We start from the raw sequence: 72,089 nt of genomic DNA, 5'->3' as shown, positions 1-72,089 counted from the left end.
CCGGCAGTACTCGATTTTTTTTCCCTGTGTGATAAAGTGAACTGGAAAAAATGCCCCACGCCGAATGGACCAAATGGACAGCTGTCCACAGAGTAAGTGATTATTTTAAACATGACACATGTAAGTTATAGTAAACTGCTTGTAGCCTTCTCTTCATATAGTTATACTAAAACTCTTGAGTCAAAAGAACCAGGCTAACTCGATGAGAGAAATATAGCTAACTTAGCCCTCAGTCATTTCATTTCACAGGTAACGATAACAGCGATTTTTATTTTAGTTTGGTTGTTCATGCTAAACAGGTTGACTTCAACATGAGGTTATACTAGAGGAGGCTAACGTTATTTGAACCGTAGTATATACAGCTTCTCAGCATCTATCTTACAACCGAATAAAGACACAGATTAACATAAGGAAGAGTAATAAAAGACAACTTACATGTGCACTTTGTTCTGCCTGTGCTTTGAAAATAGATGGGATGGGGACAGCCGTATGTTTCAGACGTAGTACCGTCTTTCTGGGCCCATATTCCATTTTTTCAAAGTAACTTAGTCCTCCGGTTCAAAATGCTCTTCGCAAACACGATACTGTTTGATTTTGTAGAGAGGCGTTGAAGTACAGATCTCCAGAGCAGCTAGCCATTTATTTCTCAGTTCCACATTCGATGGAATTCTGTGAAACATTACATTCGTGTATGTCCTTGTTCTCACAACCTTTTGCTACGCAGGTAATTACCATGTTTGCTGTAACTGTAGCTGTAACTTCTCAAAAAAAAAAAAACAATCCAAAAGCAAAGACACTCGGTGCAGGTCACGCGTGTTGTTCTTCTTCTTCTGTGTTTTGACTCGTTGCAATGCACACTGGTATGTTGACGGAAGTCGTGGGATTTCATGTGTTGCATGATATCTCTGCGCCCAAGTAGCAGTGCTTTGCCTAAGTAGCTGTGCTTTGCCTGTGCTTCCCCCTAATATAGTCCCAAGTCAATATCTGCCTAGGAAATCGCCTAGTGTTAATCTGCATTGCTATTTATACTCGTTGTGAATACACAGGCCACAAGAAGTAATTACGTGGGTTTTTTTTTCCTTTTAAATCACTTTTACTCAGGACATGCTAGCTGGCAACAAAGGATTCCATTCATTGTGCTAAGCTAAGCTAGCGCCGACACTGTCAAACTAAAACAATGCATGCACTGAGACAAAAAATGCATTTACCCACCTATCTAAATGTGGAATAAGGTGAATAAGCCCTATTTCAAAAAACGGTGGAGTGTTCCTTTAAATTGAAGTCGATGGCTGGTCGTTCTTTCTCTGTTACAGCTCCACGGTTGTGGAATAAACTTCCTCTGGTGATTAAAAATTCCCCAACACTGGACTATTTTAAGTAGACCTGTCTTTTAAAAATGCTTATTGTATCTGAAATGTACTATCATTAAATTCTGTACGGTTTAATTTTTTTTCTTTTTTTAATATTGGTATTGTATATTGTTCTTGTAGCGCTTTGCTTTGGGTTATAAAATGTATCATCATCATCATCATCATCATCATCATCATCATTCACAAATCCTCTCCCATGGCCTCATGGGATAGTAAAGTGCCTATCATATGCACACTTCAGAATCTCGCAGGAAGTAGTTGGCTATCCAGGTTTTTTTTTTACACATACTCTTTTGTGAGTACTGTGAATTCAGACATACTTATTTTGTCGATCTTTAGGTTCTGAGCAGAGTGCAGAGATACTCACAGAGAATTTTATTAAGGTATCTATATTGTTTCAGTAATTAGTTTTAAGCTTTGCCTTGGCAAAGACAATAGTTTAGATTGTTTCATGTGCATCTCCAATTCATTTCAGGGGGATCCAGAGAAACATCAGTGTGAGACGAGTAAAACTGGAAAGATCTGCCTCCACACTGAAGTCTCTTATAGACTGCTGACATCTTCATATCCCTATGCCAAGATGTGATTCTATTTGCTCAGTTTAAACAACTTACTGAAATCTTGCTGCTTTCTATTGCTCACTCTTTTTGTACTCCGAAGCGTCAGCTATGATTTCTGAACTTGCTTTTTCTCAAGCATGCTTTTACCACATTTAGTACACATGCACATACATACAACAGACTTGTAGTCATTTATATATATATATATATATATATATATATATATATATAAAATTCTTCTCATTGAAACACTCTCAGCTGTTGCTATAGGGCCTGTAGCTGCTTATGGCATTCTTTTTTTTGTACATTCTTTTTGTAATTACATATTTTTTGCATTAATCACAATTAAGTTGTCACAATATCACCCTGTTTGGACTCAGTTGCACCTTTTCCCGCCACTAGTTTGTCATGATAGTTTCTAATTTGTCATCAATGTCAGCTGTGTCATTGTTAATCACCTCATTTGTCTGTGCGTTTAGTCCTGTGTTTTCAGTTCATCCTTGTCTAGTCTCGTTTACGTATGGTTGTTGTTCTTCGAGTGGAAATTACCCTGTGGATATTATTAAATTCAGTTTGAACCTTTATCTTCATGCCTTTATATGCAGCAACTGTTACAAAAGTATAGTTCAAGCATGCCTTCAATAAGAACATGGCACATTTTTTTGCAACCTGTGTTATGATTTACACTATCTAGCCTATTAATATCAAAGTTTTTAAAAAAAGAAAATGCTTCTAAACCCCTATTTGATCCAATGCTACTTTAACGGGTTTATATTTTATTTTCTTGATAATATTAACAATTATGAATTATTTTCCATCTGTGTTAAGATTATACAGAACATGTAACAAAAAAATAAAAAAATAAAGAAAAGAAAAGCTTTATTATTTAGATGTTTCAAGCAGTTAGTCTAAAATTAAACACATACAGTTTTGTGTAGTTTTTATCAGTAGACCATATGTATATCATATAAAATTTATCTCAAAATACATTTCAGGGGTAAATTGTAAAATAAAGTTCAGTCAGTATAAAAAGCACAAGTTTGTCAAATGTTTAGACAGAATTGTCTAATATGCTTATGTTATGAGAGTGTCTGTGAATATGAATAAACCTTTAAAAAAAAGAAGATAGGAAATGATGAACACTCAATGGCTCCATCTAGTGGCTAATAGCTCAAACTGGTCTTGTCTTCCTTATAATAGCAGAGAATGATGTCAAAAACACTTACCCACAAACCATTTGATCAGGACCAAATCTTGATAAGGACACAGAAGTCAGGAAATGCTTTTATGAGAGATAGACTGTAATAAAATGAATCACATGTGTGCTCAAATTAGTTTTTCCCCTCATAATTGAATGTAACTATTCATGTTACGCAATGCTCAAGATTCATGATGAGACAACACTCAATATTATTTAAGATAAAACAATACTGAATGAATATGTTTATACTTGAATAGTGTTGAATAGTCATTGGTCTTCAGTGGCAGGGCAGAGAGATAATTTGCTTGAGCAGATTGATACAGGAATATACTTGTTGCATTCAAGTCTTATAGGCCTTTTACAAAATGGCGTTTTGATGCCACATGATGTAAGAAGTGGTTTTCATGTGTGAATTCAGTGCTATTTAAGTTGTTGTGGAGAGTCAAAAGAAAAAGAGAGTTTGTTTTTCTGAGGTAAAAGTTAAAACCACAAATGTTTCCAGTGGTCTTTGTGACGGTCTTCTCTTTTTGTGAATACTTCCTTTTTAACCTGTTATTTAAAAAAAAAAAAAAAAGGATTTCAAGTTAAAGTTGATATTTTTATCAAGTTAAAAAAATATTTGTTTTCAATTTAATTCATTTTCAAATGATCTATTTCCAATGTGTGTCCACCTAAATTCCCTGTATCACCATATTATTATTCTCAAATATGGTAAACAAAGTATTAGTAGTATGTTTAGATGTGGTTATTACTGAGCTGTTCACTGTATGTGGTGCTGAAACTCTTTTGCTCTGTTTTAATATTCACTTCAATTCATGAGTAATTCAGTCCAGTCTGGCAAAGACTTAAGGGCTGCATTTCAAAGAAGTAAAGTAAGTTCTCCTCCCAATTTAGACATGCTAGAACAGGAAACCACAAGCTTGTAAGTGCACTAGTAAGTGTTGGAGCTAGTGCTTGCATAGAGTGCACAAATGTAATGAACGATTTGTGGTTACAGCCAGAAACAAAAAATAGTTTTCTAACAACATTTTAGGACCCAGGCCAGTAAACACCTCAAGTAAATGCATTCTTACAAAAATATAAGTTCTGGTGTGTCTGGTGGCCAATACAAACAAAAGCCATGTATTTGAAAGATGCAAAACAGGAAACTCATAATGATACTCAGCACTTAGCACTCTGGTCATATCCATTGTCATGATGTTAAACACATTGTATAAAATAATAATAATAATAATTATAATAATACCAATATTATTGTGATAACATATTTTAATTTATGGCCTCTGAGCCTCTTTTAGGGTCTTACACATTTACAGTTGTAAAGAGGATCAATTTACAATTTCAATTTCATATTGAAAAGTTTACAAACTGTTAATGATTCAGACAAAACATGTGTATTAATTCAAGAAATGAGTGGGGCAGGACAAGAATAATATAACCCTAAAAAAACAAAAAAACAAAAAACAACCTATTGCGATTTAAAGTGCTTTAGCAGAAATACCTGCCATGAACCAGGCCATTCTCACTGAAGACCCTCAAACCTATCAGTCACTAAGATGGAGCGAGCAAGAGTTACAGTCGTCATATTTGTGTGTAAGTCCATTTGTGTGTTTTTGAAATGTTATGTTGCACTCTTTACAACATAGTATTGATTTGATCGATAATCTTTTATTCGTATATTTGCTTTTGCAGGTGTTTTGTTGTGTGAACACCAGAGAGTGTTTGGGACAGAAGTGGACATGAGAGTTAAAGCAGGAGACAGCATCACTCTCTACTGTGACTGTGTCATTTCTCTTGGATCTCATTATTTGGTTGAGAAACTGCTCACATGAGCATCAGCCATCTCTGATAATAGAGACTGAAAACCGGTTCGAGGGGACGTTTCCACATTTCAGTTTTGTGCAAAACAGCTCCAGTAACTCCTTTGATCTACATATAGAGAATGTCAGTGTCTCTGATGAGGGAATGTATTACTGTGTGAAAAGAAAAACAGAAATAAGTAAAAATGTACATGGAATCACGGCAAAATTAGAGTTTGAGTATGGAAACAAGACAACACGTTTATCTGTATTTGGTAAGAAAACATTTCTACTATTGTACGTGTTGCTTTTATGTTGAAAATTCCTTTAATTTTTCTCCATATTTTACTTTTAATATAGTTAATGTCAAACTTACAAGTAAAAATCTATATATCTATATTTTTATAATCTTATATTGAATTTAAGCATAAATGGTTTAATTAATATTATAACATATTTTATTGTGTTTTATAGTAAAACTGCTTTATAGGATTTTTTAAAGATAATTTTTTTTTTTTTAATAAAACGTCAATTCACAATATATTTTCATATATATTTTTATGTGAACTACTAATTTGCTAAATCCTATGCTTAGTAAAACACATGCAATATTAAACCTATTTTAAATTGTGTAATTAGTATGTTAAAACTATATGAATTGAATATTAACCAAAAAGTGTGAGGCAGATTAAAAATGGTTTATGTTTCATTTAGAGTCAGTGTCTCCTCATGCTGAGCAGTTCAACATCACCTCCACACCTCCTGTGTTAGACTATGCTCTGCTTCAAGCTGCTGTTAGTGTGTGTCCTGCATGTGTTCTCCTCTTCTCTCTCCTCTCTTCCGTCAGTGTGCACTGCCTCTGTTGGAGGAAAACTACAGGTAATCATTCGCTCCTGAACTCAGTAATTTCATCTGCCACAGTTATGAGGTGCTTTGGATAGTCTGATGTTATTATCGTTCCAGATTTGTTTTCAGATTATTGTCAGTCACCATATCACATAATAAAACATAATTTAAAATGTCACAATCAGAGTTATTTAAATGCTATAAAATGTCAGCTGAGCTTTCTGATTTTTTTTTTTTTTTTTCTATTTTAAATCTCACTTCATTTGTTGTAGTACGGAGCCCCTGAAGCGACATGGAGATGGAAAAATGTGAGATAGGAGAAAAAAAAAGAAAAAAACCCCCCACACGGTTTAAACCAAGTTTAAATGATTCTTATGTTATTTTAATATCCTGTAGGTTCTAGTGCTGAATCACAGACTGAGAACATACATGATGAGGTATTGTATTATATGTGCACATCACTATAAAGATTTCAATAAAATGTATTTACATTTGTTTGACAGTATAAGCTACATAAATTACATCAATATAACATTTTTACATATGATGTAATATAAGAGTTTTTCATATGCAATGAAGTAAATTTATATTAAAAAATATTAATGTAATAAAATATATATATTTTCCAGGGTGGTGATGAAGTGTGTTATGCTTCATTGGATATGTAAAAAAAATGACATATTTAAAAAATGAGGAAAAAATGAGTTCAGACTTCAGAGCTTATTCTGAGGTCAGAACCAAAACACGAAGTACAGTTTTAAAAAATAAATGTTCTTCAGTAGTAATTGCAACAGGTGGTTTTCAAAAGAATTAGAAAATAAAAGTGGGTGAGTAGAATATCCAGACGATACAGACTTGAATGACTCAGTTCGTTTTCTTGTAGATGGAGATCGGATGGAGACACACATGAACGAAGCAGACTCGGGGGAACACACTGGAGAAGAGGAACAACGATGAAGACTTGGAGAGACAACAAGGAGACAGGTAAACAGCATTAGAGTCCTAGAGGTAAGCACAGAGTTAGCGTCTTGATGCAAACGATACCGGACAATGACTGAGAGTGAGAGTGGGGCTTAAGTGCTGGAGGTAATTGCTGAACTGATGACGTGCAGGTGTGTGATCAGTACTCAGGAGAGGGAGTGCGCTGCGATTGAGTGAGGGTGGAGTCTAGCCCCCCCCTTACCTTTAATGTTAGTAAAACATTTTTTTTCTTCACATTCATGTTAGTTCACAGTGCATTAACACATAGCCTAATGTTAACAGATTTAACTTCTGACCATGAAAATGTTTAAGTAAATGTTGAGATAAACATTAAAGATTTGTAAATGCTCTTCAAGGCTGTTGATCTGCTGAATTTCAAACAATGCTATAACCTCTTACTTTCCTGTATTCTGCTTCAGCTCTCTTTCCCTTGGTAAACTGTATGCATGTATGTGTGTGTATGTCAGAGTAGTTTAAGTGTTTAGACTAGTTAATAAAATCTTGTTCATGTCACACGTAAAGTTGTCCGTGTCTCAAGCTCATAACTGGAGTCACTAATCATATAGATTTTGGCTACTGCTCTTAGTAGTACTGTAAATTAAGAAAGACATTTCCCATGCCCCGGAAATGTACATTTCTTCGAGTTAATAAACAATTAATCCTGAGAGTTCACGGGACAAACAGGTTAATTGATTGTAATATTAATTTACGACATTAAGTTAATTATATTAACTGATCCAAATATTCATAATCAATTATAACCAGTTATTATTGATTATTAATATTTCATACAGCTAATTTGCTACAGTCAGTAGGAAATATCAGTTTACATTTCCAAACATTCTTTTTGCCATTAATTGTAATAATCCAGTGAGATTCTGTATGCACAAGGAATCTGACAACAGCCGGTATCTGATCTCACCATCATCGTGTCCGTCTGTGATTACATGAAACAGAAACAGAAAAAAACTGAGACAGACTAAATCCAGAAGAACTGCGGGAACGTCTCCAAGATGCTTGAAGAAACCTCCATATATATATATATATATATATATATATATATATATATATATATATATATATATATATATATATATATATACTGTATATATATATATATATTTTGTTTTTTTAGTTTTTTTTTGTTTTTTTGCTTAATGTAATGAATGTAATGTAATTGCCATGTTCATGCATTTTTCTATATGCATCTCCAATGGTAAGGGCATCTAATAGCTTTTCACATTAAAGAGTTACTGGTTTAAGACCGATAAGGACATGTATATCTGACATTGTTCAGTTAATGAGAAATGTACATTATCTTGAAATATCACACACTGACCTTACAGTTATGTAAAATAGTGAATGTAATTAGAAAAGATTTGTTTGTGGAGGACCAGAAGTAATTCAGCACATTGGACAGCTCCCAGTGCTGAACCAACTGAATCACTTCTGCAGAAGAATTTCTGAATGATGCATAAATATTTTTGTCCTTCCTGAATATTAAGGAAGTATTAAGAAAAGGCACATCTGCATTAGCATCTTGCAGACATAATTAAAAATATAAACCACATTAAATAAAAAGAAGTCCAGCTTGCATTTAGCAACTGTGTCTGACAATATAAATCACACACTGTCATCAATGGCTGTCATAGAGCATCACACACTTCGTCTGACTCAATAAAAGTTGATTACATGTATATGAGACAGAGAGTTAAACAGAGAGAGTAACTTGGTAGACAGACTGTAGACCTTTGAGGTGAGATATCATCCAGATAATACATTTTACACTGAGCTTGTTTTGGTATTGTTGGATATTATTGAATAATCACTGAAAAAAGAATAGCTGATAACTGTAACTGACACAGTTGTGCTTAAATGATATATTCCAATTGTTGTAATATTTTGTCAGTTTTGGGCGAAATATAACACTGAGTTTATATGATAATTTTCAGTTTAATACACACTTTATTAGAAGGCTATTAAGATTAAGATGCATGTTAGTGCAAATTTGTGCAAGATGGCCTCAGGAAAACACATGCACTTTAACCAACACAACAAAACCTAACAAAGGCAAATTGAAACATTTGTGTTTTGTGACCAGTGATCTACTGAGAGATTAGATCTGAGAGTTTGATGACATGTAAAAGCAACAAATGTGAGGAGGCTGTAAGTGGTCTAAATGAAGCTTGTGGGTCTCGTAGCTTTTTATTTTTACCCACTTCAATAAAACAATAAACCACATTAAATGTAACATTAGTTTTCCAGTTCATAGGACTTTTATCACAATCATGAATTTACTGACTGCATGTGAACTCTTGTGTTTAATACATTTCTGATGCTAATCGTATCTTAGTTACATTTTATCACTAAATACTGAAGCCTCTCTGCATATCTGTTCGATGATAAAAAGGTTTAAGATTGCCTGATCGCAAAGCCAAATCAGAGCAAAAAAAGGTCGTAACGTAATCAATGGTTGGTTAAAATTGCTTTTACTCTTTGTACGTTCACACAATAACCCAATTTGATGCCAACCCCTCATGACGTAAGGCTTTTAAAAAAGCTAAAACTTTCCATTGACGTGAACGAGTTAGATGAGAGCTGACGTCTGTAAGACCCTCACCAGAGTCAGTTATTCATAGACACTCACTGAGATGGAGAGGTCAAACCTCATCACGCTCATGTGTAAGAAATATTATACTAACTTCTTAAGATGTTTTTGAGAGTTTTTAAATGAAAATGTCAATATTACTGTGAACATGTTTGTATGATAGTATAATTTGAAGTGCTTTATATAGTTATTTTGTGCTTTTACAGATGTTTTACTTATCAGTCAGAACAGAATCTATGGAGCAGAAGAGGAGATGAAAGTCAGACCAGGAGACAACATCACTCTCTACTGTGATCGCTCTGTAACTCATGGTTTCCGCTTTGTATGGATAAGAAACTGCTCTCATGAAGATCAACCCTCTCTCATAATAGATTTACAGAAATGGGATCTAGAGACATTTCAGTGTTTCAACTTTGTCCACAAACGCTCCAGTAATTCTCATGATCTACATATTACTAACATCAGTGCCTCTGATCTGGGACTGTATTACTGTGCAGAAGTAGAGATTAAGGTAAAGAAAGATGAAAAAGGCATCATCTCCTCATCTGAAGTGAACTATTATGGAAACCGAACAACTCGTCTCTCTTTTGCAGGTAAGAAAACATTTCTGGTAGTTCTTATTATATCATTGCTTGATTAATTCTGGAGAACTTTACCTTTCTCTTTGAAGAAGCAAGTTTAACAGATCAGAAATATTTTTAGCAGCATTATTAATGTGTTTATGTTTATTTTACATAGAACAAAGTGACTTCCTGTTCTGGACTCTCGAACATCACCTCCACTCTTCCTCTATCAGACTGTGTTCTCTGCTGGACGCTGCTGTTCAGTGTGTGTCCGGTGTGTGTTCTCCTCTCCTCACTCCTGTCCTCCATCTGTGTGTACTGCCACTGTCAGAGGAAAACTACAGGTAATTGTTCTCATATTAATACTCTTCTTTTGCACTATACCACAGTTTTACTTTAATGTACAGACAAACAACTTTTGTCAATGACCAGAAACTTTGGATCAAAACTGTATCAATTGAAGTGCAGCATATATGTGCACACACTATTTAAGTATATATATATATATATTATTATTATTATTATTATTATTATTATTTTATATATCATTTTTTATTTATTTTGTTCTTATATTTTAACAATCCATTTTAGATTCTGCAACTGATCAAAATGACAAGCTAAAAAGTAGAAATGTTGAGGTAAGATAAAGGTACGGTAAGGTACACAAACATACACACAGTCACCATGAAATCAAAATGGACAATTCTTATTTTTTATGATAATTTTTTTTTATCCTTGTACATCATTTTTTTTTAAAATTCATGTCCCCTTGTGATCTTTAATCAAAATATCTTCCTTTCCCTGTTGCAAAGACATCTCATCTCATCTCTTCTTTGATCATTACTAGTGGATTACCATGATTTTCATTTTAGAATTACTTATACATTATGCATTATTAACATTAATTATGAACCTGTATACAGTAGTTTTGTATGTATTTTATTTTATTTATTTATTTTTATTCCAGGAGAATGATGATGAAGAGGTGTGTTATGCATCTTTAGACGTGATAACCAGGAGACAAAACCGGACCAAGAAAACAAGAGTGCCGAGTTCTGACTTCAGTACATATGCTCAGGTCAGAGAAGGAATAGATTAGAAAGTTGCAGGTGCCATGATCAGTGAAACTGATGTACTAATGTTTATCGTTAATCGTAGATAAAATATTTAGCAAAAATTAAAATGCTTCTGTATTTGAAGTAAAGAATTATCCAGTAAAAAAACGTTTCCTTTAGTAAAAGTATGTTTCTATACAGTATTTGTGGACACACAGTAATGACCTGCATAACAGGATGTAGAAGTGGGTTTCCTGTATGAAGTGATGTTTAGTTTAAGGTGTGTATATTTCTCTTAAATTGGATGACCACAATATTTATCTGACTAATTTTTACAATAAGCATCATCAAATTTCCCTGAAACACACTCCATGCTGAGTGAGATATCAGCATTCTGGGCCTGCTGAACAGGATAGTGTGTTTGGATAACAGCTGGTGACAAGCAAACAGGCGACATGTGAAGTGGGTTGTAAAACATAATTCAGGTGTTAATCTAAAACTTTTAGTGTGTCTTACAATTGCAAAGTAAAATAGAATCCCTACATCCATGCCCACTTTAGTTGCTCCTCTGTAGAAAGAGACATTTCTTGTTTATCTTTTTTGTTTTCCTTCAGACTGGTGCATGAACCTGTTCTGCCTTTTACTAATTGTACATTTAATTCTTTAGTACATTTAAAATGAAATTGAAAGAAGTTATTTGAAGTGTTTCTTTTGAACCGCCTGAGTTGTTCTTCAAAGGAGCTTTGATGCCCTGTTCTTTTTTTCTCAAGGAAGGGTCTTGCCTTACTCTCAGTTAAAAAGATCATCTTAACCACAAATGTTTCCATTCAGTTTAGTGCTTGTGTGCATATGAGACAGAAGTATGAAGACAGAGGATGGTTTGTGAGTGTAAATGTTCATGTGGTGAGTTTGTGGTGAAATTGGTTTGTTTGCATGCAATGTCTGCAAAAGCTTGATTGACAGCAGCAGTCTTTCTTTAGACTCTCTGATGGATGAGGAAGTTTTACATTTACTGCATCTCTCAGAATGAAGCACAGACTGCAGTTTTAGCCTAGAGGTTAAGGAGATGGACTTTCCAATCCCAAGATGAGAGAAAAACATTAACACTTTTATACCCACATTTTAAGTCACTGAACTCCAGTGGACTATATTACACAATTAATGGATTAAATGCACTTGCTGAAGTAAAAAAGAACCAAATTTGAGGTTAACTAACACTGGGTATATAATCTGTTGATGAACCCAAAGGACAGCTCTTCGTACATTTACGTTTACATTACATACTGTACATTTTTGTTACTGTATATTATGGATATGATTTAAAGTATGTGGCTGCTTCATAAACATGATCTGTTTATGTCTGAAAGAGACTCAGTTTAGTGGTTAGAGCAGTCAGTGTGAGAGTTTTACAAGTGGCCTGAGGGGGCAGTGTGCATTTGTAAAATCAGGAACACTTTGGGCCTTATCATACACCCGGCGTGATGCATGTGTTTTTTGCTAGTTTCAGCCCGACACAGTTATCATTTTCACATCCTGCTGTTGTTTAAATAGCAAATGCATCTGCACCCATTTGTGCACCCATAGGCGTGCTGATCTGAAAACGAGGTGTGTTCAGGCGCATTGTTGGCGCGTTGCTATTTTGAGGCAACTGAAATAGACTGCAGTCAATGGCGCAGTATTTTTTTGTTATTTAAAGATTGCGTTAGTAATGTGTGCCTATAGGCAGGTCCAAAATGCACGTACACTTTGTCCCATAGGTGGTCTGCGCTTTAACCTCGTGCACGAGCAGATCCGTTTTCTCGCTAGAGAAGCGTTCAGTTTTTCACTTGCAAATTCCGCCATGTAAATTGCAATCCGCCATGGCGCGAGCACAACTGGCTTTTAAAGGGAAAGGGAAATGAGACTCTGATTGTTTTTTTGCAAATTATGCCCAAAACACACCCATTACTCATTAAGAGAATCAATTAAGAGAACCACCACACATCCCGCCGCTAAACTAGCAAAAATGGATTCGGACACGCCCTAAGTGCACTTGCGCCGTGCGCTTTAGACCATGCGCTTAGATCGTTAAAATAGGGCCCTTTATTTGATGGTCCCTTTTGAACATTCTGTTGACTTTAACTTTGCAACTACATGTCAACTAACTCTCATTAGAATATTACAGACTGTCTGCTTAATATCTGCTAACACTTTATTGTGATGCTCCCCAACAGACATTTTACGTCGAAATACGGACCATCAAAATAAAGTGAAACTGTAAAATCTTTTGAAATGTCCAAAATATTCTTATTGTTCTTCTTGTTATAAACTGTCTAATGTTTATACTGTCTTGTTTTCTCATATTTATTGGCTTAATTTTTGTGCAGCACTTTTGAACTGCACATCTTTATGTGAAGGTATGTGAAGCCAAATACATTATAATAAAATGAGCCATGTCAGTCCATCTGGTGATTTAATTAATTCAGTGTCTTTAGTTGTGTTGTAAGTGACCTTGGCTTCGCTGTTTAAAGGTACACTATTTACCTTAGCAGTTAAAAAATAAACTGCATGCATCTTGCAGAAGAATATTGTTTTGGTTGTGCTTCGGCTTTGTGTCCCTGAATCCATTTACATTACACATTTTAGGTTATAATATCTGACTACGTTTAGATAACTTTTGACCTAACTTGTTTATCACAATAATTTGAATAGGATAATCTTGTTCAATATTGATATAAAAATACAATGAGAAAGAAACCCACTAATCATACAAACTAATGTTCAACTAGTTTTCGAGTAGACAGGATTCTATCCTAATCATATTTCTCTGGCACACTTTTTATTTATTCATTAATTTATTTATAAACATTAGAATAGTCATTTTTTTGTAAATAAATTTGTGTACAATTAAAATGTTTTGTTATGGCATCACCAAAAGAATATATATATATATATATATATATATATATATATATATATATATATATATATATATATAAATAGAGAACCACTTCTTAAAGACTTATAGGGAAATAGTATTTACAGATAAACAATAAGAAATATATATTGCCTTGTCATATGTAATCAGATTGATTTTGGAGGACCAGTATAAATTCAGCACATTGGACAGCTCCCACTGCTGAACGTACTGAACAACAGACATGTTAATTCTGAAAGACAAAGTATATGTGGTTGTACTTTCTGTCTGAGTAAGTATTAGGAGAAGCCAAATGTGCCAAATATGCCAATATTCTTAAATGCCAATATAAGAAGCCATAATATGGCGTTTATTTAGTCTCAAAACTCGCGCACATAAAATCTATGCGCGTGCACAGGATACGAGGGCAAACGCGCCGGCGCGTTTCTGCACCGCGAGCGCACTAAACCAAGCTTCAGAAAGTATCCGGCGAGCACGGGGCTGTGACGCATTCTCGCTCGACCCTCTCTACACGCTCGCTTATCAAGATGACTTTTGAGACTTTGGAGGCGGGGACAGTGGCTGATGTCTCCGCTCATTTGATTGGTCACTTTCAACATACAGTCACCTTCAGTCTCCCGCCTCTCTCTTTTACCCACCGTTTTTGAGGGGAAGGAATCAGCCAAGATGTCTGAGAGAATAAGAGGTAAAATGAGGAATAATCTGTATAGTTTAAAAATCTATATAAAAATATAGACCCAATGCATACCCAGATAGCAAAATGACGTAAAATCAACATAGAAACGATGTTGAACCAGCATACAAATTTGCGCATCTAAGTAACTGTTGAGCCGAAGTCAGGCGCACCATTGAAGACTAACGGAAAATCGACACAATTAACTTAGTTTGTTTACCTTAAAGGCTGCAATACACTACATGATTTTTGCTCAGATTTTGTATAGATCACACATCTACGAATAATCTTGGTCAAGCGCCTCGCGTTGTGTTTGCACTAGGTAGAGCGAATGTGTATGTGTGCGATCTCACATATTGTTGTGTCATATGTGATATCTGACATATCAGTAAACCATCTGCCTATTAATGCTTTTTCTTAGTTTAACAACTAAAATTATACACAGTTTTTTTAAGAATAAGAATTTTAAGAATTTTTAAGAATAATTAAGATAAATGTGTGGATGTACAGCTTAGGTATTAGATAGAAAACATAATTTTTGTTTTTAGGTTTACCTGTTCCACAAAATGATCAGCTTATGTTAGGTTAATTTATAAAATAATGTTATGTGTATATGAAGAGTTGCAGGACGCTGTACGGCGGGTGGTGTCCCTGCTGCAGAATGCCCTGTCTCAGTCAGCACCTAAAGAAAGTGAGGATTGTTGTTATTGTCACCTTAATATTGTTTACAAGCAATTATTTTTAATATTCTTATGATGGGCAATATTTTATATACTTTGTCATTCAAATAGTAGTCTTTTGTTTGAATGGCAAATTTGTGGTTTTGCTGGTTTCTCATAAGGAGTTTCTGCAGATTCTGCAAACTAGAGGCATACTGGTAATGACACTGAGCAGAACATGACAAGGTTTGTCATATTCAGGCAATAGAGCTGGACAGTGCTGTTTATTTATTTATTTATTTATTTTTAATTAATTTTCCATCATTACAAAATAATTTTTTTTTATGTTTGTGCGCATAACATTGTTTGTCTCTTAATGCATCTTACCCTGTCTCATCTCGTATTTTACTCTTCTATAGATCCTTCCCAGGACTGTTTGGGAAGACTTTTACCAAAAGAAAATCGGCAGGGAAAAAGGGAACAAATTCTGCTCTTAACATAAAAAGCCTCAGCCTGACATTTTGCTTTGAGGAAACTAAGCTCAAGTAAAGTGTCAGATTAATCTAAATTTTTCCATGTAAGATGAAGCTCATATTGAACAATTTGAATTTTCCCAGCCTATTTACCTACATAGATAACACTGTAGCTTTTTAACTTTCTAAAGTACACTACCTTGAAGGTAAACCATGCAGGTGAGTTGCCTCAAGGAAGAAGTGAAATGCCGTTGATGCACAGTTATTTGTGGCTGCATTCAAGTACATTATCTACAAAAGAAACATTTAAAACAATTAAAAGGCATCAAAGTTAAAACTGATAGGGTTCCTTCTCAGGAAGCACGAGTATGCTCAGCAAGCATAGCACACTGACCAAGTTCTGTTATGAAATTTGTTTGTCGTGTGCCTTTTACTTAAAGGTAAATTATTTAAACATTGGCACTCAAGCGGTTAATAAACCAAACCGCATACAATGCATCTTGCGGAAGAAGATTGTAGCCGGAGCTACTTCTCTCTGTTTATGTCTATAGACTTTCAATGATTTTAAGGTCTGGGCATTACATGCGTGTTATTTAAAAAGTTATGTAAAAATCTTCATTCTTAAGAATGTTTACCAAAGGCACAAGGTCTATGCTGGTATAGTCCGTGTTCAACATGTGGAATTAAATGTTAAAAATCAGCAGCAGCAAGTTACCCTTCTGGAGAAACCATCCTCTCCTCCAATTATCACAATGATGGGTTGCAATGTTGTATCTAGAAAGCAATTGGGCATAAAATATCATAAAATTAAAACAAAGTCAATGTGTATTATGAAAATTACCCAATCCAAAATGAAGTAGCCATACAGTACTTTAGATGAATTAACTTCAAATAAAATTGACTTTAATACAAACCTTAACTTAGAGACAAGAGTCTTGGTAAAGAGTAAACTCTGCGTACAACACAGCCAAGACTTGACAGCCTTGAGATGATGCCCATAGAATCAACCTTATGCATGGAGGCTGCAATTCTTCTCCACTGAAACCTATGGCCTATTGACTCCAGTCTCCCTCTGACCATCCTGTAGCCAGCGTTTGGTAAAGGATTCTTGATTAAAGCAACCAGACTGTCAAGTTCATCATCACTGATGGAACTATATTATGTTCCTGACAGAGAGCATGTACTCTTCCATTCGTCTGAAGACTGTGCTTCTTGAAACACCCATCAGTTTAGCTATGCAAGACACAGGAAGTCGAGTATGGAGCATTTCTTTCAAGCGTTGCTCTCCAATCAAAATTTTGGGTTGCCCTGTGGTACCAGCAGCAACTTCCACCGTGAAACATGAGGCTGGACGTTCCAGTTGTGCCTTCACAAGGTCAAACTCTGTTTCTTCCATTTTATTTTATTTTATTTTAATTTTTTTTAAAAAGGCAAAATGTTTATTGTAAGTTTTAAGCAAATAATAATAATAATAATAATAATGCAGTTTCAAATTTGAAAAACAAACTCTTTAATTTGAATGTGGAGACCTCAATGTGTTTCTTGGGGTTGGATGGTGAGTTTTTTTTTAACATAAGAAAGCATTTCTTGCAAATATGGCCGCAGGTGTTTATCTTCGTCACAAACTTTGTTTTTCACCGGAGTAGCAGGTGCTGCCGCTAGAGGTCGACAGGTAGTGGATTTTACCGATAACAATAACTAGTTTGGACCACACTGGCCGATAACCGATTAATCAACCAATAGTTTGTAAAATGGATACTGATTGAAAACAAACATAACACATAAAAAAAGTGCTGAACTTTATTTGCTTCTATTTTAGAACACTTGATGATTATCCAATAAAAACATGTTACAGTGATGATAAAAAGGAGAACTGAAATCGAATGCATTTTTGATTTATGTTTCTCTCGGGTGCATGAAGATACAGTTCGTTTTCTCATGTCACTAGCTTTAAATATGTGCCACTTCGCTGGATAACGAATGCATAAAAGTGAACAAATGGATGTAAACTAATGCAAATAGATGGTTATAAATGTGACATTAAACACTTAAGTGTGTTTTTGTCGCATTGTTTTAAACACTTGAGGTAGGCTACTAATGTTTGCATCCACTCAGCCTCGACGGCAAACATACTGCTGTTCTCCACTAATGCAGCATCTAGTAAGCAAATGAATTACTTTATATTGATATGAAAACATGTACTGTAGTGTACTGTATAATACCGTTTTGTTGTCTATGTTTTAAATCCGTTTTTAAAGTGTCCTGCTCTGTGCAGCGTGCAGCCTCGAGGCCAATCTCGTACTGTATAATGACAGCAGACCCTTCTCAGCCAAATCTGAAATCAACTCTGAAATGAATCAACTGCGGTTGTGCGAGCAATTGTTTGCACATGACTGCTTGTTCTTCCGACTTTATTTTGTAGTAAGTAACGAACATTCTTCGGGGAAATGTATCCGAGTAAAAGTATACATTTTATTTAGGAAATGTAGTGGAGTAATAGTGAAAGTTGACAGAAATATTTTTTGGGAGAATCTGTATTTTAATTGAGGACTGTAGAGAAGTATTATTAGTTTGGTACATTACACCACTGTTTATACTGTACAAACTGTATTTTCTGTCCCCATAGGCCTACACTAACCCTAACCCTACCCATCACAGAAAGCTGAATTACATTTACATTACATTACATAACATTTCCTATATACTTGTTCGAGAAGATATCTCACTTGGAAATTTATGACAATAGGTAAGATGATCGCAAGTTCTGTTTCATGACAACTTTAATGGTTTTTATAAAAAGCATCACACACTTTTGTGTATTGTATAGTTGATTTATCATATGATGCATTGATCTTCACGTGTTACTGTTTCTGTTTTAGAATATAATGCAGCTGAGTTCAGCTCAATGGACAGCTGTTAGTGTCAGTATAACCACAGTATAGACAAGCTGAGCAAACTTCCTTCATGCAAATATGTGCACTCTAACAAACACACAAAACCACAGAAAGGCTAATGGAAACATTTGTGCTTTGTGACCAGTGATCAAGTAAGATGTGTGAAGTTTGAGTTTGACGACACAGCAGCAAATGTGAAGGCGAATGCTGTAAGTGTTCTGAATATAAGAGCTGTGGTTTCCTGTTTTGACATGTTTACACGTTGCTGGCTTGAACCCATTACAATACGACAAAGAACATCACTTCGATTAAAAAAAAACTTGACCAATTGAAAGCACAACATTTCTCAAGTGAAGATGATTACCTGCATGTCTGAATCAAAATTATTTGATGCTAAACACATCTATCATATCTATCAGACAAACAAAAGTTTTACTCTCTCTTCATATCTGTTTGATGATTATTTCCATTTTTGTGAACCAATCAGAGCAAAAAAAAAAACAACTCTATGGGGTAATCAATGATTGGTTAATACCGCTCTTACTCTTTGTACGTACACATGATAACCTAATTTAATGACAACCCCCTGTGACGTGAGACATTTTAGAAAAGATTTTCCATTGACGTGAACCAATCAGATGAGAGCTGCCGTCTGTAAGACCCTCATAGTGTCAGTTATTCACAGTCACTCACAGAGATGGAGAGGCCAAGAAATGCTTTCATCGTGTTTATGTGTAAGAAAAAAAATGTTTTTGAGAAAGTATTCAGCTGTTTGTAGAGTTTTTCGAATGTAAATATTACTGTGAATATTTTTGTATGGTAGTACACTTCAAATGTAAGTGCTTTATTAAGTTATTTTGCACTTTTACAGGTGTTTTGTTGTTCAGTCAGAACAGAATCTATGGAGCAGAAGTGGAGATGAAAGTCAGACCAGGAGACAACATCACTCTCTACTGTGATCGCTCTGTAACTATTGGTTTCCGCTTTGTATGGATAAGAAACTGCTCTCATGAAAATCAACCCTCTCTCATAATATATTTACAGAAATGGGATCTTGAGAAATATCAGCGTTTCAACTTTATCTACAACCGCTCCAGTAATTCTCATGATCTACATATTACTAACATCAGTGCCTCTGATCTGGGACTGTATTACTGTGCAGAAATAGAGAAAAAGGTAAATAAAGATGAAAAAGGCATCATCTACTCATCTGAAGTGAACTATTATGGAAACCGAACAACTCGTCTTTCTTTTGCTGGTAAGAAAACATTTCTGCTAGTTTCATTGCTTGTGTGATTCTGGAGAACTTTCTCACTGAAGAAGCAAGATGAACAGGACAAAAATACATTTTTACTAACATTCATTGATACATTTGTGTTTATTTCATATTTAGCAAGTGGCTACTTGTTCTGAACCCTTTTCACCTCATGACTGTATATAAAGTCAACATTCATTGATTTATTTATGTTTATTTTATATAGAGAAATTAACTTTGTGTTCTGGACCCTCGAACATCACCTCCACACTTCCTCTATCAGACTGTGTTCTCTGCTGGACGCTGCTGTTCAGTGTGTGTCCAGTGTGTGTTCTCCTCTCCTCTATCTGTCTGTACTGCCTCTGTCAGAGGAAAACTACAGGTATCATTCACTATTTCACACTCTTCTTTGCATAACTAAACCATTATGTATGTGATGTTCTAATTTAAACAATCGACTGTAGATGCTGCGACAGATCAAAAAGACCATTTGAAAAGTGGAAATACAATTGAGGTATGAACAATGCAAACATGCACATTCATTATAGACATTTAAATATAATATATGCAAGTTTCAGAAAGCAATTTTATTTCTTTCATTCCAGGGTGAGGAGGAAGAGGTGTGTTACGCATCTTTAGACGTGATAACCAGGAGACAAAAACAACGCAAGACAAAGCGAGTACAGTGTTCTGACTTCAGTACATATGCTCAGGTCAGAACAGAAACGGAGTAGAACTAAAATAGAACTGAGGTGTTTTCTGAAACATTCCAAATATGATAAAGGTTGCAGGTTTCATTATCATTTAACATCACATGTAATGATTCAAGGTTGAGGATTTTCTACCACTACATCTGAAAGTAAAAGATATTCCATACTTGGATCCTTGGTCCCACTTTATATTAGGCCTAAGTGTCTTTAACTACTGTGTACTAACATTTAAATTAATAATCTGATACAATGGTCTTATTATTTACAGACATGTTTTAACATTATTCTTATATTTAAAAAAATAGCTGCATGCTGTAATTAATATCTATAATAACATCTATAATTACACCGTTGATCCTTCCCTGCCCCCTGAAATCTAACCATACCATGAAACCTATCCCTAAACTTACCCGAATCCCACCTCAACAGAAGCAAAAGTGTTTTTAAACATTTTACCTAACTTTTACATAATTACAAGTACATAATTAAAGACACTTAATATAAAAAGTGACTGGACACTTTAACACATTTTTCACACATTGATCATTTGTTTATAACAGTAAGCTGTTACTACTGTTGTTACTCTGGTCCTCATTGCAGTACAATGTTGTTTTCCTCTATTAACACAGTCTTTGTGGACACACACATAATGACCTAAATAACAGGATGTAGAAGTGAGTTTCCTGTATGAAGTGGTGTTTAGTTTAAGGTACTTATATTTCTCTTAAACTCAATGATTGCAGTGTTTTTCTTACTCAATTTTATAGTAAGCCTAATTAAATTTTCCCAAAACATAATCCGTGGCGGATGAAGCATTCTGTGCTTGCTGAGTAGATTAGCATGTTTGGATAACGGTTAGCAACAAGTAAACAGGCAAACTATCTATCTTATTTTAAAACTATCTTATCTTATGATTTTAAAGTTAAAAGAGAAATGCCCACTTAAGTTGCTTCTCGGTAGTAAGATATATTCTTGTTTTTCCTCTTATTTTTCTTCTAACTGGTGCATGTTAGGTCTGCTTTTCTTCTAAAGCTTGTAATTCTTTTGAACAGTTAAAATCTAATTGAAATCAAAACAAATTGAAATATTCAAAGCATCAGAGTTGCTCTTCAAAGGAGTTTTACTGAAGTGCACGGTCTGTGTCTTTTTCTGAGGAAAGGTCTAGCTTTGTTTCCAGTTAAAAAGTTAGCCATCTTAACCACAAATGTTTCCATTCAGTTTAGTGCTTGTGCATATGAGACAGAAGAAAGAGGCTGGTCCGTGTAAATGTCCATGTGGTGAGTTTGTGGTGACATTGGTTTTTGTACATGCAATGTCTGCAAAAGCTTGATTGACAGCGGCAGTCTTTCTTTAGACTCTCTGATGGATGAGTTTCACATTTACTGCATCTCTCAGAATGAAGCACAAAGAGCTGGTTTAATTTTTTGTATTTGCTTTCCTTTTTTACGCTGACAAATGCATCCCACATGACCTCTCAAATGATGTTCAAATGATGCTAAATCAGTGCTATGCCATTTAAAATAAATGTGTCAAAACGAATATGTTTCTTTTATATGTAAATTTTGTCACTGTATATAATGGATAGTTATGTTTTATAGTATGGAAATATATTTTTTACTTGTCCATGATCTGTTATTATGTCTGAAAGAGACTCATGGTGGTCGGAGCCATCAGTGAGATTAGTTTTATTAGGCCTGAGGGGGGCAGTGTGGGTTTGCTTTTTTTAAAATGTCTAAAACATTTCAAATCTGGTTATATTCCACATTTATTTAACTAATATTTTAAAGCACATTTTTATGTGAAGGTTATATAGCAAATAAATGTGTCATATCAATTAATGTTATGTGTCAATTGATTCAGTGTCCCTCATTGTGCTTGGCAAATCATTAAAAATATATTAAAGATAAGTGACAAAAGAAGATATGTGGGAGGATCATATTCATTTATTATTATTTTTGTTTATGGTGTAAGTGTTACTGTGTGTGTGTGTGTTTCTGGCCCTATAATAAGAAATGGCAAAACATCATGGCCACTCTGGCGACCAGTAGGTGGCGCTCATGGAGTTTCAACAACAGTGTTTTGCTGTTCAGTCCAAAAAAAAAAAAAAAAAAGATTCCATTCCACACTTTGCAGAAAGCAAGTCTGACAGAGAAAACTGGATTATAGAGTTATTAGAGGGCTATTGCAGTAACCCTGTTTGTAGTTGAATTAAAAGGGCAAATAAGGTGTGGGTGATAATGAGATTAATTAGACAAGTCCATTCAATCACTTATTTATTCTATAACTAAAGTGCCTCATCTTCACAAAATCTTTATTTGGAACCCAAAATCAGGGTTATTATTAACTAAATTATTATTAAACTATTATTAGTAATCAATAACTAAAACTAAAACCATAAAAACATTTCCGTTCCATGCGATGGTAGGCTACTGGACATCCGTTGGGGGACGGCTCGACGCTCCTCCGCCTCCTGGCGGACGGCGATGGCTCCTCTGGTCGAGGGCAGCCGGCAGCAAGTCTCCCGTTCCCTGCTCCGCCCCCATCATGGCCGACGGCAACAGGCTCCGGCCCACGGCGAACGGGAGCGACTCCTCCGCTCCCTCTCGGACGGCAGCCACCCCTCCTCGACCCAGGAGCACGGTAGCGAGCTCTCCGTCCCACCAGATCTTCCATCGCTCCAGCACCATCGCCTTGGGCAGCAATCGGCGGCCATCGCTCCCTCGTGCTGCCCGACCTCCTCAGCACCGCGATCCCCCTCAGCAGCGAGGGCTCTCCGACAGCGTGTCCCTCCTTCCTCCCGGGTTTCGTCACCAATGTAACGAGGTATGTTGTTATGGGAAGAAGGAGGCGGGAACCGGCGAACATTTAAAGACTTTTAATGACAAAAATAAAACAAATACAAAACGAAAGTAAAAGCCAGCAGCCCCTCACGGACGACTGCTGGCAACACAAAACATAAAATAAAACACAGGCCTGTTCCTCTCTCGCTCTTCACTGTCGTCGCTCCTCCTTTATGCTTCCGCTCCTCCGTGAGAGATGCGAGACCGGTGCGTCGCGCACGTGTCGCTCATTATCAATCACGCCACCGGCCTCGCGCCGTCCTCCCACGGCCCTCGACCTCGTCGTGCTCGCCACAATGTCATATCATCCTCCTTGACAGGTTGCGTGTTTTGTTAGGCATCTCTGGTGTTGTTTTCGAATGGTTTGAATCCTATCTAACTGATCGTTTTCAGTATATTTGTTTGGGGGTCAGTACTTGGACCTTCCTTGTTCTGCATCTATATGTTGCCGTTTGGTGACATTATTAGAAAGTACGGCTGCGGGGTTTCATTGTTATGCTGATGACACGCAGATCTATGTTAGCACACTCCCGCATCCTAATCTCGCAATTACAGCTCTTACCGCGTGTCTGGAAGAAATAAAGGTATGGATGCATGACAATCATCTTAAACTTAACGAATCAAAAACAGAACTGGTACTTGTTGGTATGCCGGCAGCTTTGCACAAACACAACTGTCTAAATCTGTTCACTGATTCTGAGTTATTGGCTCCAGCATCACAGGTGCGAAATCTAGGTGTTATCTTTGATTTGCATTTGATGCCCATATCAAAATGGTTTCAAAATGTGAATTTTTTCATCTAAAAAATATTGCCAGAATTCGACCTTCTTTGTCGCTGCTAGATGCGGAAAGGCTTATCCATGCATTTATTACGTCGAGACTAGATTATTGTAATGCACTTTACTCTGGTCTCCCAGATAAGCATATTAAGAAATTGCAGTATATTCAAAACTCGGCCGCACGTGTATTGACACATACAACTGTTCGGCAGCATATTTCCCCTGTTCTTTATGAACTTCAATGGCTTCTAGTATCAGGACGTATTGATTTTAAAATCTTGATTTTAACATATAAAGCCATTCATGGGATAGAGCCGGAATACCTCTGTAATCTAGTTGCTCCTTACATTCCAATACGTTCTCTCCGCTCTTCCGACTCTTCTACTCTTCAGTATCCCACATTTAAATTGAAGTCGATGGCTGGTCGTTCTTTCTCTGTTACAGCTCCACGGTTGTGGAATAAACTTCCTCTGGTGATTAAAAATTCCCCAACACTGGACTATTTTAAGAAGTCTCTAAAGACCTGTCTTTTTAAAAATGCTTATTGTATCTGAAATGTACTATCATTAACTTCTGTACTGTTTAATTTTTTTCCTTTTTTTCCTTTTTTATTTTTATATTGGTATTGTATACTGTATTGTTATTGTTCTTGTTTGGGTTGGAGAAAAGCGCAATATAAATAAAATGCATCATCATCATCATCATCATCATCATCATCATCATCATTCACAAATCCTCTCCCATGGCCTCATGGGATAGTAAAGTGCCTATCATATGCACACTTCAGAATCTCGCAGGAAGTAGTAGTATCCGGGTTTTTTTTTACACATACTGTTTTGTGAGTACTGTGAATTCAGACATACTTATTTTGTCGATCTTTAGGTTCTGAGCAGAGTGCAGAGATACTCACAGAGAATTTTATTAAGGTATCTATATTGTGTCAGTAATTAGTTTTAAGCTTTGCCTTGGCAAAGACAATAGTTTAGATTGTTTCATGTGCATCTCCAATTCATTTCAGGAGGATTCCAGAGAAACATCAGTGTGAGACGAGTAAAAGATCTGCCTCCACACTGAAGTCTCTTATAGATTGCTGACATCTTCATATCCCTATGCCAAGATGTGATTCTATTTGCTCAGTTTATACAACTTACTGAAATCTTGCTGCTTTCTCTTTTTGTACTCCGCAACATCAACTATGATTTCTGAACTTGCTTTTTCTCATTCTTATTCTTTTTATATATATAAAATTCTTCTCATTGAAACACTCTCAGCTGTTGCTATAGGGCCTGTAGTTGCTTATGGCATTCTTTTTTTGTACATTCTTTTTGTAATTACATATTTTTTGCATTAATCACAATATCACCCTGTTTGGACTGTTTGTCATGATGGTTTCTAATGTGATTTGTCATTACTGTCAGCTGTGTCATTGTTAATCACCTCATTTGTCTGTGTGTTTAGTCCTGTGTTTTCAGTTCATCCTTGTCTAGTCTCATTTACGTATGGTTGTTGTTCTTCGAGTGAAAATTACCCTGTGGATATTATTAAATACTGTTTGAACCTTTATCTTTGTAACAGAACAGCTGCGGTGATGAAATGCTGGCTGTATGTATACTGGCCTAATCCTCCGGTCAGAGAAGACGCAGAAACTTCTTTACTTTAGATGAATTTATTGGTCTTTTTTCAACTCTACAGGGCACTGTAATATGTGTATGTGTGGTTTGTGATGCCTGCAGAAAATAACAACAGTAAAACAATATTAATACTAATTAAAGTTCAGTGGCATCAATGGTAAATAATGATAAAATAACATGAATTACAACAGATATGAATAGCGTGTAATACTGAAAATCGCCACTAGGGGTCAGTGTAGGATCATTAAACAACACCACAGCTTCGCGCCACGGGTAGGTCACGTGACCAAGCTAAACTGAGAAAGCCCTGTCAACTACCGAACCACTGCACAGCAGACCTCCTTACAGTTCTGTCGCAGACGTGGAACAACATCATAGACAAAGGAGGTGAGGTGTATATTGTTGCACTAGACATTAAAGGAGCGTTCGACCAGGTTTGGCACAACGGCCTTCTGGATAAGCTTTCTGCTAAAGGCATAACTGGGCCATTACATTCTTGGCTACAGAGTTACCTGGAAGGAAGGTCCATCCAGGTCGTGCTCTCTGGTCAGTCCTCATCACCTCAACCAATCAATGCCTCGGTGCCCCAGGGATCCATTCTCGGCCCGCTATTATTCTCCATCTTCATAGACGATGTTGTAGAACAGTGCGATAATAGCATTTTTCTATATGCGGATGATTCCACCATTTACGCCCCAGTAACGACACTTAATGGTCCCAATGTGGCAGCATCCCTAAATAAAGACCTGGAGAATATTCGCAGGTGGGCTGATACCTGGAAGGTCACGTTCGAGCCCAGCAAATGCAAGGCTATGGTTCTGTCGAGAAAGAGGCCTCCATCCTGCCCGGACCTTCTCTTTGGGGCAACCAGAATTGACCTTTTTGAGCAGTTGAATATTCTGGGGCTATGTATCGATAAGAAGTTGCTATGGACTAATCACCTGTCAAACATCTGCAAGCATGCTGGACAGCGTCTTGGAGCTCTGCGCAGGTTGGCCAACAAGCTTGATGTCAAAGGTAGGGCCAATGTCTACAAGGCACAAGTCAGGAGTACCATGGAGTACTCATGCCTTGCCTGGATGAACGCATCACAGACCACCCTTGGGCAGCTTGACAACATCCAGAAAAAGGCACTGAAAATCATTGGGGAGGATGAGGACAACGCCCTAAGGAAATATGCAATCAGCCAGCTCAGCCATCGTAGAATTGTTGCAGCAACAACTGTGCTTTTCAAAATGCACACTGAAAACTGTCCAGAGGATCTCAAAGCTCTGCTACCCCCACCTGATCTCCATTGCCGAACCACTCGAAGAGCACGACCAAGTCATGCCCTAAAACTCCCCAAGTCCAACACCAAATGCTTGGGGAGGAGCTTTCTTCATTCGGCTGTAACAACTTGGATCTGCCTCCCCTGTACTGTAGTAGGTGAAATCACCTCAAAGAATGTTCAGGCCTTCAAGAAAAGACTAAACAAACACCTCCTTAGCAAAAAACTGTAATCTCCTGATGCTTAATGTCACTTATCCTATATATCTAGTCCTGAGTAGCTGCAGATCACGATAGGCTCTCGGAACATGAACTGTTAAAGCCTGTATCTGCTTAAGCTTGAATAAAATAAATAAATAAATAAATAAATAAAAAAAACTACCGATCTGTAATTTGACACATTAACGTCAAAATAATAACGACCTCAATAAACAAAGCTACACAGCTAAATAAACAGTAGAATAAGGAAATAAAATGTGGGGTAATTAACTACATGTCGGGCCGTCTGTTTCACGGGGCTCAGCAACACGTGCTAAATAGGAAGTCAACAAATAAACATATTACCCCGGTAATATCAACAGATCACGCCACATTCAAATATATAAACAACATCTACTCATCATGTAACTTACATCATCACCGACGCACACTGTTGTACAAAGTAATAATGAAGACCACGGACTGTCGGTGGAAGGCCAACTATTGACTACACAGGAAATTTTCCCCGAACACACTGCGCATGCGCAAACAGTCCCTCAGACTCTGTATGAAGCAGCTTGCTGTGACGTGACCTCCTCACAGCAGGGAATTCACAACAGCCGCCCCCACATTCATGTATGAATGTGTAGAAGTAGTACAAGTCCCTGCTGTTGTTAAAGGTCCCTGTTGCATACGTGGTCCTCTGGCATTTTAGGGAGAGGTACTAACTTGGTAACCGGACGAGTGTAAACTGCCCCCTTGATTTTGACATCCGCTGAACGAACTGTCCCATCTCCACTGGGATGAAGTTTAATGACCTTTCCTATGGGCCAAAGTGCCCTAGGAAGCTGGGAATCTACTACCATAACCACTTGGTCTGCAGTGAGGGCAACAGTAGGGGTCCTCCACTTATGGCGGCGCTGAAGGTCAGGAAGGTACTGGCGGGTGAATTGGCTCCAGAACCGGTCTGCCAGGATTTGGGTATGTCTCCAACGGCGGCGGCCTAGAAGATCACTGGAACCATATGCAGCCTGTGGAAGCGATGCGTCGTGCCGCCCCATCAGCAGCAAGTTAGGCGTTATAGGATCGGGGTCAGCCAGGTCGGAAGAGGAGTATCCCAAAGGCTTTGAGTTAAGTATGCCCTCTACTTCCACGAGGACAGTCGCCAACACCTCCTCTGATACAACTTGATCCCGCAACACGACTTGGAGGGAAGCTTTCACTGACCTTACTTCCCTCTCCCACGCGCCACCGAAATGGGGTGAAAGAGGAGGATTGAATTTGAATGTTATGCTTTGGTCGGCCAACTGTTGCTTCAATGTGGGATCGAGATCTTCCAGTGATTCTTTGAGCTCTCTGTCTCCCCCCCGGAAGTTGGTACCTCGGTCACATAAGATCTCGTATGGCTTGCCTCGTCTTGAGATGAATCGGCGCAAGGCCAGTAAGAACGAGTCTGCGTCCATGTGTGGCAACAGATCCAGGTGGACACATCTTGAAGTAAGACATTTAAATATAATGCCCCACCGTTTCTCGTGCCTTCTTCCGATTTTCACTGTATAAGGCCCAAAACAGTCGACTCCGGTGGACCAGAACGGGGGTTTGTTGATCCGGAGCCGCGCAGCAGGCAGATCGGCCATCATTGGTGTTACTGGGTTGCTCCGCCACAAATAGCATTCTGCACAGTGTTTCTGGTGTTTCTTAATTACCTGTCGACCATGTAAGATCCAGTCATTTCTCCGGATCTCAGCAAAAGTTCTCTCAGTACCAGCGTGGTGCAGACGGTTGTCGTAATCCTTCACCAACAGCTGTGTGATCGGATGCTCAGGGCTGATGACAACAGGGTGAAGACTGCCTTCAATCAGATTCTCTGCTTTGCGTAGTCGACCACCAACCCGAATGAGGCCTAATGCTTGGTCGTATTCAGGGCTTAGAGCACTTAAACGGCTGCCTGAATGGACTGGTTTGCCCTGTTTAAGTGCCTTTAATTCTTCCGGGAAACTATCGTATTGTATCCTTCTTAGCAGAGTAGTCTCCATCTCAATACGGTCGACGGCAGACATAGCTGGAGCAGCCGCCCCGTGAAGGAACTGATATGTAGCCTGCAGTAGTTCAGTCCATGTATCATATTTAGCAGGATCGGGCTCATCACTGCTGATAGTAGACATGTGGCCACAGAAGGTTTGAGCTCTCAACTCATCTGGTTCCTCTATGTGCACTGAGGGGTTCACTGGCCAGTGATCTGAGGACTGATACAAGAATGAAGGCCCCTGACTCCAACAGTTTGGCTGGGACAATTCAAGGAGAGTCTTCCCGCGAGTGATATCATCAGCGGGGTTCAAGTCCGTGTTAATGTATCTCCATGACCCGGGCTTGGTAAGGTCAAGAATTTCAGTTACTCTTGTACCGACGAATACTTTGTACTGGTTGGACACTGACTGTATCCAGCTCAGTACAGTTGTTGAATCTGACCACAGCACTACGGATTGGATGGACAAAGTCAGTTCGGTCTGGAGCACTTTGGCCAGCTGGGCTCCAGTGAGTGCAGCACATAATTCCAGTCACGGTATCGTCTGTTGTCGTTTGGGTGCAACCCGCGACCTGGCCATAATGAATGACACAGTGATGCGTCCCTCTGGATCCTCCACTCGCAGGTAGGCAACAGATCCGTACGCCTTCTCCGAGGCATCACAAAAAATGTGAATCTGCCTCACTGATAAATCATTGTCAGCAGCTTCTGGAACATAACAACGGGGAAGAACTATGTTCTGCAATTGAGGGAGCTCACCTTCCCAGGCCTGCCACACTGGAAGTAACTCATCTGCAATAGGCTCGTCCCACTGTCTTTCTGTAGCCCACAAAGCCTGAACCAGGACTTTAGCCCGGGTAGTGAAGGGAATTATGTATCCGAGCGGGTCGTATTGTGAGGCAAGTACCCTATATACATTTCTCATGGTGGGCTGTTTAGGCGTCACAGGCTGACATTTATAACCCAGTGTGTCTGTCATGCAATGCCAAACCAGGCCGAGAGTGGACTCCCTCGGGTCATCTCCTTCAGCGGTTAGCCAGAGCTCAGATGTTGTTGATCGTGCCTCAGTTGGGAGGTGAGAGATTACCTCTGTCCTGTTGGATGCCCACTGCCTTATTTCAAATCCACCCTTCGCTAGGAGGGCTCTCAGACGGTCGAGAAGATCCTTTGCCTGCTGTGGCGTGCGGAGCGATTTCAGGCAGTTATCCACATAGAACGAGGTAATTACCGTCTCCAGCAGGTCTTCGTTGCCGCTCTGGTGATCACGAACGTGACGCTGCACAGCGTATATGGCGCAGCACGGACTGCAAACTGTGCCAAATGGCAGTACACGCCACTCATAGATATCAGGTGACCTGTCTCTCTCCATGTCGCGCCAGAGGAAGCGGAGGAGTGGGCAGTCCTCAGGAAGGAGTCTGATCTGATGGAACATTGCCCGTATGTCTCCGCTGATAGCGACGGCATGTTCTCGAAACCTGAGCAGAACTCGTAATAGTGACGGTCCAAGGGAAGGCCCTGGTAGCAGGTCATCATTCAGAGCACTCTCCTGGTAGCGAAAGGAGCAGTTAAATACCACCCTTGCCTTTCCGTTATGATGTACTAAGTGGTGTGGAATGTACCAGGATTCGGCAGAGCAACTGGCCTCCTCACTGGTGATCCGCTCAGCATATCCCGCCTCCACTAGCTTGTGTATTTCCTGGTTGTAAACTTTAGCAAACTCAGGATTGGTAGATAGACGGCGTTCTGTAGAGCGAAGGAGGGGCATCACAGCAACAGGTGATGCGCAGGGCAGAGCTACTTTTCTCTTCCGAAGGAGGGGAGTTGCGTATCTTAAGACACCATCCACTATTACAGTGGTGCTCTTCTCATCAAGCATGGTGAGAGCTGCCTGGTCTTGCTTGGATCGCGTCACCTCCCTCTCGCTTTTATATGGCAAAATGTCAAGCTGCTACAAGTGTTGAACATCTTTGTGTAGGTTGGAGCAAGGTGTGTCAACTGACAGGTGAAGGAAGGAACTCTCACCGGGTGGATGTTGAAGAAAGTTAGTGGGTCCTTGCACTGCCCAGCCGAGTCGGGTGCAGACTGCTACTGGTGCTCCTATCGGTCCTGCACGTACTGAGTGGATCGGAGTTATTAAATGAGGGTGGTCAGATCCAATCAGTAGCATTGGCTGCACCTTAGTGAATCTGTGTAGGGGGACTCCTTTCAGGTGGTTGTATTTCCTTGCTAATTTGTCACCTGGACATGACTGCTCAGCCAGCTGGAGTTCGGTTGCAGTGAAAGCTTGATTGATGGAGTGATAAGTGCGTGGTTGTGTGTCAGCGGACACCTCAAATGACACTGCCATTCCCTGGAGCTGCAATACATCCTGTCTGATGGTCTTCAATTTGAGTGACTCCACTTCCCCGCTCAACCCAAGGTGTTTGACCGCAGCAGCCAGAATCACAGTGCGCTCAGAGCCGTCATCCAACACTGCATGTGTTTTTAGTGTTCTCTTGCCATAACGGAGCAGCACTGGTACCACTTTTAACATGACACGCCCTGAGTGGCTGGCGTGATCCAGATACACTGCATTTGTTGGGGTACTGACAGTGAGGATGTTTAGTTGCGGGTCTTGGGCCACAACTTCATGAAGTATCAGCAGGTGTTGTTTCTTGCACATTGAGCAGAGTTTCTTTAGGGTGCAGCTCTCTGGAGAGTGTCCACGCCCACATCTCCAACATTTTCCTTTGTCCTTTATCCAGGTGGCTTTCTCTTCAGTAGTAATTCTTTCGAACATCTTTTCGTTTTTGCACAGCCGTTGAGGTAATGATCCTGGGTGGTCCTACAATACGGACAATAGGGCTTAAAACGCTCCCTCCCTTTGCTTGTGGGCTGATCTTTCTTTGAACCCAACTGGAGGTTGGTCCGTTGTCGCTGTGGAGAGGTCTGCTGATGTTTGACTGTTGTAGAGTCACTGCTGAAGTAAATAGAGGCTGGTTTGACCCACTGTGATTTACTTGCTTTATTCTCTCTCTGTGTGATACGACTAGGATCAGATGTGTTGGATTCTGCTGCACGTCGAGACACCTGGAGCACCTGAACCTTCATATCCAGCCATTCAGCGAGGTCGGGTAAGGTATATGTCTGGTCGCTCCCGCTGCGGATGATGCCTCTTTTAATAGAGAATTCGGCAAAGCTATCCCTGTAGTTACCAGGCAACTTACCAAGGAGGGTGTCTACGTGGGAGCCGCACTGCAGTTCAGACTGAGCAGGACCGTCCATGCGACTTAGCATCCCCACCAGAGTGTTTACAGATGAAGAAAAATCTTCGAAAGCCTTTACGTCGCCAGGTTTCACGGGAGGAGAGCTCAATATGGTCTTTAATTCTCCCTGTACCAACTGTCTTGGCTGCCCATATCGATGCTGCAGAGCGTCCATTGCACTGGAGTATGGTGTGGGGTCATGTCTCTTTGCCATTTGGTAGGCGCTAGGCAGTTTGAGATGATCAAGTAATACTTGGTATTTATAATCTTCAGTCAAATGTCGGTGTGGACCAAGTAAACTATCCAGTCCCCTTTTCAGCATGATGAAATCACTCTCCCTTCCAGAACTGAAGAGAGGCAGTTTGGGCTTTGGAATACCATATGAGGCTGCAATAGCCATTTCTGTCATGGTGAGTGTTGCAGGATTGTTGTAGGGAGAAATGTATCCTGGTGCTGTAGGTGAGGCAGCCCTTTGAGTAAGCTGTGGGTAGTGTGCAGCTGAATGAAGTCCAGACTGGTATGGCTGTGATTGAACTTCAGGGAAATATCTGGTCTGTGGAAGTGAATAGGCTGCTCCTAGATCAGTAGGTGGCTGATAAGGAGGGATAGAACGGGATGGTGTTCTTATCTCTGGTTGTTTGAGTGAAGCAGGTTGAAATCCAAGCTGTGGTCCAGGTTGAGGAGTGATCTGATGCTGGACATATCGAGGATAAGTCTGCTGTTGTACAGTTGTGAGTAAGGGCTGAGGTATACCTTGAGACTGTGTAGGTGCATATGTCCGCAGGGCTGCATGCTGGTTTGGCAGATACACTGTTGAGGGTGTCTGTTGAGCTGGTTGGTGCCCTGACTGGATGTGCTGACCTGCATGCTGGACGGGCAGAAAAGGTGAATATGTTCGCTGGGTAAGCGGGGTGTGGTGAGCAGACTGAACTGCAGGCAGTTGTGGAAACTCTGGCACTGGTCCAGTTAGGGTAGCTGAATGGCGAGTAGACTCACTGAGGTCTAGTGGTTGTGCTGCTACCTGGACGGATGGCTGCAGAGCTCTGGTAGCCTGAGTTGTTGAGCTGAGTTCTCCCTGCTGTATGGGCTGTGCTGTAAGTGGGTAAGGTTCACTGTTGTCTAAGAGCTGACAATAACCTTCATTAGCTGATTTCCAAATCATCCGATGATCCATGAGGGGCGATACTCTGGGCCATATCTCTTCACTGTGGTGAATATGAGGAAGGCTCGAGCTCCGGAGAGGATATGATCATTTGGATGGATGCTGTTGAGGGTGAACTTTACATTTAACACTGTCCATTAGGGGTGTGACGAGACGCTTACTCCACGAGACGAGACGAGACACGAGATTGGGTTCACGAGAACGAGACAAGACGAGATTTTTACACAATTTTTAAGAAATCCTCAATGATGAAATATATGAATGGAAAATAGTCTTTTATTCAACTGAAAATCACAAAATGCAAAACAATTTATGTGCATTTTGAAATCAACTTGTAATGAATGTTATTTTACTTCTATTTTAATGAATTCTATGCAGTAAAGGACATGCAAACAATGCAAAATGTTTTGCTATAAACTCTACTTCTCCCTGTACGATTTCACATGAGAAATCTAACTCCTTTCCACAAATCGAACATAAAAAAATAAAACAGTATAAATAAAATAAATATAAATAACTGAAATAACACTTTAAGTGCAAACAGTAAGTGTGTATCCATAATCAAAGTACTGCTCTCTCAAAACTACAAGTTCAAACAGAAACAATTTTTTTCTTCAAGCATGAAAAAGAGATAAATTAACTAAGATAAGCCTAAGATATGATCATGTTCTTTTTCAAGAATATAAGCATGTCGACGATTTCTGGCAGCAGTTGAGACCTTTGGGCAGGGCTGCACGATATGAGGAAAAGCTGCGATGTGCGATAACATTGTTTAATATTGCGATGTCGATATGATTTAAGCTATACTGTTCCCATGTATTAGTGCTTTAATAGGTTCTTTGCGTGATAGGTCAAATGTTTATTACCTGCCTGGTTCAGATTACACTATTTTAGCGCGATTTTGGCACGATCCGTTTCGTGGAGACTCATAAAGGACAACGGGCGTCGGGACGCAAGATTCGATCGTTTCATTTCGTATAGTGTGTCATAGTGGGCGACAACGCGTCTGCGATGCTTCAGGACATCACGACAGAAAGACTAGCATGTTTAATTTTAACGGTCCTCCACGACGGGTTGAGTGTGAGCGAGAGTGAGTGAGAGTGCGGTTACAGTGAGTGTGCGTGTGTGTGTGTGCGCGCGAGTGAGTGAGTGAGCGAGGGACAGTGAGTGTGTGTGTGTGATTGGCCCGGCACACAAATGATTTAAAAGTGGCAGGGGCATCTTCAATACAAATTTCACCCTCACGCTCCATCACGCTGACATCACAACAACTCACAAGACAAAGTTTTTTTTTTTTTGTTTTTTTTTTTTTTTTTACTCACGAGACAAAGTTTCACCTCGACGAGAAATCTCGTCGCGTTTTAATCTCGCGAGATCTCGTAACACGAGATCTCGTCACACCCCTACTGTCCATGGCTGACTGTAGTTGTTTCATCTGCCTAGTTATGTCTTTCATGCGGGCTTCCATCCCTTCCAGCATTAGATCTTCTGACCCAGTGTGCAGAATATGGTCTGGAGGCTCTTCCTGGTGCGCTTCTATCATTTGATGTGTGGCATCACGTGCAAATTGCCAGGGTTATCAATGACAAAGTCGCGAAGGTGCCTGGGGAGTTGGAGAGACCGGCTTGGGCGGGACACAACTGAAGGTTGTTCATCTGTTTCACATGTGTCAAACTCCAGTCCTGGAGGGCCACTGTCCTGCAGAGTTTATCTCCAACCAGCTCCAAAAACGGCCTAATCCTCCGGTCAGAGAAGACGCAGAAACTTCTTTCCTTTAGATGAATTTATTGGTCTTTTTACAACTCTACAGGGCACTGTAATATGTGTATGTGTGGTTTGTGATGCCTGCAGAAATTAACAACAGTAAAACAATATTAATACTAATTAAAGTTCAGTGGCATCAATGGTAAATAATGATAAAATAACATGAATTACAACAGATATGAATAGCGTGTAATACTGAAAATCGCCACTAGGGGTCAGTGTAGGATCATTAAACAACACCACAGCTTCGCGCCACGGGTAGGTCACGTGACCAAGCTAAACTGAGAAAGCCCTGTCAACTACCAATCTGTAATTTGACACATTAATGTAAAAATAATAACGACCTCAATAAACAAAGCTACACAGCTAAATAAACAGTAGAATAAGGAAATAAAATGTGGGGTAATTAACTAGCTACATGTCGGGCCGTCTGTTTCACGGGGCTCAGCAACACGTGCTAAATAGGAAGTCAACAAATAAACATATTACCCCGGTAATATCAACAGATCACGCCACATTCAAATATATAAACAACATCTACTCATCATGTAACTTACATCATCACCGACGCACACTGTTGTACAAAGTAATAATGAAGACCACGGACTGTCGGTGGAAGGCCAACTATTGACTACACAGGAAATTTTCCCCGAACACACTGCGCATGCGCAAACAGTCCCTCAGACTCTGTATGAAGCAGCTTGCTGTGACGTGACCTCCTCACAGCAGGGAATTCACAACAATCTTCGTGCCTTTAATTGCAGCATAACTGTTACAAAAGTATAGTTCAAGCATGCCTTCAATAAGCATGGCACATTTTTTGTGCGACCAGTGTTATGATTTACACTATTTAGCCTATTAATGTCAAAGTAAAAAAAAAAGAAAATGCTTCTAAACCCCTATTTGATCCAATGCTACTTTAACGGGTTTACATTTTATTTTCTTGATAATATTAACATTATTTTCCATCTGTGTTAATATTTAACAGAACATGTAACAAAAAAGGAAAGAAAAAAAAAGAAAAGCTGTTTTATTTAGATGTTTCAAGCAGTTAGTCTAAAAGTAAACGCATACAGTTTTGTGTCTTCTATTTTTATCAGTAGATCATTTGAAAATTTCTCAAAATACATTTAAGGGGTAAATTGTAAAATAAAGTTCAGTCAGTATAAAAAGCACAAGTTTGTCAAATGTTTACACAGAATTGTCTAATATGCTTATGTTATGCGAGTGTCTGTGAATATGAATTAATCTTTAAAAAAAAAAGATAGGAAATGAACACTCAATGGCTCCATCTAGTGGCTAATAGCTCAAACTGGTCTTGTCCTCCTTATAATAGCAGAGAATGACGTCAAAAACACTTACCCACAAACCATTTGATCAGGACCAAATCTTGATAAGGGCACAGAAGTCAGGAAATGCTTTTATGATAGACTAATAAAATGAATCACATGTGTACTCAATTAGTTTTTCCCCTCATAATTTAATGTAACTATTCATGTTATGCAATGCTCAAGATTCATGATGAGACAACACTCAATATTATTTAAGATAAAACACTGAATTAAGACGTTTGCACTTGAATAGTGTTGAATAGTCACTGGTCTTCAGTGGCAGGGCAGAGACATAATTTGCTTGAGCAGATTGATACAGGAATATACGTAGACGTTGTATAACGGTGGTGGCCGCCCTAACTTAAATAAATTATTTTAAAGAAAACCTTCGGGCGCCAGACAGGATTAAACCTGTCAAAAATTAACTTAACCCAGGATAGCAGAAAATGTAACCACCTGTTACACAACAAATTATAATAATAATCCCACAAAAAAGGTCATTTCACAAGGGATATTTATTCTTCCATATATTCACAATCATAAATCACACAGGAAAAACGAAATGGACAAAAAAATAAAACAAAATAAGAAATGAAGTTCACAGCGGTCTCTGGTCTTCGAGATCCGAGCCCCGTGCCGGAAACCGACCGCGTCACGCTAATCCACGTTCGCAGATTCGTGAAATGTCCATAAGAAAAGAAAAGAGAGAACAAAGAAAACATTGGATAAACATCTCATTAAGTTCGTGGTAAATCACCAACATTAAAATCAACAGCAACAATAATTTTAACGGGCAACAACAATTATAAACAAAACACTAAGCACACAGAATGTGCGACTATGAAAGCTATGCGAGTGGATGCGTGCGTGTGTGAGTTGCAGTGTGTGTAATGGCGGCGCAGAGGTACTGACCACGTTTGCAGGTATTGAAGGCATAGATATCATATTTAAAGCTGCAGTTGGTAACTTCTGTAAAAATGTATTTTTTACATATTTGTTAAAACTGTCATTATTTCCTGACAGTAGAATATGAGACAGATAATCTGTGAAAAAATTAAGCTCCTCAGGCTCCTCCCAGTGGTCCTATTGCCATTTGAATTTTCAGGCTAAGTCAACGTTTTCTAAAAGATCCCTACTGCAGCTTTAAAGGCTAGATGTCTCGTGCGCGCTGCTGGCCAATGGAGGTCGACGTCCGCACGTGGCGGCCATCTTGCCACAGTGTGCTCGCTCACTCGTTTAATGGTGCATATACTTTTAAATAACCATAACTTGCTCAATTTTCTACCGATTTTCAAACGGTTTGGTTTGTTATAAACGTCAGAGATGTAGTTATGACACTACATACATACACTGCATACATATGAATAATTATAACATACATGTTCAAGCATTCGGAATTATAGCCACGTTAATAACGTTTGTAAGAAACCAAACCTTTTGTAAATCCGTCAATATTTCAGCGAGATATGAGGATTTGTGTGCATGCTGATCACTCACCTAATGCACAGCTTCACTGCGGTAAGATGGCCGAACGGTGATGCCGGAAGTGACTGCGCCATAAGACATCTAGCGTTTATATATGATATCTATGATTGAAGGCACCAATGAGTATCGCGGGTCACCAGACACCAAGATAGGTGGATAAGCGTTTTTTGCCTTGTCTTCAGGACAGCTCACGACAGTTTGTCTGGAAGTGCAATGCTTCAGTCACGCACCAGACATACACATGAAACAGCTGACTGACACGCAGCCGTCTTTCCATCATAGAACCTCACTCATACGGGCAACCCTCATGTGCAAACAAACGGATGACGCTTCTGATTCAGGTACGACACGCTCCCTTTAAATACAACTCCCTTCCGTCGTTAATTGACACACTCCACACAGAAACACTCTAAAATGAAAGTGAAAGTAACCAATGTTGTGGGACAGATTCTCTTGTTTGCCACATTTTCGCCATGGAAAACTCCAACCCGGACTCTGCAATCCTGGTGTTGGGAGATTTTAACCACGTATCTATGAAGAAAGCTCTTCCCAGATACAAGCCTCAGATTCATATTCCCACCAGGCTTGATAAAACATTGGACCATGTTACTCTTCCAGTCCGGAGGCGTATCAAGCTCTAGTTAGAGCCCCGATTGGTGAGTCTGATCACAACACTATATTTCTCGTTCGTAAATACCGCCAGAAACTCAAAACATTTAAACCAAGTGGTCAAGTGGTACACTCCCCCGGCCATAGACATGTTACAAAACTGTTTTGATATTACTGACTGGAGTGTTTTTGAGCATGATGATATCGACATTTTCACTGATACTTTAATGTCTTATATAAATTTCTGTGAGTCTGTGTGTATCCCCATCAAAACTGTCATTAGTTACAGTAACAACAAGCCTTGGTTTAACAAGGATGTAAGGCGTTTATGCAGGGAGAAAAATGCTGCATTTAGATGTGGTTATATAAAGCGCAATACAGACTCCTTAAATATCAACTTCAAAAGGCTATTAAAACAGCTAAAACCACTTATAGAGTAAAACTTGAAAATAAGCTCCAAGTCCATGACTTTAAGGGTGTCTGGCAGGGCCTGCAGACAATCACTAACTATAAGATCAAGCATCATGTTTTAGATAGTGACCCCTCCCTCCCTGAGAGGCTTAATGATTTTTTGAGTCCAGTGAAGCTCAGATAGATTCTCTCAGTTACCTCCATCTGGGTCTGGTTGGTCACCACCCCTTTTCAGTCTTAGAGCATGATGTCAGGAGGTTGCTCCACCATCAAAACATCAGAAATGCAGGGGGCCTGATGGTATCGCACCAGCTACACTGAAAAAGCACAAGTTTGTCAAATGTTTAGACAGAATTGTCTAATATGCTTATGTTATGAGAGTGTCTGTGAATATGAATGAACCTTAAAAACCTTAAAAAAAAAAAAGAAGATAGGAAATGATGAACACTCAATGGCTCCATCTAGTGGCTAATAGCTCAAACTGGTCTTGTCCTCCTTATAATAGCAGAGAATGATGTCAAAAACACTTACCCACAAACCATTTGATCAGGACCAAATCTTGATAAGGACACAGAAGTCAGGAAAAGCTTTTATGAGAGATAGACTGTAATAAAATTGATCACATGTGTGCTCAAATTAGTTTTTCCCCTCATAATTGAATGTAACTATTCATGTTATGCAATGCTCAAGATTCATGATGAGACAACACTCAATATTATTTAAGATAAAACAATACTGAATTAAGACGTTTATACTTGAATAGTGTTGAATAGTCACTGGTCTTCAGTGGCAGGGCAGAGAGATAATTTGCTTGAGCAGATTGATACAGGAATATACTTGTTGCATGCAAGTCTTATAGGCCTTTTACAAAATGCAACAGTGGCGTTTTGATGCCACATGATGTAAGAAGTGGTTTTCATGTGTGAATTCAGTGCTATTTAAGTTGTTGTGGAGAGTCAAAAGAAAAAGAGAGTTTGTTTTTCTGAGGTATGTGTTAAAACCACAAATGTTTCCGGTGGTCTTTGTGACGGTCTTCTCTTTTTGTGAATACTTCCTTTTTAACCTGTTATTTTTTTTTTTTTTTAAAGATTTCAAGTTAAAGTTGATATTTTTATCAAGTTAAAAAAAATATTTGTTTTCAATTTAATTCATTTTCAAATGATCTGTTTCCAATGTGTGTCCACCTAAATTCCCTGTATCACCATATTATTATTCTCAAATATGGTAAACAAAGTATTAGTAGTATGTTTAGATGTGGTTATTACTGAGCTGTTCACTGTATGTGGTGCTGAAACTCTTTTGCTCTGTTTTAATATTCACTTCAATTCATGAGTAATTCAGTCCAGTCTGGCAAAGACTTAAGGGCTGCATTTCAAAGAAGTAAAGTAAGTTCTCCTCCCAATTCTGAAACCCAATTTAGACATGCTAGAACAGGAAACCACAAGCTTGTAAGTGCACTAGTAAGTGTTGGAGCTAGTGCTTGCATAGAGTGCACAAATGTAATGAACGATTTGTGGTTACAGCCAGAAACAAAAAATAGTTTAACAACATTTTAGGACCCAGGCCAATAAACACCTCAAGAAAATGCATTCTTACAAAAATATAAAAGTAGAGCTGTTCTGGTGTGTCTGGTGGCCAATACAAACAAAAGCCATGTATTTGAAAGATGCAAAACAGGAAACTCATAATGATACTCAGCACTTAGCACTCTGGTCATATCCATTGTCATGATGTTAAACATCACTACATTGTATAAAATAATAATAATAATAATTATAATTATAATAATACCAATATTATTGTGATAACATTTTAATTTATGGCCTCTGAGCCTCTTTTAGGGTCTTACACATTTACAGTTGTAAAGAGGATCAATTTACAATTTCAATTTCATATTGAAAAGTTTACAAACTGTTAATGATTCAGACAAAACATGTATTAATTCAAGAAATGAGTGGGGCAGGACAAGAATAATATAACCCCCCAAAAAAATAAATAGAAAAAAATAAAACCCATTGCAATTTAAAGTGCTTTAGCAGAAATACCTGCCATGAACCAGGCCATTCTCACTGAAGACCCTCAAACCTATCAGTCACTGAGATGGAGCGAGCAAGAGTTACAGTCGTCATATTTGTGTGTAAGTCCATTTGTGTGTTTTTGAAATGTTATGTTGCACTCTTTACAACATAGTATTGATTTAATCGATAATCTTTTATTCGTATATTTGCTTTTGCAGGTGTTTTGTTGTGTGAACACCAGAGAGTGTTTGGGACAGAAGTGGACATGAGAGTTAAAGCAGGAGACAGCATCACTCTCTACTGTGACTGTGTCACTCCTCTTGGTTCACACATTATTTGGTTGAGAAACTGCTCACATGAGCATCAACCATCTCTGATAATAGAGACTGAAAACCGGTTCGAGGGGACGTTTCCACATTTCAGTTTTGTGCAAAACGGCTCCAGTAACTCCTATGATCTACATATAGAGAATGTCAGTGTCTCTGATGAGGGAATGTATTACTGTGTGAAAAGAAAAACAGAAATAAGTAAAAATGTACATGGAATCACGGCAAAATTAGAGTTTGAGTATGGAAACAAGACAACACGTTTATCTGTCTTTGGTAAGAAAACATTTCTACTATTGTACGTGTTGCTTTTGTGTTGAAAATTCCTTTAATTAATTTTTCTCCTTATTTTACTTATATATATATATATATATATATATATATATATATATATATATATATATATATTATAGTCTTATATTGAATTTAAGCATAAATGGTTTAATTAATATAATAACATATTTTATTGTGTTTATAGTAAAACTACTTTATAGGATTTTTTAAAGATAAATATGTTATTTTTAATAAAACGTCAATTCACAATATATTTTCATATATATTTTTATGTGAACTACTAATTTGCTAAATCCAATGCTTAGTAAAACACATGCAATATTAAACTTATTTTGAATTGTGTAATTAGTATGTTAAAACAAAATGTATATATGAATTGAATATTAACCAAAAAGTGTGAGGCAGATTAAAAATGGCTTATGTTTTATTTAGAGCCAGTGTCTCCTCATGCTGAGCAGTTCAACATCACCTCCACATCTCCTGTGTTAGACTATGCTCTGCTTCAAGCTGCTATTCAGTGTGTGTCCTGCATGTGTTCTCCTCTTCTCTCTCCTCTCTTCTGTCAGTGTGTGAAAAAAAAAAGTGGATTGCATCATAATACAATTTTACCTTTTTTTTTTTTTTTTTTTTTTTTTTTTTTTAATACAGCTCCAATTTCATCTTATTCAGTAATAAAGACAAATATTCATGTTATAGTGTAAATAAATTAATTGTGATGTAATGAACAGCATTTATTCAATATTTATTTCGGTTGATATAACATAAAGCATTGACACTATATGCATAGTAGTAATATATTACTATAGTATACATACTTTATTATTACTACTACATTATTACTAAATATTAGTTTCAAGGAAAGTAAGTACAAACCACAAATGTTTCCATAACATCATAAAAGTGTCTGTGGTCAACCTAGGGAACATGCATGCTCGAGATATATGAAAGTAAGGGTAAAAATTGTGGTTTGACAAAAACAGAAAGAAGCATATTGGAAAAGGTTAACTGCAAGGTGCTAATGTAAATGTGGCTTCTTTTAATATTGTCAAGAGTTGAGCTGTGTGGCGAAAAGATCATCCTTAAAGGGATAGTTCACCCAAAAATGAAAATAAGCCCATGATTTACTCACCCTGAAGCATCCTAGGTGTATATGACATTCTTCTTTCAGACGAATACAATCGGATTATATTAAAAAATGTCCTGGCTCTTCCAAGCTATATAACGGCAGACGGCCGTACGCATCGATTTACGCCAAAACACTTGAACTTGACGCACAACGTAATGTACGGCAATTGACGCCTCTCGCGGTTCAAACAAACAGGGCTGGGCAACCGCGTTCGTCATTAAGTTGTTCGTCAAGTTCAAGGGTTACTCTTTTGGGGTAAATCGATGCGTCCGGCCGTGTGCCGAAAGCTAGTTATTTTTTATTGCTTCACTTCAGAAGGCCTTTATTAACCCCCAGAGACGCTTGGAGCACTTTAATCATGAATAGATGCGCTTTGATGGACTTCCAAAGACAGACACCCATTCACTCCATTTATAAAGCTTGGAAGTGCCAGGACATTTCTCCGATTGTATTCGTCTGAGAGAAGAATGTCATATATTTACTGCATCTCTCAGAATGAAGCACAGACTGCAGTTTTAGCCTAGAGGTTAAGGAGATGGACTTTCCAATCCCAAGATGAGAGAAAAACATTAACACTTTTATACCCACATTTTAAGTCACTGAACTCCAGTGGACTATATTACACAATGGATTAAATGCACTTGCTGAAGTAAAAAATGACCAAATTTGAGGTTAACTAACACTGGGTAGATAATCTGTTGATGAACCCAAAGGACAGCTCTTCATACATTTACATTTACATCTACATACTGTACATTTTTGTTACAGTATATAATGGATATGATTTAAAGTATGTGTCTACTTGTCCATGATCTGTTTATGTCTGAAAGAGACTCAGTTTAGTGGTTAGAGCAGTCAGTGTGAGAGTTTTACAAGTGGCCTGAGGGGGCAGTGTGCATTTGTAAAATCAGTAACACTTTGGGCCTTATCATACACCCGGCGCGACGCAACGCAACGCAAGTGTTTTTTGCTAGTTTCATCCCGACACAGTTATCATTTTCACATCCTGCTGTTGTTTAAATAGCAAATGCATTTGTGCCCATTTGTGCACCCATAGGCGTGCTGGTCTGAAAACGAGGTGTGTTCAGGCGCATTGTTGTCATGTTGCTATTTTGAGGCAACTGAAATAGACTGCAGTCAATGGCGCAGTATTTTTTTGTTATTTAAAGATTGCGTTAGTAATGTGTGCCTATAGGCAGGTCCACAATGCACGTACACTTTGTCCCGTAGGTGGTCTGCTCACGCGCTTTAACCTCGTGCACGAGCAGATCCGTTTTCTCGCTAGAGAAGCGTTCAGTTTTTCCACTTGCAAATTCCGCCATGTAAATTGCAATCCGCCATGGCGCGAGCACAACTGGCTTTTAAAGGGAAAGGGAAATGAGACTCTGATTGTTTTTTTGCAAGTTATGCTCAAAACACACCCATTACTCATTAAGAGAATTGGGACAACCCTTTTAGACCACCACACATCCCGCCGCTAAACTAGCAAAAATGGATTCGGACACGCCCTAAGTGCACTTGCGCCGTGCGCTTTAGACCATGCGCTTAGATCGTTAAAATAGGGCCCTTTATTTTGATGGTCCCTTTTGAACATTCTGTTGACTTTAACTTTGTAACTACATGTCAACTAACTCTCATTAGAATATTAACAGACTGTCTGCTTAAAATCTGCTAACACCTTATTGTGATGCTCCCCAACAGACATTTTACTACTGACTATAAGTAACTCTGCAACTACATGTCAGCTTATTCTAACCCTAACCCTACCAACACTCTAATGAGAGTTAGTAGACATGTAGGTGCAACGTTACTTATAGTCAACAGAATGTGTTAAAGGGACCATCAAAATAAAGTGAAACTGTAAAATCTTTTGAAATTTCCAAAATATTCTTATTGTTCTTCTTATTATAAACTGTCTAATGTTTATACTGTCTTGTTTTCTCATATTTATTGGCTTTATTTTTGTGCAGCACTTTTGAACTGCATATCTTTATGTGAAGGTATGTGAAGCCAAATAAATAATAATAAAATGAGCCATGTCAATCCATCTGGTGATTTAATTAATTCAGTGTCTTTAGATGTGTTGTAAGTGACCCTGGTTTCGCTGTTTAAAGGTACACTATTTACCTTAGCAGTTAAAAAATAAACTGCATGCATCTTGCAGAAGAATATTGTTTTGGTTGTGCTTTGGCTTTGTGTCCCTGAATCCATTTATATTACACATTTTAGGTTATAATATCTGACTATGTTTAGATAACTTTTGACCTAACTTGTTTATCACAATAATTTGAATAGGATAATCTTGTTCCATATTGATATAAAAATACAATGAGAAAAAACCCCACTAATCATACAAACTACTGTTCAACTAGTTTTCGAGTAGACAGGATTCTATCCTAATCATATTTCTCTGGCACACTTTTTATTTATTTATTTATTTATAAACATCAGAATAGTCATTTTTTTGTAAATAAATTTATTTACAATTATGGCATCACCAAAATAATATATATATATATATATAAACAATAAGAAATTATATATTGCCTTGTCATATGTAATCAGATTGATTTTGGAGGACCGGTGTAAATTCAGAACATTGGACAGCTCCCACTGCTGAACGTACTGAACAACAGACATGTTAATTCTGAAAGACGAAGTGTATGTGGTTGTACTTTCTGTTTGAGCAGGGTCGGCGCAACGAGGGGGCCCCAGGGGGCCTGGCCCGGCCACCTAGGTTACTGTGCCCCCTCACCTCTGGTCAGCACACCACCCTGCCTCGGAGCGCGATTTCATCCGTTGAGACTCAGCAACAGGCACGGTGACGGTTCCACTGTGCCCTCTTATTCCTGACATATAATTAACTACATATCGTCGCTGTCGCCTGTCGGGTGGAAACCTCGTATGTCCAAATTTGGTCAATTTCATATTTTTTCACAAATCGATGCTATTGGTCAGTCCCCACGTGGTACTGTTATTTTTACAAATTATTAACCAATCTAAAGTGTTGAAAATAGCTTGAGAGCAAATCTCTTAACTCCATTGGACACTTCAACTGTCTGAGAATCCTCGTAACTCCACCTCTTCTTCACTCCGCGGCGGGCGGGAGCCTCGCGGCATTTTGTCTCCTCAGGATTGAAAGTCACAACGATTAAGAAGTCCTCGTCGAGCAACACGTAAAGCAAGCCTTAACTCTGATTTTATCTGTGTTAAACTATGATATCAGTTATTGACGTATTTTAAATGTCTACTTATTACTAGGCTTATTATACGTGTGCATTGAAGTTTTAAAATGTATCTAATATAATACTTGAATTGAATTAAATGTTTTGGATACCAACATTAAATTATTGTTTTTATTATTATTTTACTGACTCGAAGTTGGCACTGTGCATGTAAAATACCCCAAGTAGCAAGGTTTTTATTTATGGGAGAAAAAAGGTAGGTGTACTGGTCTAATTTATGCCTATTAGACAGCCTAACGTTAGTCAGCTCATCGTTTTTTGTTCTGCTTCACTAATAGCTCTTAAACCTTTAAAATGGAGTTTAGGAAGATGTATGTAACCACCGTCGTTAGCTTTGGTTAACTACTGAAGCCTTTTCTTTTGTCAAAAGGCTCAACGCGACCGCTGACTGTTTGCGTGCAGATTAATTTCCGCCTATTTTAGACAGCCTGGTATTTTGGTATTGCATGCATCACTCATATCTCTTAAACGTTTAAAATGGAGTTTAGGAAGATGTATGTAACCACAATCATTAGATTTGAATGGCTCTTAAAGCCTTATCTCTTGTCAAAAGGCTCAACGCGACCGCATACTTTGATGAACACTGCTGGCAGCAGCGACGTCTGTGTCCGTACCGTTCTTACAGGGACGGACTGACAATCTGTGCGTTCTGGAAAAGTCCAGAACGGCCGTCCAACCGAGGGCCGTCGGCACAAAAAAAAAGTCTAATAAAGCAATATGAACAGCCAACAGCAGGGGCACTAATACGATCACTTATATGCTACGTGTAAAAAAAAAAGAGTCGGCCTACTAGCCACTGACTTAATAGTTTTATAAGGCTTACCTAGCTATTGCACTTTTAAATTTGCTTACATTATATTTGAATAGTTATAAGTTATAGTAGGCTTTATAGCAGTTGCGTCTGATAAACATCAAATGGGAAACGCTCAAAAAGCGGAACGAAACTTGTTTGATCTGTGCGCGGCCAAAGCAAGCAGGGCTGATCTCGATAACGCGAACATTATTACACAGAGCTGCGCGATCCACTGAGAAGCATTTCAATTCAGCGCAGAATTCTCTATTATAAACCCACAGATGACTATGTGATTTAAGTTAGTTAAAAGACAGATGAAAAAACAGGCGGAACAACAAACCAGTTAGAAAACATTTCACTCCACAACTTTACTGTAGTAAAACTGTAGTAAAACAAACTTTTTTTGGCAGAAATGTGCCTGTATATATTCATATTAAAAATGCTTTTATATATAGTCATGTTATTAAAGTTATTAAGTTGTTAATAAACGTAATGTTATTAAATGTAATCAATGCAGTAATGTTTTTGTTTAGAAGTTATGGCAGTTTATTTATTTTGCATTTATATTAATACTAAATATTTGTTTTTGATAACACATACTATAGATTTATAGAGAAAAAAAAAATCAATATATATTTTCATAATTTTTCAGGAATTGTTTAAAACTGCCTGAACCAGAACCAGATCTCAAGATATTTTATTATTTTGCATATTATGGTGAAAAGTAAAAAAAAAAGTTAAAGGTAAAGTTAAAAAGCACCATGTTATATGTATAATAAATATTTTTGAGTATAACAAACAAGTAGCCCTTCTAGATTATTGTATCCCTTGAGGTAGCCCACAAAAAGGTTGGAGACCCCTGGTATATAGTAACTATATGTTTTATAATTACAAGTTTGTGTAATTTGGGGTTTCTGTGGGCAGTGACATTTCATTATTTGTATTTTATTTTCAATGCAGATGTAATGGCATTGTACAAATTTTTTGTTTTTATTTGAAGGCTGAGGCTTCATTAATAAACACAACCCCAATTATCATGATTGGTTTTGAGATGTTACTTGCTTGTCTGATAGGCTACAGTGTGTGGCATAGTATCAGGACATCCTGGCTATAGTGTCTGTAGCGCACGGCTAGGGGCGAATGGCCGGATGATGGGCCTATTTGGGAGAAAGTCCAGGGCTGTTTTTTAGCCCCAGTCTGTCCCTGCGTTCTTATCAACAATGACAGCGTAAATTAACCTCGTATCTCCCTGCTCCCAAGTCATAAATGTCGTATCTCCGATTAAACATGATTTTGGGGAAATGTTGTGTTAATGTTGGTACACAACAGTATAGGATAGCAATATAAGGTATAATACCAACTTTAACGATACAATGTTTAATAACTCAAAAAATATGCCGTTTTTTTTATTTCCTGAGAGATACGAGGATTCCGCCTGACATTATTATTTTTTTTTGTAAATTAATTTAGTTTTACTAGAATAAAATCAGCTTTGCAACTTTGCATTTTCACTCGCGACAGGCGATTAAATAAATTATGTCACTAGCAGCTTGTATAGCCTACAATTGATTGAAATATGACTACGTCATGACGTTAAGTTTTTTTTTTTCAGTCAACTTTTACTCTTTATTCATAATAATCTGTATTCGTCTAAAACACCTAACGTGCTTGATCATGCAATCAAGCAATCATGGATTTATAGAGGTTGTTGTTTTAATTAAAAGTGGGTATATTATTATTATTATGGGTGGGAGAGGTATGCCCCCCCAGTGACACAACGAGGCCACCTCGTTCCGTATATCCTGGCGCCAACCCTGGGTCCATCGAAGACTACGTCGCAGATTTTATTGAACTGGCACATCTCACGCTAATGAGCACCGAATGCTTAATAATCTTTTTCCACGGAGGATTATCCGAACCGCTCCGGTCATTGATGCCCGACCATGATCCTCACGGGACATTAGAACAATATATAGACCTGGCCCTGTTGTTGAGCGGTTCATCATTTACTGTGGGCGTGAAGGAGAAGGAGCTCCGTGAACCCGCAGTATCCCCTCAGCCTGATCTTCACGTCACGCCTGCCCAGCCTGAGAATCTTCACGTCACGCCACCCATAAAGCCTGGAACCGGATCAGTCTATGGGCATCCAGGACTTATTTCCTACGTGACAGATCCACCGCTGATGTCAGCACGTATTGCCAAGAGGGCCGCCCGAACAGAGTTTCGTTCCGCCAAGACCACTGTCCCAGGGTCTCGTCTTGCCGCGACCACCGTTCCAGGGCCATATCCTAAGATGGCTGCCGTTCCTGAATCTCTTCACGTCATGCCAGCCATGCCAGTGTCTCCGGACAAGATGGCCGCCGCCGAGCCAGTGTCTCCGGACAAGATGGCCGCCGCCGAGCCAGTGTCTCCGGACAAGATGGCTGCCGCCACGCCGCCTGAGCCCTCAGCAAAGATGGCCACTGCCACGCTGTCTGTTCCTGAGCCGGTGTCTGTTCCTGCCCATAACCCCATAGCCACCCCCAAGGAAATTTTGGGGGGGGGGCAGGAGGTCCCTTGATAGGACCATAGAGGCCGCGCCGTCATGGTCTCCTGAACCGTCTGCTCCGCCCTGGCCACCTGAAGGGTCGGATCCCCTGCCTATTCCTCTGATTATTCTCCTGCCTCTGACCCCTGCCTGTGTTTCCTGGTTTGTTTGTTTGTTCGTTTGGACTGCTTACCTGTGTTTCGACCATTGCCTGTTTCTTGGATTACATGTCTGGATTAACCCTAATAAAGCTGCATCTGGATCTCAACGTCTTGTCTCTGAGCAGTTGCGTAACAATAGGACACTTTAGTCTAAATGGAAAATATAGGCTTTAACTGTCAAATGGTCCCTTAAACTATAGACTTCAATGACCCCTATATGTTTTAACACGTTGAAGACCTTTCTCAAACACAAAACAAGTCCCCATTTCATTTCTGGAAGCCGGGCTAAATAAGCAAGCACTGTTACTGCATTCAAATATCAAATACAGACATTAAAGAATACATGAAAATAACATTTCAGTAATCACACTGGTAACTTCTATAACAAAGTAAAATCTCCAGAGAAGTCATTCAACTCATTTGATATTTAGAAGGAAAAATATTGATTAATACCTTGATTATAATCACTCCTTATATACATTGAAGCAGCAGTGGATTCCAATCCACCCCCTTCAAAAGTCTTCCCAAACAGTCCTGGGAAGGATCTATAGAAGAGTAAAATAAGAGATGAGACAGAGTAAGATGCATTGAGAGACAAACAATGTTAAGCACACAACATAAAAAAAAAAATATTTTGTAATGATGGAAAATTAATTACAAATTTTTTTTTTTTTAAACAGCACTGTCCAGCTCTATTGCATGAATATGACAAACCTTGTCATGTTCTGCTCAATGTCATTACCAGTATACCTCTGGTTTGCAGAATCTGTAGAAACTCCTTATGAGAAACCAGCAAAACAAACAAAGACTACTATTTGAATAACAAAGTATATAAAATATTGCCCATCATAAGAATATTAAAAATAATTGCTTGTAAACAATATTAAGGTGACAATAACAACAATCCTCACTTTCTCTAGGTGCTGGCTGAGACAGGGCATTCTGCAGCAGGGACACCACCCGCCGTACAGCGTCCTGCAACTCTTCATATACACATAACATTATTTTATAAATTAACCTAACATAAGCTGATCATTTTGCGGAATAGGTAAACCTAAAAACAAAAATTCTGTTTTCTATCTTATACCTAATCTGTACATCCACACATTTATCTTAATTATTCTTAAAAATTCTTAAAATTCTTATTCTTAAAAATACTGATAAACTGTGTATAATTTAAGTTGTTAAACTAAGTAAAAATATTAATAGGCAGATGGTTTACTGATATGTCAGATATCACATGACACATCAATATGTGAGATCCCACACATACACATTCGCTCTACCTAGTGCAAACACAACGCGAGGCGCTTGACCTAGATTATTCGTAGATGTGTGATCTATACAAAATCTGAGCCAAAGTCATGTAGTGTATTGCAGCCTTTAAGGTAAACAAACTAAGTTAATTGTGTCGATTTTCCGTTAGTCTTCAATAGTGCGCCTGACTTAGGTTCGATAGTTACTTCGATGCGCAAAAGGCATTACAATCTGGATATGCATTGGGTCTATATTTTTATATAGATTTTAAACTATACAGATTATTCCTCATTTTACCACTTATTCTCTCAGACATCTTGGCTGATTCCTTCCCCTCAAAAACTGCGGGTAAAAGAGAGAAGCGGGAGACTCAAGTTGACTGTACTGTATGTTGAAAGTGACCAAATCAAATCAAATGAGCGGAGACATCAGCCACTGTCCCCGCCTCCAAAGTCTCAAAAGTCATCTTGATAAGCGAGCGCGTAGAGAGGGTCGAGCGAGAATGCGTCACAGCCCCGTGCTCGCGGGACAGTATTTGTGCACGCAGATACTTATCTGAAGCTAGGTTTAGAGCGCTCGCGGTGCAGAAACGCGCCGGCGCGTTTGCCCTCGTATCCTGTGCACGCGCCTAGATTTTATGTGTGCGAGTTTTGAGACTAAAGCCCAATTTATACTTCTGCGTCGAACTTACGCCGTAGCTACGTCGTAGGCTGTGGGTAGCGCGCGTACCCTGACGTGCACCTCTCCAAAAATGTAACAACGCGTCAACTCTACGCGGACGCAAGCGCTGTGATTGGTCTGCTAGGACCGCTCCCTCGGGTTTCACATGCTCCCTCTGCGCGCGTGAACCCGGACAACGACGCAGAAGTATAAATGAAAACCAACGCGTTGCCTACAGCGTAGAGGCTCCGGCGTAGGTCCGACGCAGAAGTATAAATTGGCCTTAAGTAAACGCCATATTATGGCTTCTTATATTGGCATATTTGGCACATTTGGCTTCTCCTAATACTTACTCAAACACAGGGTCGGCGCCAGGATATACGGAACGAGGTGGCCTCGTTGTGTCACTGGGGGGGCATACCTCTCCCACCCATAATAATAATAATATACCCACTTTTAATTAAAACAACAACCTCTATAAATCCATGATTGCTTGATTGCATGATCAAGCACGTTAGGTGTTTTAGACGAATACAGATTATTATGAATAAAGAGTAAAAGTTGATTGAAAAAAAAATGGAGTTAAGAGATTTGCTCTCAAGCTATTTTCAACACTTTAGATTGGTTAATAATTTGTAAAAATAACAGTACCACGTGGGGACTGACCAATAGCATCGATTTGTGAAAAAATATGAAATTGACCAAATTTGGACATACGAGGTTTCCACCCGACAGGCGACAGCGACGATATGTAGTTAATTATATGTCAGGAATAAGAGGGCACAGTGGAACCGTCACCGTGCCTGTTGCTGAGTCTCAACGGATGAAATCGCGCTCCGAGGCAGGGTGGTGTGCTGACCAGAGGTGAGGGGGCACAGTAACCTAGGTGGCCGGGCCAGGCCCCCTGGGGCCCCCTCGTGGCGCCAACCCTGGATGGACCGATTCTCCTGACGGAGACGCATGATTTGGACGTCTGGACACATTGGCATGGCTGCTGGATCTCGGTGTGGCGAAGTTTTCTGTTACACAACTGCTCAGAGACAAGACGTTGAGATCCAGATGCAGCTTTATTAGGGTTAATCCAGACACGTAATCCAAGAAACAGGCAATGGTCGAAACACAGGTAAGCAGTCCAAACGAACAAACAAACAAACCAGGAAACACAGGCAGGGGTCAGAGGCAGGAGAATAATCCGAGGAACAGGCAGGGGATGCAGGGGATCCAGGAACCAGGAAACGGGAAACCATGAAGAAACGCTCAGGAGTGCAGTGTAACAACATACAAAACTTCGCAGAGAGTGAATGAGTGAACAGGGTACAAATAGGCTAGGGAGACTAACAGGGTGACGAGACACAGGTAAATGCAATCAGTGAAGATGAGTCCAGGCAGTGAATTATGGGAAATGTAGTGCGTGGCTGATCGTGACACCTATCCTGAGAGAAAGAACTTGTTATCTTGATGTTTTGAGACGAGACTCCTGTTTATAGTTAGGGCCTGGCCAAATCCAACCTTGGAAAAGATGTGTGTCGGTGTGTGTGTGTTAGTCTTCTTGCTTACAGGTTAAGGAACCACTGGCATTGTTGGAGATTGACTGAGTTGTTGTTCGAGACATGCTGGCACCCAGCCACCCAAATCTGCGACCTGGAAGGTCACGACGTGTCTAACTTCAGGGTCATAGTGTCAGCTGCATAATCTATGGAGATATGCTTCAGTCTATCTGTATATGTGTGGAAAATTACTATGTTTATCTATTTCTTAGCCAATGAGAATCATTCAACCTGTAAGCAATGATGTAGCTTAGACCTTGGAAATGGTATAACTGCTGTGATCTTTGTAACTGTAAGCGGGGCGGCCTACGAACTCCTGTGTGAGTCTTGAAGCTGACTTCTGCTGATGAAACGGCAAACTATCTTCAGTAAAACTTTTCTTCAATTTTTTATAATTCTGACTCCGGGTCTTCTTTCAAACATCTGGTCCTTGGGTCCTAAACTGTTAACCCCTAACACTTTTACTAAAAGAAAATCAGCGGGGAAAAAGGGAACAAATTCTGCTCTTAACATAAAAAGCCTCAGCCTGACATTTTGCTTTGAGGAAACTAAGCTCAAGTAAAGTGTCAGATGAATCTAAATTTTTCCATGTAAGATGAAGCCATGTAAGATTGAACAATTTGAATTTTCCCAGCCTATTTACCTACATAGATAACACTGTAGCTTTTTAACTTTCTAAAGTACTTAACTTTCTTTTTTAAAGTATTTAAAAAGTTATGTAAAAATCTTCATTCTTAAGAATGTTTACCAAAGGCACAAGGTCTGGAATTACTAAAATGTTAAAAAATCAGCAGCAGCCAGTTACCTTTCTGGAGAAACCATCCACTCCTCCAAATATCACAATGTTGTATCTAGAAAGCAATTGGGCATAAAATATCATTCATATATAAAATTAAAACAAAGTCAATGTGTATTATGAAAATTACCCAATCCAAAATTAAGTAGCCATACAGTACTTTAGATGAATTAACTTCAAATAAACTTGACTTTAATACAAACCTGATTAACTTAGAGACAAGGGTCCTGGTAAAGAGTAAACTTTGCGTACAACACAGCCAAGACTTGACAGCCTTGAGATGATGCCCACAGAATCAACCTTATGCATGGAGGCTGCAATTTTTCTCCACTGAACCCTACGGCCTATTGACTCCAGTCTCCCTCTGACCATCCTGTAGCCAGCGTTTGGTAAAGGATTCTTGATTAAAGCAACCAAACTGTCAAGTTCATCATCACTGATGGAACTATATATGTTCCTGACAGAGAGCATGTACTCTTCCATTCGTCTGAAGACTGTGCTTCTTGAAACACCCATCAGTTTAGATATGCAAGACACAGGAAGTCGAGTATGGAGCATTTCTTTCAAGCGTTGCTCTCCAATCAAAATTTTGGGTCGCCCTGTGGTACCAGCAGCAACTTCCACTGTGAAACATGAGGCTGGACATTCCAGTTGTGCCTTCACAAGGTCAAACTCTGTTTCTTCCATTTTATTTTATTTTAATGAAACAAAAAGTCAAAATGTTTATTGTAAGTTTTAAGTAAAACAAATAATAATGCAGTTTCAAATTTGAAAAATGAACTCTTTAATTTGAATGTGGAGACCTCAGTGTGTTTCTTGGGGTTGGATGGTGAGTTTTTTTCTGTACAATATCTTTGAGTAAGCATAAGAGGCACTTCATCTGGTTCAAAAACTCTTTCGTTCCAACATAAGAAAACATTTCTTGCAAATATGGCCGCAGGTGTTTATCTTCGTCACAAACTTTGTTTTTCACCGGAGTAGCAGGTGCTGCCGCTAGAGGTCGACAGGTAGTGGATTTTACCGATAACAATAACTAGTTTGGACCACACTGGCCGAAAACCAATTAATCAACCAATAGTTTGTAAAATGGATACTGATTGAAAACAAACATAACACATAAAAAAAGTGCAGAACTTTATTTACCCCCCCCCCCCCCCAAAAAAAAAATAAACAGTACTGTACCATGAAAATGAACAGTACCATTTAAAATATATAAAAAAAATTATATAAATTATACCTTGATCATTCATGTTCGTTAATAATCCATTAACTAATGTTAAGAGATACAACTTTAAAATGTTAAAATGTATTAGTAAATGTTGAAATTAACAATGACAAATACTTTTATTAACCTTAGTTAATGTTACAAATGAACTCTTATTGTAAAGTGTTACCATTTCATGTAAATCCAAAAAGTCATGCTTATGGATGGCCATTTTTAAATATCTACACAAAGGCCAAAGCATTGAAATTAGACACATATGTGTATTGTATGTATACTCTCACACTTTATTTGCTTCTATTTTAGAACACTTGATGATTATCTAATCAAAACGTGTTACAGTGATGATAAAAAGGAGAACTGAAATCGAATGCATTTCTGATTTATGTTTCTCTCGGGTGCATGAAGATACAGTTCATTTTCTCATGCCACTAGCTTTAAATATGTGCCACTTCGCTGGATAACGAATGCATAAAAGTGAACATATGGATGTAAACTAATGCAAATAGATGGTTATAAATGTGACATTAAACACTTGCGTGTGTTTTTGTCGCATTGTTTTAAATGCTTGAGGTAGGCTACTAATGTTTGCATCCTCTCAGCCTCGACGGCAAACATACTGCTGTTCTCCACTAATGCAGCATCTAGTCAGCAAATTAATTATTTTATATTGATATGAAAACATGTACTGTAGTGTACTGTATAATACGGTTTTGTATGTTTTAAAGTGTCCCGCTCTGTGCAGCGTGCAGCCTCGAGGCCAATCTCGTACTGTATAATGACAGCAGACCCTTCTCAGCCAAATCTGAAATCAACTGTGAAATGAATCAACTGCGGTTGTGCGAGCACTTGTTTGCACATGAATGCTTGCAGTCTGTGTTCTTCCGACTTTATTTTGTAGTAAGTAACGAACATTCTTCAGGGAAATGCATCGGAGTAAAAGTATACATTTTATTTAGGAAATGCAGTGGAGTAATAGAGAAAATTGACAGAAATATTTTTTGGGAGAATCTGTATTTTAATTGAGGACTGTAGAGAAGTATTATTAGTTTGGTACATTACACCACTGTTAATACTGTACAAACTGTATTTTCTGTCCCCATAGGCCTACACTAACCCTAACCCTACCCATCACAGAAAGCTGAATTACATTTACATTACATTACATAACATTTCCTATATACTTGTTCGAGAATATATTTTACTTGGAAATTTATCACAATAGGGAAGATGATCGCAAGTTCTGTTTCATGCCAACTTTAATGTTTTTTATAAAAAGCATCACACACTTTTGTTGATTTATCATATGATGCATTGATCTTCACATGTGTTACTGTTTCTGTTTTAGAATATAATGCAGCTGAGTTGGACTCAATGGACAGCTGTTATTGTCAGTATAACCACAGTATAGACAAGCTGAGCAAACTTCCTTCATGCAAATATGTGCACTCTAACAAACACACAAAACCACAGAAAGGCTAATGGAAACATTTGTGCTTGGTGACCAGTGATCAAGTAAGATGTGTGAAGTTTGAGTTTGACGACATGTCACAGCAGCAAATGTGAAGGCGAATGCTGTAAGTGTTCTGAATATAAGAGCTGTGGTTTCCTGTTTTGACATGTTTACACGTTGCTGGCTTGAACCCATTACAATACGACAGAGAACATCACTTTGATTAAAAAAAACTTGACCAATTGAAAGCACAACATTTCTCAAGTGAAGATGATTATCTGCATGTCTGAATCAAAATTATTTGATGCCAAACACATCTATCATATCTATCAGACAAACAAAAGTTTTACTCTCTCTTCATATCTGTTTGATGATTATTTCCATTTTTGTGAACCAATCAGAGCAAACTCTATGGGGTAATCAATGATTGGTTAATACCGCTCTTACTCTTTGTACGTACACATGATAACCTCATTTATGACAACCCCCTGTGACGTGAGACATTTTAGAAAAGATTTTCCATTGACGTGAACCAATCAGATGAGAGCTGCCGTCTGTAAGACCCTCATAGTGTCAGTTATTCACAGTCACTCACAGAGATGGAGAGGCCAAGAAATGCTTTCATCGTGTTTATGTGTAAGAAAAAAAATGTTTTTGAGAAAGTATTCAGCTGTTTGTAGAGTTTTTCGAATGTAAATGCCTATATTACTGTGAATATTTTTGTATGGTAGTACACTTCAAATGTAAGTGCTTTATTAAGTTATTTTGCACTTTTACAGGTGTTTTGTTGTTCAGTCAGAACAGAATCTATGGAGCAGAAGTGGAGATGAAAGTCAGACCAGGAGACAACATCACTCTCTACTGTGATCGCTCTGTAACTATTGGTTTCCGCTTTGTATGGATAAGAAACTGCTCTCATGAAAATCAACCCTCTCTCGTAATAGATTTGAGGGAGAATTGGGATCTTGAGAAATATCAGCGTTTCAAATTAATCCACAACCACTCCAGTAATTCTCATGATCTACATATTACTAACATCAGTGTCTCTGATCTGGGACTGTATTACTGTGCAGAAATAGAGAATAAGGTAAATAAAGATGAAAAAGGCATCATCTCCTCATCTGAAGTGAACTATCATGGAAACCGAACAACTCGTCTTTCTTTTGCTGGTAAGAAAATCTTTCTGCTAGTTTCGTTGCTTGTGTGATTATGGAGAACTTTCTCACTGAAGAAGCAAGATGAACAGGACAAAAATACATTTTTACTAACATTCATTGATACATTTGTGTTTATTTCATATTTAGCAAGTGGCTACTTGTTCTGAACCCTTTACACCTCATGACTGTATATAAAGCCAACATTCATTGATTTATTTATGTTTATTTTATATAGAGAAAGTAACTCTGTGTTCTGGACCCTCGAACATCACCTCCACTCTTCCTCTAGACTGTGTTCTCTGCTGGACGCTGCTGTTCAGTGTGTGTCCAGTGTGTGTTCTCCTCTCCTCTATCTGTCTGTACTGCCTCTGTCAGAGGAAAACTACAGGTATCATTCACTATTTCACACTCTTCTTTTGCATTGCCACATTTTTTATTTAATATACAGATAAACTTTGGATAAGCAAATCCTGCAAACAAAGCCTGATAGTAATGTATAAATTGAAGTGTAACACATAACCATTGCATAACTAAACCATTATGTATGTGATGTTCTAATTTAAACAATCGACTGTAGATGCTGCGACAGATCAAAAAGACCATTTGAAAAGTGGAAATACAATTGAGGTATGAACAATGCAAAAATGCACGTTCATTATAGACATTTAAATATAATATATGCAAGTTCCAGAAAGCAATTTCATTCCTTTCATTCCAGGGTGAGGAGGAAGAGGTGTGTTACGCATCTTTAGACGTGATAACCAGGAGACAAAAACAACGCAAGACAAAGCGAGTACAGTGTTCTGACTTCAGTACATATGCTCAGGTCAGAACAGAAACGGAGTAGAACTAAAATAGAAGTGAGGTGCTTTCTGAAACATTCCAAATATAATAAAGGTTGCAGGTTTCATTATCATTTAACATCACATGTAATGATTCAAGGTTGAGGACTTTCTACCATTACATCTGAAAGTAAAAGATATTCCATACTTGGATCCTTGGTCCCACTTTATATTAGGCCTAAGTGTCTTTAACTACTGTTTACTAACATTTAAATTAATAATTTGATACAATGGTCTTATTATTTACAGACATGTTTTAACATTATACTTATATTTAAAAAAATAGCTGCATGTAGCTGTAATTAATATCTATAATAACATCTATAATTACATCATTGATCCTTCCCTGCCCCCTGAAATCTAACCATACCATGAAACCTATCCCTAAACTTACCCAAATCCCACCTCAACAGAAGCAAAAGTGTTTTTAAACATTTTACCTAACTTTTACATAATTACAAGTACATAATTAAAGACACTTAATATAAAAAGTGACTGGACACTTTAACACATTTTTCACACATTGATCATTTGTTTATAACAGTAAGCTGTAACTACTGTTGTTACTCTGGTCCTCATTGCAGTACAATGTTGTTTTCCTCTATTAACACAGTCTTTGTGGACACGCATAATGACGTTGAAATAACAGGATGTAGAAGTGGGTTTCCTGTATGAAGTGGTGTTTAGTTTAAGGTACTTATATGTCTCTTAAACTCAATGATTGCAGCGTTTTTTTCTGACTCAGATTTAGAGTTAGCCTAATTAAATTTTTCCAAAACATAATCCGTGGCGGATGAAGCATTCTGTGCTTGCTGAGTAGATTAGCATGTTTGGATAATGGTTAGCAACAAGTAAACAAGCAAACTGTCTATCTTATTTTAAAACTATCTTATCTTATGATTTTAAAGTTAAAAGAGAAATGCCCACTTAAGTTGCTTCTCTGTAGTAAGATATATATATATATATATATATATATATATATATATATATATATATATATATAATATTATATTATATTGTTTTTCCTCTTATTTTTCTTCTAACTGGTGCATGTTAGGTCTGCTTTACTTCTAAAGCTAGTAATTCTTTTGAACAGTTAAAATCTAATTGAAATCAAAACAAATTTAAATATTCAAAGCATCAGAGTTGCTCTTCAAAGGAGTTTTACTGAAGTGCACGGTCTGTGTCTTTTTCTGAGGAAGGGTCTAGCTTTGTTTCCAGTTAAAAAGATAGCCATCTTAACCACAAATGTTTCCATTCAGTTTAGTGCTTGTGCATATGAGACAGAAGAAAGAGGTTGGTCCGTGTAAATGTTCATGTGGTGAGTTTGTGGTGACATTGGTTTTTGTATATGCAATGTCTGCAAAAGTGTGATTAACAGCAGCAGTCTTTATTTAGACTCTCTGATGGATGAGGAAGTTTCACATTTACTGCATCTCTCAGAATGAAGCACAAACAGCTGGTTTAATTTTTTATATTTGTTTTCCTTTTTACGTTGGCAAATGCATCCCACATGACCTCTCAAATGATGTTCAAATCATGCTAAATCAGTGCTATGCCATTTAATATAAATGTGTCAAAACGAATATTTTTCTTTTATCTGTACATTTTGTCACTGTATATAATGGATGTTTATAGTATGGCAATGTATATTTTTACTTGTCCATGATCTGTTATTATGTCTGAAAGAGACTCATGGTGTCAGAGCCATCAATGAGTTTAGTTTTATTAGGCCTGAGGGGGGCAGTGTGGGTTTGCTATTTGTAAAATGTCTAAAACATTTCAAATGCTTGTTATATTCCACATTTATTTGACTAATATTTTAAAGCACATTTTTATGTGAAGGTTATATAGCAAATAAATGTGTCATATCAATTAATGTTATGAGTCAGTTGATTCAGTGTCCCTCATTGTGCTTGGCAAATCATTAAAGATATATAAAAGATAAGTGACAAAAGAACGTAATGTAGGAACAACATATTCATTTATTATTATTGTTGTTTTTGAAGTACAGTAATGTGTGTGTGTGTGTGTGTGTGTGTGTGTGTGTGTGTGTGTGTGTGTGTGTGTGTGTCTGGCCCTATAATAAGAAATGGCAAAACATCATCTGTCATCTGTTCAGTCCAAAAAAAAAAAGAAAAAAAAAAAAAAGATTCCATTCCACACTTTGCAGAAAGCAAGTCTGACAAAGAAAACTGGATTATAGAGTTATTAGAGGGCTATTGCAGTAACCCTGTTTGTAGTTGAATTAAAAGGGCAAATAAGGTGTGGGTGATAATGAGATATTTAGACAAGTCCATTCAATCACTTATTTATTCTATAACTAAATTGCCTCATCTGCACAAAATCTTTATTTGGAACCCAAAATCAGGGTTATTATTAACTAAATTATTATTAAACTATTATTAGTTATCAATAACTAAAACTAAAACCATAAAAACATTTCCATTCCATAAAATAAACATTAACTGAAATTAAATAAAATAAAATGTAAAAAAAAAAAGAAAAAAAGAACTGCAGTAATAAATTGAATACAACTGTTTTGCTTTATACAACAGCTCAATGAACAAGCACAGCAGTGGTGTTTCGTTCCTGAATGAATCAGCATTTTTGAATGAACCGTTGAATGATCAGTCGGGAATACATTTTTCATTGCACTACCTTAAAATCACTTGAGGCAGTGGCTGCGTCCGAAATCATATACTTCCCTATACTATAAAGTAGGTGAAAAAAAGTATGTAACAAAAGAAGTATGTCCGAATTCAAAGTACTCATAAAATAGTGGGAAAAAAGTATCCAGATGACCTAATTCTTCCGGTGAGATTCTGAAGTGTGCATACGATGGACACTTTACTATCCCATGAGGCCACGGGAGAGGATTTGTGAATGGCAGTGAAGTGACGTAACTGACGCTGGTAGGTCAAATTATAATGACATCATGGCGAATATAGTATGTCAAGGTTACATCCTTACTACACACATTAACACACTTTTTTTAGCGGTTGTGAAGTCATTCAAAATGAGTATTTAGTCAAAAGAGTATGCGATTTCAGAAAAAAATGCATACTCTTGAGTAGGTACTAAAGGTACTTTTTTTGCAAGTGCTAAAAGATGTTCTATATTAGGGCTGCACGATTGATCGAAATGAAACCACACACGATTTGGCAAAGGCTGCGATTATTTTATGCGCAGCTTGTCAGTGAAGTACGGCTCTGTGCTCAGTAGTAAATGCTGCTCCATCTGAAAGCCAGAGGGTGCTCTCGCGCAGAAACTCCACATGTGCCCCAGCACAGAAGGCCGCTATCACACCAGTTCTAAAAAAACTGGTAGTGATGTTGACAACTTATCTAACTATAGGCCTATTGCGAACCTGCCTTTTGTGGCAAAGGTGCTCGAACGAGTTGTTGTTGGCCAGTTACAGCAATATCTGTCCAAAAACAACTTATTGGAACTGTTCCAGTCTGGATTCAGATCATGGACACAGCACAGAGACTGCTCTTGTACTGGTCACCTGTAGCAGCTGTAGCAGTTTAGTCCTGCTAGACATTAGAGCTGCTTTTAACACTAAATGTCATATCATCCTCCTTGACAGGTTGCGTGTTTTGTTAGGCATCTCTGGTGTTGTTTTCGAATGGTTTGAATCCTATCTAACTGATTGTTTTCAGTATATTTGTTTGGAGAAAAACAAATCTGAGGCAACATTAGTTCAGCAGGGCGTCCCACAGGGGTCAGTACTTGGACCTTCTTTGTTCTGCATCTATGTTGCTGTTTGGTGACATTATTAGAAAGTACGGTCTGGGTTTCCTTGTTATGCTGATGACACGCAGATCTGTGTTAGCACACTCCCGGATCCTAATCTCGCAATTACAGCTCTTACCGCTTGTCTGGAAGAAATAAAGGTATTGATGCATGAAAATCATCTTAAACTTAACGAATCAAAAACAGAACTGGTACTTGTTGGTATGCCGGCAGCTTTGCACAAACATAACTGTCTAAATCCGTTCACTGATTCTGAGTTATTGGCTCCAGCATCACAGGTGCGAAATCTAGGTGTTATCTTTAATTTGCATTTGTCATTTGATGATATCAAAATGGTTTCAAAATCTGCATTTTTTCATCTAAAAAATATTGGCAGAATTCGACCTTCTTTGTCGATGCTAGATGCGGAAAGGCTTATCCATGCATTTATTACGTTGAGACTAGATTATTGTAATGCACTTTACTCGGGTCTCCCTGATAAGCAATTGCAGTTTATTCAAAACTCGGCCGCATATGTATTGACACATACAACTGTTCGGCAGCATATTTCCCCTGTTCTTTATGAACTTCATTGGCTTCCAGTATCGGGACGTATTGACTTTAAAATCTTTTTAACATATAAAGCCATTAATGGGATAGAGCCGGAATACCTCTGTAATCTAGTTGCTCCTTACATTCCAATTCGTTCTCTCCGCTCTTCCGACTCTTCTACTCTTCAGCAGCCCACATTTAAAGGAACACTCCACCGTTTTTTGAAATAGGGCTTATTCACATTCTTTCCTACATTTAGATAGGTGGGTAAATGCATTTTTGTCTCAGTGCATGCATTGTTTTAGTTTGACAGGGTCAGCGCTAGCTTAGCTTAGCACAATGAATGGAATCCTTTGTTGCCAGCTAGCATGTCCTGAGTAAAAGTGATAAAAAAAAAAAAAAAAAACCCACGTAATTACTTCTTGTGGCCTGCGTATTCACAACGAGTACAAATAGCGATGCAGATTAACACTAGGTGATTTCCTAGGCAGATATTGACTTGGGACTATATTAGGGGGAAGCACAGGCGAAGCACAGCTACTTAGGCGAAGCACTGCTACTTGGGCGCAGAGATATCACACAACACATGAAATCCCATGACTTCCGTCAACATACCGGTGTGAATAGTAGCTGCCTGGCTATTTTCCCAACAGTACATGAATGGCGATGAACATGGCTGATTTTGTGTGAGCCAGAACCATACCTATATGTACAAGAGTTTACAGAAAATGAGTGGAAATAGAACAACAGGAGGAGGAGGTGGCGATCGCTCAACAGCCCGAGGACGTGAGGATGAGAGCCACACGAACTGGTGGTGTGAATGTGGGGGAATATGCCAATCTATGCCGACTGAAATAGAGTGTCTGTGCTGTGGCGAGTGGGACAAGTTACTACCATACTGCGCGTCAGATCAAGATGAGCGTGCCCGCAGTTGTGTCACAGCTACCGAGGATTTCACGGCGTTGATCCATCCGGCAGTACTCGATTTTTTTTCCCTGTGTGATAAAGTGAACTGGAAAAAACGCCCCACGCCGAATGGACCAAATGGACAGCTGTCCACAGAGTAAGTGATTATTTTAAACATGACACATGTAAGTTATAGTAAACTGCTTGTAGCCTTCTCTTCATATAGTTATACTAAAACTCCTGAGTCAAAAGAACCAGGCTAACTCGATGAGAGAAATATAGCTAACTTAGCCCTCAGTCATTTCATTTCACAGGTAACGATAACAGCGATTTTTATTTTAGTTTGGTTGTTCATGCTAAACAGGTTGAATTCAACATGAGGTTATACTAGAGGAGGCTAACGTTATTTGAACCGTAGTCTATATACAGCTTCTCAGCATCTATCTTACAACCGAATAAAGACACAGATTAACATAAGGAAGAGTAATAAAAGACAACTTACATGTGCACTTTGTTCTGCCTGTGCTTTGAAAATAGATGGGATGGGGACAGCCGTATGTTTCAGACGTAGTACCGTCTTTCTGGGCCCATATTCCATTTTTTCAAAGTAACTTAGTCCTCCGGTTCAAAATGCTCTTCGCAAACACGATACTGTTTGATTTTGTAGAGAGGCGTTGAAGTACAGATCTCCAGAGCAGCTAGCCATTTATTTCTCAGTTCCACATTCGATGGAATTCTGTGAAACATTACATTCGTGTATGTCCTTGTTCTCACAACCTTTTGCTACGCAGGTAATTACCATGTTTGCTGTAACTGTAGCTGTAACTTCTCAAAAAAAAAAAAAAACAATCCAAAAGCAAAGACACTCGGTGCAGGTCACGCGTGTTGTTCTTCTTCTTCTGTGTTTTGACTCGTTGCAATGCACACTGGTATGTTGACGGAAGTCGTGGGATTTCATGTGTTGCATGATATCTCTGCGCCCAAGTAGCAGTGCTTTGCCTAAGTAGCTGTGCTTTGCCTGTGCTTCCCCCTAATATAGTCCCAAGTCAATATCTGCCTAGGAAATCGCCTAGTGTTAATCTGCATTGCTATTTATACTCGTTGTGAATACACAGGCCACAAGAAGTAATTACGTGGGTTTTTTTTCTTTCTTTTAAATCACTTTTACTCAGGACATGCTAGCTGGCAACAAAGGATTCCATTCATTGTGCTAAGCTAAGCTAGCGCCGACCCTGTCAAACTAAAACAATGCATGCACTGAGACAAAAATGCATTTACCCACCTGTCTAAATGTGGGAAAGAAGGTGAATAAGCCCTATTTCAAAAAACGGTGGAGTGTTCCTTTAAATTGAAGTCGATGGCTGGTCGTTCTTTCTCTGTTACAGGAATAAACTTCCTCTGGTGATTAAAAATTCCCCAACACTGGACTATTCTAAGTAGACCTGTCTTTTAAAAATGCTTATTGTATCTGAAATGTACTATCATTAAATTCTGTACGGTTTAATTTTTTTTCTTTTTTTAATATTGGTATTGTATATTGTTCTTGTAGCGCTTTGCTTTGGGTTATAAAATGTATCATCATCATCATCATCATCATCATCATCATCATCATCATTCACAAATCCTCTCCCATGGCCTCATGGGATAGTAAAGTGCCTATCATATGCACACTTCAGAATCTCGCAGGAAGTAGTTGGCTATCCAGGTTTTTTTTTTACACATACTCTTTTGTGAGTACTGTGAATTCAGACATACTTATTTTGTCGATCTTTAGGTTCTGAGCAGAGTGCAGAGATACTCACAGAGAATTTTATTAAGGTATCTATATTGTTTCAGTAATTAGTTTTAAGCTTTGCCTTGGCAAAGACAATAGTTTAGATTGTTTCATGTGCATCTCCAATTCATTTCAGGGGGATCCAGAGAAACATCAGTGTGAGACGAGTAAAACTGGAAAGATCTGCCTCCACACTGAAGTCTCTTATAGACTGCTGACATCTTCATATCCCTATGCCAAGATGTGATTCTATTTGCTCAGTTTAAACAACTTACTGAAATCTTGCTGCTTTCTATTGCTCACTCTTTTTGTACTCCGAAGCGTCAGCTATGATTTCTGAACTTGCTTTTTCTCAAGCATGCTTTTACCACATTTAGTACACATGCACATACATACAACAGACTTGTAGTCATTTATATATATATATATATATATATATATATATATAAAATTCTTCTCATTGAAACACTCTCAGCTGTTGCTATAGGGCCTGTAGCTGCTTATGGCATTCTTTTTTTTGTACATTCTTTTTGTAATTACATATTTTTTGCATTAATCACAATTAAGTTGTCACAATATCACCCTGTTTGGACTCAGTTGCACCTTTTCCCGCCACTAGTTTGTCATGATAGTTTCTAATTTGTCATCAATGTCAGCTGTGTCATTGTTAATCACCTCATTTGTCTGTGCGTTTAGTCCTGTGTTTTCAGTTCATCCTTGTCTAGTCTCGTTTACGTATGGTTGTTGTTCTTCGAGTGGAAATTACCCTGTGGATATTATTAAATTCAGTTTGAACCTTTATCTTCATGCCTTTATATGCAGCAACTGTTACAAAAGTGTAGTTCAAGCATGCCTTCAATAAGAACATGGCACATTTTTTTGCAACCTGTGTTATGATTTACACTATCTAGCCTATTAATATCAAAGTTTTTAAAAAAAGAAAATGCTTCTAAACCCCTATTTGATCCAATGCTACTTTAACGGGTTTATATTTTATTTTCTTGATAATATTAACAATTATGAATTATTTTCCATCTGTGTTAAGATTATACAGAACATGTAACAAAAAAATAAAAAAATAAAGAAAAGAAAAGCTTTATTATTTAGATGTTTCAAGCAGTTAGTCTAAAATTAAACACATACAGTTTTGTGTAGTTTTTATCAGTAGACCATATGTATATCATATAAAATTTATCTCAAAATACATTTCAGGGGTAAATTGTAAAATAAAGTTCAGTCAGTATAAAAAGCACAAGTTTGTCAAATGTTTAGACAGAATTGTCTAATATGCTTATGTTATGAGAGTGTCTGTGAATATGAATAAACCTTTTTAAAAAAAAAGAAGATAGGAAATGATGAACACTCAATGGCTCCATCTAGTGGCTAATAGCTCAAACTGGTCTTGTCTTCCTTATAATAGCAGAGAATGATGTCAAAAACACTTACCCACAAACCATTTGATCAGGACCAAATCTTGATAAGGACACAGAAGTCAGGAAATGCTTTTATGAGAGATAGACTGTAATAAAATGAATCACATGTGTGCTCAAATTAGTTTTTCCCCTCATAATTGAATGTAACTATTCATGTTACGCAATGCTCAAGATTCATGATGAGACAACACTCAATATTATTTAAGATAAAACAATACTGAATGAATATGTTTATACTTGAATAGTGTTGAATAGTCATTGGTCTTCAGTGGCAGGGCAGAGAGATAATTTGCTTGAGCAGATTGAGACAGGAATATACTTGTTGCATTCAAGTCTTATAGGCCTTTTACAAAATGCAACAGTGGCGTTTTGATGCCACATGATGTAAGAAGTGGTTTTCATGTGTGAATTCAGTGCTATTTAAGTTGTTGTGGAGAGTCAAAAGAAAAAGAGAGTTTGTTTTTCTGAGGTAAAAGTTAAAACCACAAATGTTTCCAGTGGTCTTTGTGACGGTCTTCTCTTTTTGTGAATACTTCCTTTTTAACCTGTTATTTAAAAAAAAAAAAAAAGGATTTCAAGTTAAAGTTGATATTTTTATCAAGTTAAAAAAATATTTGTTTTCAATTTAATTCATTTTCAAATGATCTATTTCCAATGTGTGTCCACCTAAATTCCCTGTATCACCATATTATTATTCTCAAATATGGTAAACAAAGTATTAGTAGTATGTTTAGATGTGGTTATTACTGAGCTGTTCACTGTATGTGGTGCTGAAACTCTTTTGCTCTGTTTTAATATTCACTTCAATTCATGAGTAATTCAGTCCAGTCTTGCAAAGACTTAAGGGCTGCATTTCAAAGAAGTAAAGTAAGTTCTCCTCCCAATTTAGACATGCTAGAACAGGAAACCACAAGCTTGTAAGTGCACTAGTAAGTGTTGGAGCTAGTGCTCGCATAGAGTGCACAAATGTAATGAACGATTTGTGTTTACAGCCAGAAACAAAAAATAGTTTTCTAACAACATTTTAGGACCCAGGCCAGTAAACACCTCAAGTAAATGCATTCTTACAAAAATATAAGTTCTGGTGTGTCTGGTGGCCAATACAAACAAAAGCCATGTATTTGAAAGATGCAAAACAGGAAACTCATAATGATACTCAGCACTTAGCACTCTGGTCATATCCATTGTCATGATGTTAAACATCACTACATTGTATAAAATAATAATAATTATAATTATAATAATACCAATATTATTGTGATAACATATTTTAATTTATGGCCTCTGAGCCTCTTTTAGGGTCTTACACATTTACAGTTGTAAAGAGGATCAATTTACAATTTCAATTTCATATTGAAAAGTTTACAAACTGTTAATGATTCAGACAAAACATGTGTATTAATTCAAGAAATGAGTGGGGCAGGACAAGAATAATATAACCCTAAAAAAATAAAAAAACAAAAAACAACCTATTGCGATTTAAAGTGCTTTAGCAGAAATACCTGCCATGAACCAGGCCATTCTCACTGAAGACCCTCAAACCTATCAGTCACTGAGATGGAGCGAGCAAGAGTTACAGTCGTCATATTTGTGTGTAAGTCCATTTGTGTGTTTTTGAAATGTTATGTTGCACTCTTTACAACATAGTATTGATTTGATCGATAATCTTTTATTCGTATATTTGCTTTTGCAGGTGTTTTGTTGTGTGAACACCAGAGAGTGTTTGGGACAGAAGTGGACATGAGAGTTAAAGCAGGAGACAGCATCACTCTCTACTGTGACTGTGTCACTCCTCTTGGTTCACACATTATTTGGTTGAGAAACTGCTCACATGAGCATCAGCCATCTCTGATAATAGAGACTGAAAACCGGTTCGAGGGGACGTTTCCACATTTCAGTTTTGTGCAAAACAGCTCCAGTAACTCCTATGATCTACATATAGAGAATGTCAGTGTCTCTGATGAGGGAATGTATTACTGTGTGAAAAGAAAAACAGAAATAAGTAAAAATGTACATGGAATCACGGCAAAATTAGAGTTTGAGTATGGAAACAAGACAACACGTCTATCTGTCTTTGGTAAGAAAACATTTATACTATTGTACGTGTTGCTTTTGTGTTGAAAATTCCTTTAATTAATTTTTCTCCATATTTTACTTTTAATATAGTTAATGTCAAACTTACAAGTAAAAATCTATATATCTATATTTTTATAATCTTATATTGAATTTAAGCATAAATGGTTTAATTAATATTATAACATATTTTATTGTGTTTTATAGTAAAACTGCTTTATAGGATTTTTTAAAGATAAATGTTTTTTTTAATAAAACGTCAATTCACAATATATTTTCATATATATTTTTATGTGAACTACTAATTTGCTAAATCCTATGCTTAGTAAAACACATGCAATATTAAACCTATTTTAAATTGTGTAATTAGTATGTTAAAACTATATGAATTGAATATTAACCAAAAAGTGTGAGGCAGATTAAAAATGGTTTATGTTTTATTTAGAGCCAGTGTCTCCTCATGCTGAGCAGTTCAACATCACCTCCACACCTCCTGTGTTAGACTATGCTCTGCTTCAAGCTGCTGTTCAGTGTGTGTCCGGCATGTGTTCTCCTCTTCTCTCTCCTCTCTTCCGTCAGTGTGTACTGCCTCTGCCGGAGGAAAACTACAGGTAATCATTCGCTCCTGAACTCAGTAATTTCATCTGCCACAGTTATGAGGTGCTTTGGATAGTCTGATGTTATTATCGTTCCAGATTTGTTTTCAGATTATTGTCAGTCACCATATCACATAATAAAACATAATTTAAAATGTCACAATCAGAGTTATTTAAATGCTATAAAATGTCAGCTGAGCTTTCTGATTTTTTTTTTTTCTATTTTAAATCTCACTTCATTTGTTGTAGTACGGAGCCCCTGAAGCGACATGGTGATGGAAAAATATGAGATAGGAGAAAAAAAAAAAAACGGTTTAAACCAAGTTTAAATGATTCTTATGTTATTTTAATATCCTGTAGGTTCTAGTGCTGAATCACAGACTGAGAACATACATTATGAGGTATTGTATTATATGTGCACATCACTATAAAGATTTCAATAAAATGTATTTACATTTGTTTGACAGTATAAGCTACATAAATTACATCAATATAACATTTTTACATATGATGTAATATAAGAGTTTTTTTTTCATATGCAATGAAGTAAATTTATATAAAAAAATATTAATGTAATAAAATATATATATTTTCCAGGGTGGTGATGAAGTGTGTTATGCTTCATTGGATATGTCAAAAAAATGACATATTTAAAAAATGAGGAAAAAATGAGTTCAGACTTCAGAGCTTATTCTGAGGTCAGAACCAAAACACAAAGTACAGTTTTAAAAAATAAATGTTCTTCAGTAGTAATTGCAACAGGTGGTTTTTAAAAGAATTAGAAAATAAAATAATGCCAACACTTTACACTGTCTCTGTTACAAGACAGAAGGGACAGACACACGGATGCAGGTAATGAGTGTTTATTTTGAACAACCATATGAGTGATCGGCAGTGCAGGTGAAGGTAAGTGGGTGAGTAGAATATCCAGACGATACAGACTTGAATGACTCAGTTCGTTTTCTTGTAGATGGAGATCGGATGGAGACACACATGAACGAAGCAGACTCGGGGGAACACACTGGAGACGAGGAACAACGATGAAGACTTGGAGAGACAACAAGGAGACAGGTAAACAGCATTGGAGTCCTAGAGGTAAGCACAGCGTTAGCGTCTTGATGCAAACGATACCGGACAATGACTGAGAGTGAGAGTGGGGCTTAAGTGCTGGAGGTAATTGCTGAACTGATGACGTGCAGGTGTGTGATCAGTACTCAGGAGAGGGAGTGCGCTGCGATTGAGTGAGGGTGGAGTCTGGCGTGATTGTGACATCATAACTGGAGTCACTAATCATTTAGATCTTGGTTACTGCTCTTAGTAGTACTGTAAATTAAGAGAGACATTTCCCATGCCCCGGAAATGTACATTTCTTAGAGTTAATAAACAATTAATCCTGAGTGTTCACGGGACAAACAGGTTAATTGATTGTAATATTAATTTACGACATTAAGTTAATTATATTAACTGATCCAAATATTCATAATCAATTATAACCAGTTATTATTGATTATTAATATTTCATACAGCTAATTTGCTACAGTCAGTAGGAAATATCAGTTTACATTTCCAAACATTCTTTTTGCCATTAATTGTAATAATCCAGTGAGATTCTGTATGCACAAGGAATCTGACAACAGCCGGTGCCTGATCTCACCATCATCGTGTCCGTCTGTGATTACATGAAACAGAAACAGAAAAAAACTGAGACAGACTAAATCCAGAAGAACTGTGGGAACGTCTCCAAGATGCTTGAAGAAACCTTCATATATATATATATATATATATATATTTTTTTTTTTTTTTTTTTGCTTAATGTAATGTAATTGCCATGTTCATGCATTTTTCTATATGCATCTCCAGTGGTAAGGGCATCTAATAGCTTTTCACATTAAAGAGCTACTGGTTTAAGACCGATAAGGACATGTATATCTGACATTGTTTAGTTAATGAGAAATGTACATTATCTTGAAATATCACACACTGACCTTACAGTTATGTAAAATAGTGAATGTAATTAGAAAAGATTTGTTTGTGGAGAACCAGAAGTAATTCAGCACATTGGACAGCTCCCAGTGCTGAACCAACTGAATCACTTCTGCAGAAGAATTTCTGAATGATGCATAAATATTTTTGTCCTTCCTGAATATTAAGGAAGTATTAAGAAAAGGCACATCTGCATTAGCATCTTGCAGACATAATTAAAAATATAAACCACATTAAATAAAAAGAAGTCCAGCTTGCATTTAGCAACTGTGTCTGACAATATAAATCACACACTGTCC

The 72,089-nt window shown here is 37.9% G+C and overlaps 3 protein-coding genes across 4 annotated transcripts; all 3 read left to right on the top strand.

Annotated features, from left to right (window-relative positions):
• Positions 1-6,729: 6,729 nt before the first annotated feature.
• Positions 6,730-11,289, top strand: LOC311078013 (uncharacterized protein; the record flags this gene model as incomplete). The annotated part of the gene is made up of 5 exons (XM_084106658.1): positions 6,730-6,760; positions 9,572-9,958; positions 10,135-10,272; positions 10,520-10,566; positions 10,896-11,289. The coding sequence occupies 5 exons, from the start codon at positions 6,730-6,732 to the stop codon at positions 11,025-11,027; spliced, it is 735 nt and encodes a 244-aa protein (XP_083962784.1). The 3' UTR covers positions 11,028-11,289.
• Positions 11,290-19,218: 7,929 nt separating this feature from the next.
• On the top strand, positions 19,219-22,466 carry LOC311078107 (uncharacterized protein). Its single transcript, XM_084106794.1, has 5 exons — positions 19,219-19,333; positions 19,471-19,857; positions 20,081-20,236; positions 20,319-20,368; positions 20,460-22,466. The coding sequence occupies exons 1-5, from the start codon at positions 19,297-19,299 to the stop codon at positions 20,586-20,588; spliced, it is 759 nt and encodes a 252-aa protein (XP_083962920.1). The 5' UTR covers positions 19,219-19,296; the 3' UTR covers positions 20,589-22,466.
• A 34,791-nt stretch (positions 22,467-57,257) lies between these two features.
• On the top strand, positions 57,258-59,666 carry LOC311077418 (uncharacterized protein). Of its 2 annotated transcripts, none has more exons than XM_084105875.1 (5): positions 57,258-57,372; positions 57,516-57,905; positions 58,183-58,281; positions 58,471-58,520; positions 58,612-59,666. In XM_084105875.1, the coding sequence occupies exons 1-5, from the start codon at positions 57,336-57,338 to the stop codon at positions 58,738-58,740; spliced, it is 705 nt and encodes a 234-aa protein (XP_083962001.1). In that variant the 5' UTR covers positions 57,258-57,335; the 3' UTR covers positions 58,741-59,666. The 2 variants fall into 2 exon arrangements, with proteins under 2 accessions (XP_083962001.1, XP_083962000.1); XM_084105874.1 differs by having other exon boundaries at positions 58,129-58,281.
• The last annotated feature ends 12,423 nt before the right edge of the window (positions 59,667-72,089 follow it).

The sequence above is a fragment of the Abramis brama genome, assembly GCF_963993115.1.
Source record: "Abramis brama genome assembly, chromosome: 2".
In the NCBI taxonomy this organism is placed as follows: domain Eukaryota; kingdom Metazoa; phylum Chordata; class Actinopteri; order Cypriniformes; family Leuciscidae; genus Abramis; species Abramis brama.
This window is presented reverse-complemented; position numbering and strand designations above follow the sequence as displayed.

Bases quoted from the DNA above. Each gene is read 5' to 3' on its own strand.
- LOC311078107 (XM_084106794.1), top strand. From the start codon at position 19,297: ATGGAGAGGCCAAGAAATGCTTTCATCGTGTTTATGT. The intron at 19,858-20,080 runs GTAAGAAAACAT...TATTTTATATAG, and splicing joins AACTCGTCTTTCTTTTGCTG to AGAAATTAACTTTGTGTTCT. The intron at 20,237-20,318 runs GTATCATTCACT...AATCGACTGTAG, and splicing joins CTGTCAGAGGAAAACTACAG to ATGCTGCGACAGATCAAAAA.
- LOC311077418 (XM_084105874.1), top strand. From the start codon at position 57,336: ATGGAGAGGCCAAGAAATGCTTTCATCGTGTTTATGT. The intron at 57,906-58,128 runs GTAAGAAAATCT...TATTTTATATAG, and splicing joins AACTCGTCTTTCTTTTGCTG to AGAAAGTAACTCTGTGTTCT. The intron at 58,521-58,611 runs GTATGAACAATG...CTTTCATTCCAG, and splicing joins AAAGTGGAAATACAATTGAG to GGTGAGGAGGAAGAGGTGTG.